Raw genomic sequence first — 72,089 nt, 5'->3', positions numbered from 1 at the left:
ATGTGGTGCTACGTTAGGGAAAAGAATTACACTTTGCATTCCAGAAGAATCAGAACATACAATCAACACTAGCACCGGAATAACTAGTCTTCTGGACTGCACTGGAGAATGTGGGCATCGATCCCGCTACCTCTCGCATGCAAAGCGAGCGCTCTACCATTTGAGCTAATTCCCCTCCAGCACAGCTGTTCACATACATGTCTGTGGGATTTAAACATGTTGTAAGACCAGGAGTAGGTGATCTTCAAGGCTTCTGAAAAATTATACTACATAAACTCATCCCTATGTCCACTGGACAAGTAGTCTCACTCTTCAGATGCATATTTCACAAATGACGATGATATCTGTGGCTTTTCTCAGTTAAAGCTACCCTGTCTCACCAATCGGGGTCCATGCACTACTTCATCTGTCTAAGAGGCTTGAGACAACATGAATTTTTTGTGTTACTGGTTAAGTAGAAGTGGTCATTTAAAGTGGATCTGTTAGATTCTGCATAGTTTGGAGAGGTCTTTAGGGATAATACTGAAATGTTGAGCCCCATTAAAAAATATAGCAATTGCTGACCTTCAGGGCTTCCAGACATTAATGCCTGCTAAGATCCCTGGACTCATTTCATAGAAAAGGTTTGTAATCTGCATGATGGGAGTTTGACCCATATGATTTAAATGTGGAAATGCTTTTTTCAACACTTCCATTTGAGTCATTTCACCACAGCTACATTGTCTCCTTGGTTTAGAAGACTGTTTTGTACTCTGCATGGTGAGTGGGACTTATGACTCCCATGTGTAAAAATGTGACTATGAGACCTACTAGTTCCTGAACTGTTAATGATACTCAAACTTACAGCAATCCATCCAAGCAACGCTGGCCGACCTGTCGCTGGACGGAGGAGTGCCTATGGAGGAAGTATGTTTTCGTGTTGGCCGGTTAGCTCAGTTGGTTAGAGCGTGGTGCTAATAACGCCAAGGTCGTGGGTTCGATCCCCGTACGGGCCATGCCGGTTGTTTTTTCTTAATAAGATACTTTTCTGAGAGTTAATCATTCGCATCATTGTGCCTCACGTGGTGCTACGTTAGGGAAAAGAATTACACTTTGCATTCCAGAAGAATCAGAACATACAATCAACACTAGCACCGGAATAACTAGTCTTCTGGACTGCACTGGAGAATGTGGGCATCGATCCCGCTACCTCTCGCATGCAAAGCGAGCGCTTTACCATTTGAGCTAATTCCCCTCCAGCACAGCTGTTCACATACATGTCTGTGGGATTTAAACATGTTGTAAGACCAGGAGTAGGTGATCTTCAAGGCTTCTGAAAAATTATACTACATAAACTCATCCTTATGTCCACTGGACAAGTAGTCTCACTCTTCAGATGCATATTTCACAAATGACTAGATGACATCTGTGGCTTCTCTCAGTTAAAGCTACCCTGTCTCACCAATCGGGGTCCATGCACTACTTCATCTGTCTAAGAGGCTTGAGACAACATACATTTTTTGTGTTACTGGTTAAGTAGAAGTGGTCATTGAAAGTGGATCTGTTAGATCCTGCATAGTTAGGAGAGGTCTTTAGGGATAATACTGAAATGTTGAGCCCCATTAAAAAATATAGCAATTGCTGACCTTCAGGGCTTCCAGACATTAATGCCTGCTAAGATCCCTGGACTCATTTCATAGAAAAGGTTTGTAATCTGCATGATGGGAGTTTGACCCATATGATTTAAATGTGGAAATGCTCTTTTCAACACTTCCATTTGTGTCATTTCACCACAGCTACAATGTCTCCTTGGTTTAGAAGAGTTTGTACTCTGCATGGTGAGTGGGACTTATGACTCCCATGTATAAAAATGTGACTAGGAGACCTACTAGTTCCTGAATTGCTAATGAAACTCAAACTTACAGCAATCCATCCAAGCAACGCTGGCCGACCTGTCGCTCGACGGAGGAGTGCCTATGGAGGAGGCATGTTGTCACGTTGGCCGGTTAGCTCAGTTGGTTAGAGCGTGGTGCTAATAACGGCAAGGTCGCCGGTTAGATCCCTGTACGGGCCATTCCGGTTGCTTTTCCTCAATAAGATACTTTTCTGAGAGTTAATCATTTGCATCATTGTGCCTCATGTGGTGCTACGTTAGGGAAAAGAATTACACTTTGCATTCCAGAAGAATCAGAACATACAATCAACACTAGCACCGGAATAACTAGTCTTCTGGACTGCACTGGAGAATGTGGGCATCGATCCCGCTACCTCTCGCATGCAAAGCGAGCGCTCTACCATTTGAGCTAATTCCCCTCCAGCACAGCTTTTCACATACATGTCTGTGGGATTTAAACATGTTGTAAGACCAGGAGTAGGTGATCTTCAAGGCTTCTGAAAAATTATACTACATAAACTCATCCCTATGTCCACTGGACAAGTAGTCTCACTCTTCAGATGCATATTTCACAAATGACGATGATATCTGTGGCTTTTCTCAGTTAAAGCTACCCTGTCTCACCAATCGGGGTCCATGCACTACTTCATCTGTCTAAGAGGCTTGAGACAACATGAATTTTTTGTGTTACTGGTTAAGTAGAAGTGGTCATTTAAAGTGGATCTGTTAGATTCTGCATAGTTTGGAGAGGTCTTTAGGGATAATACTGAAATGTTGAGCCCCATTAAAAAATATAGCAATTGCTGACCTTCAGGGCTTCCAGACATTAATGCCTGCTAAGATCCCTGGACTCATTTCATAGAAAAGGTTTGTAATCTGCATGATGGGAGTTTGACCCATATGATTTAAATGTGGAAATGCTTTTTTCAACACTTCCATTTGAGTCATTTCACCACAGCTACATTGTCTCCTTGGTTTAGAAGACTGTTTTGTACTCTGCATGGTGAGTGGGACTTATGACTCCCATGTGTAAAAATGTGACTATGAGACCTACTAGTTCCTGAACTGTTAATGATACTCAAACTTACAGCAATCCATCCAAGCAACGCTGGCCGACCTGTCGCTGGACGGAGGAGTGCCTATGGAGGAAGTATGTTTTCGTGTTGGCCGGTTAGCTCAGTTGGTTAGAGCGTGGTGCTAATAACGCCAAGGTCGTGGGTTCGATCCCCGTACGGGCCATGCCGGTTGTTTTTTCTTAATAAGATACTTTTCTGAGAGTTAATCATTCGCATCATTGTGCCTCACGTGGTGCTACGTTAGGGAAAAGAATTACACTTTGCATTCCAGAAGAATCAGAACATACAATCAACACTAGCACCGGAATAACTAGTCTTCTGGACTGCACTGGAGAATGTGGGCATCGATCCCGCTACCTCTCGCATGCAAAGCGAGCGCTTTACCATTTGAGCTAATTCCCCTCCAGCACAGCTGTTCACATACATGTCTGTGGGATTTAAACATGTTGTAAGACCAGGAGTAGGTGATCTTCAAGGCTTCTGAAAAATTATACTACATAAACTCATCCTTATGTCCACTGGACAAGTAGTCTCACTCTTCAGATGCATATTTCACAAATGACTAGATGACATCTGTGGCTTCTCTCAGTTAAAGCTACCCTGTCTCACCAATCGGGGTCCATGCACTACTTCATCTGTCTAAGAGGCTTGAGACAACATACATTTTTTGTGTTACTGGTTAAGTAGAAGTGGTCATTGAAAGTGGATCTGTTAGATCCTGCATAGTTAGGAGAGGTCTTTAGGGATAATACTGAAATGTTGAGCCCCATTAAAAAATATAGCAATTGCTGACCTTCAGGGCTTCCAGACATTAATGCCTGCTAAGATCCCTGGACTCATTTCATAGAAAAGGTTTGTAATCTGCATGATGGGAGTTTGACCCATATGATTTAAATGTGGAAATGCTCTTTTCAACACTTCCATTTGTGTCATTTCACCACAGCTACATTGTCTCCTTGGTTTAGAAGAGTTTGTACTCTGCATGGTGAGTGGGACTTATGACTCCCATGTATAAAAATGTGACTAGGAGACCTACTAGTTCCTGAATTGCTAATGAAACTCAAACTTACAGCAATCCATCCAAGCAACGCTGGCCGACCTGTCGCTCGACGGAGGAGTGCCTATGGAGGAGGCATGTTGTCACGTTGGCCGGTTAGCTCAGTTGGTTAGAGCGTGGTGCTAATAACGGCAAGGTCGCCGGTTAGATCCCTGTACGGGCCATTCCGGTTGCATTTCCTCAATAAGATACTTTTCTGAGAGTTAATCATTTGCATCATTGTGCCTCATGTGGTGCTACGTTAGGGAAAAGAATTACACTTTGCATTCCAGAAGAATCAGAACATACAATCAACACTAGCACCGGAATAACTAGTCTTCTGGACTGCACTGGAGAATGTGGGCATCGATCCCGCTACCTCTCGCATGCAAAGCGAGCGCTCTACCATTTGAGCTAATTCCCCTCCAGCACAGCTTTTCACATACATGTCTGTGGGATTTAAACATGTTGTAAGACCAGGAGTAGGTGATCTTCAAGGCTTCTGAAAAATTATACTACATAAACTCATCCCTATGTCCACTGGACAAGTAGTCTCACTCTTCAGATGCATATTTCACAAATGACGATGATATCTGTGGCTTTTCTCAGTTAAAGCTACCCTGTCTCACCAATCGGGGTCCATGCACTACTTCATCTGTCTAAGAGGCTTGAGACAACATGAATTTTTTGTGTTACTGGTTAAGTAGAAGTGGTCATTTAAAGTGGATCTGTTAGATTCTGCATAGTTTGGAGAGGTCTTTAGGGATAATACTGAAATGTTGAGCCCCATTAAAAAATATAGCAATTGCTGACCTTCAGGGCTTCCAGACATTAATGCCTGCTAAGATCCCTGGACTCATTTCATAGAAAAGGTTTGTAATCTGCATGATGGGAGTTTGACCCATATGATTTAAATGTGGAAATGCTTTTTTCAACACTTCCATTTGAGTCATTTCACCACAGCTACATTGTCTCCTTGGTTTAGAAGAGTGTTTTGTACTCTGCATGGTGAGTGGGACTTATGACTCCCATGTGTAAAAATGTGACTATGAGACCTACTAGTTCCTGAACTGTTAATGATACTCAAACTTACAGCAATCCATCCAAGCAACGCTGGCCGACCTGTCGCTGGACAGAGGAGTGCCTATGGAGGAAGTATGTTTTCGTGTTGGCCGGTTAGCTCAGTTGGTTAGAGCGTGGTGCTAATAACGCCAAGGTCGTGGGTTCGATCCCCGTACGGGCCATGCCGGTTGTTTTTTCTTAATAAGATACTTTTCTGAGAGTTAATCATTCGCATCATTGTGCCTCACGTGGTGCTACGTTAGGGAAAATAATTACACTTTGCATTCCAGAAGAATCAGAACATACAATCAACACTAGCACCGGAATAACTAGTCTTCTGGACTGCACTGGAGAATGTGGGCATCGATCCCGCTACCTCTCGCATGCAAAGCGAGCGCTTTACCATTTGAGCTAATTCCCCTCCAGCACAGCTGTTCACATACATGTCTGTGGGATTTAAACATGTTGTAAGACCAGGAGTAGGTGATCTTCAAGGCTTCTGAAAAATTATACTACATAAACTCATCCTTATGTCCACTGGACAAGTAGTCTCACTCTTCAGATGCATATTTCACAAATGACTAGATGACATCTGTGGCTTCTCTCAGTTAAAGCTACCCTGTCTCACCAATCGGGGTCCATGCACTACTTCATCTGTCTAAGAGGCTTGAGACAACATACATTTTTTGTGTTACTGGTTAAGTAGAAGTGGTCATTGAAAGTGGATCTGTTAGATCCTGCATAGTTAGGAGAGGTCTTTAGGGATAATACTGAAATGTTGAGCCCCATTAAAAAATATAGCAATTGCTGACCTTCAGGGCTTCCAGACATTAATGCCTGCTAAGATCCCTGGACTCATTTCATAGAAAAGGTTTGTAATCTGCATGATGGGAGTTTGACCCATATGATTTAAATGTGGAAATGCTCTTTTCAACACTTCCATTTGTGTCATTTCACCACAGCTACAATGTCTCCTTGGTTTAGAAGAGTTTGTACTCTGCATGGTGAGTGGGACTTATGACTCCCATGTATAAAAATGTGACTAGGAGACCTACTAGTTCCTGAATTGCTAATGAAACTCAAACTTACAGCAATCCATCCAAGCAACGCTGGCCGACCTGTCGCTCGACGGAGGAGTGCCTATGGAGGAGGCATGTTGTCACGTTGGCCGGTTAGCTCAGTTGGTTAGAGCGTGGTGCTAATAACGGCAAGGTCGCCGGTTAGATCCCTGTACGGGCCATTCCGGTTGCTTTTCCTCAATAAGATACTTTTCTGAGAGTTAATAATTTGCATCATTGTGCCTCATGTGGTGCTACGTTAGGGAAAAGAATTACACTTTGCATTCCAGAAGAATCAGAACATACAAACAACACTAGCACCGGAATAACTAGTCTTCTGGACTGCACTGGAGAATGTGGGCATCGATCCCGCTACCTCTCGCATGCAAAGCGAGCGCTCTACCATTTGAGCTAATTCCCCTCCAGCACAGCTTTTCACATACATGTCTGTGGGATTTAAACATGTTGTAAGACCAGGAGTAGGTGATCTTCAAGGCTTCTGAAAAATTATACTACATAAACTCATCCCTATGTCCACTGGACAAGTAGTCTCACTCTTCAGATGCATATTTCACAAATGACGATGATATCTGTGGCTTTTCTCAGTTAAAGCTACCCTGTCTCACCAATCGGGGTCCATGCACTACTTCATCTGTCTAAGAGGCTTGAGACAACATGAATTTTTTGTGTTACTGGTTAAGTAGAAGTGGTCATTTAAAGTGGATCTGTTAGATTCTGCATAGTTTGGAGAGGTCTTTAGGGATAATACTGAAATGTTGAGCCCCATTAAAAAATATAGCAATTGCTGACCTTCAGGGCTTCCAGACATTAATGCCTGCTAAGATCCCTGGACTCATTTCATAGAAAAGGTTTGTAATCTGCATGATGGGAGTTTGACCCATATGATTTAAATGTGGAAATGCTTTTTTCAACACTTCCATTTGAGTCATTTCACCACAGCTACATTGTCTCCTTGGTTTAGAAGACTGTTTTGTACTCTGCATGGTGAGTGGGACTTATGACTCCCATGTGTAAAAATGTGACTATGAGACCTACTAGTTCCTGAACTGTTAATGATACTCAAACTTACAGCAATCCATCCAAGCAACGCTGGCCGACCTGTCGCTGGACGGAGGAGTGCCTATGGAGGAAGTATGTTTTCGTGTTGGCCGGTTAGCTCAGTTGGTTAGAGCGTGGTGCTAATAACGCCAAGGTCGTGGGTTCGATCCCCGTACGGGCCATGCCGGTTGTTTTTTCTTAATAAGATACTTTTCTGAGAGTTAATCATTCGCATCATTGTGCCTCACGTGGTGCTACGTTAGGGAAAAGAATTACACTTTGCATTCCAGAAGAATCAGAACATACAATCAACACTAGCACCGGAATAACTAGTCTTCTGGACTGCACTGGAGAATGTGGGCATCGATTCCGCTACCTCTCGCATGCAAAGCGAGCGCTTTACCATTTGAGCTAATTCCCCTCCAGCACAGCTGTTCACATACATGTCTGTGGGATTTAAACATGTTGTAAGACCAGGAGTAGGTGATCTTCAAGGCTTCTGAAAAATTATACTACATAAACTCATCCTTATGTCCACTGGACAAGTAGTCTCACTCTTCAGATGCATATTTCACAAATGACTAGATGACATCTGTGGCTTCTCTCAGTTAAAGCTACCCTGTCTCACCAATCGGGGTCCATGCACTACTTCATCTGTCTAAGAGGCTTGAGACAACATACATTTTTTGTGTTACTGGTTAAGTAGAAGTGGTCATTGAAAGTGGATCTGTTAGATCCTGCATAGTTAGGAGAGGTCTTTAGGGATAATACTGAAATGTTGAGCCCCATTAAAAAATATAGCAATTGCTGACCTTCAGGGCTTCCAGACATTAATGCCTGCTAAGATCCCTGGACTCATTTCATAGAAAAGGTTTGTAATCTGCATGATGGGAGTTTGACCCATATGATTTAAATGTGGAAATGCTCTTTTCAACACTTCCATTTGTGTCATTTCACCACAGCTACAATGTCTCCTTGGTTTAGAAGAGTTTGTACTCTGCATGGTGAGTGGGACTTATGACTCCCATGTATAAAAATGTGACTAAGAGACCTACTAGTTCCTGAATTGCTAATGAAACTCAAACTTACAGCAATCCATCCAAGCAACGCTGGCCGACCTGTCGCTCGACGGAGGAGTGCCTATGGAGGAGGCATGTTGTCACGTTGGCCGGTTAGCTCAGTTGGTTAGAGCGTGGTGCTAATAACGGCAAGGTCGCCGGTTAGATCCCTGTACGGGCCATTCCGGTTGCTTTTCCTCAATAAGATACTTTTCTGAGAGTTAATCATTTGCATCATTGTGCCTCATGTGGTGCTACGTTAGGGAAAAGAATTACACTTTGCATTCCAGAAGAATCAGAACATACAATCAACACTAGCACCGGAATAACTAGTCTTCTGGACTGCACTGGAGAATGTGGGCATCGATCCCGCTACCTCTCGCATGCAAAGCGAGCGCTCTACCATTTGAGCTAATTCCCCTCCAGCACAGCTTTTCACATACATGTCTGTGGGATTTAAACATGTTGTAAGACCAGGAGTAGGTGATCTTCAAGGCTTCTGAAAAATTATACTACATAAACTCATCCCTATGTCCACTGGACAAGTAGTCTCACTCTTCAGATGCATATTTCACAAATGACGATGATATCTGTGGCTTTTCTCAGTTAAAGCTACCCTGTCTCACCAATCGGGGTCCATGCACTACTTCATCTGTCTAAGAGGCTTGAGACAACATGAATTTTTTGTGTTACTGGTTAAGTAGAAGTGGTCATTTAAAGTGGATCTGTTAGATTCTGCATAGTTTGGAGAGGTCTTTAGGGATAATACTGAAATGTTGAGCCCCATTAAAAAATATAGCAATTGCTGACCTTCAGGGCTTCCAGACATTAATGCCTGCTAAGATCCCTGGACTCATTTCATAGAAAAGGTTTGTAATCTGCATGATGGGAGTTTGACCCATATGATTTAAATGTGGAAATGCTTTTTTCAACACTTCCATTTGAGTCATTTCACCACAGCTACATTGTCTCCTTGGTTTAGAAGACTGTTTTGTACTCTGCATGGTGAGTGGGACTTATGACTCCCATGTGTAAAAATGTGACTATGAGACCTACTAGTTCCTGAACTGTTAATGATACTCAAACTTACAGCAATCCATCCAAGCAACGCTGGCCGACCTGTCGCTGGACGGAGGAGTGCCTATGGAGGAAGTATGTTTTCGTGTTGGCCGGTTAGCTCAGTTGGTTAGAGCGTGGTGCTAATAACGCCAAGGTCGTGGGTTCGATCCCCGTACGGGCCATGCCGGTTGTTTTTTCTTAATAAGATACTTTTCTGAGAGTTAATCATTCGCATCATTGTGCCTCACGTGGTGCTACGTTAGGGAAAAGAATTACACTTTGCATTCCAGAAGAATCAGAACATACAATCAACACTAGCACCGGAATAACTAGTCTTCTGGACTGCACTGGAGAATGTGGGCATCGATCCCGCTACCTCTCGCATGCAAAGCGAGCGCTTTACCATTTGAGCTAATTCCCCTCCAGCACAGCTGTTCACATACATGTCTGTGGGATTTAAACATGTTGTAAGACCAGGAGTAGGTGATCTTCAAGGCTTCTGAAAAATTATACTACATAAACTCATCCTTATGTCCACTGGACAAGTAGTCTCACTCTTCAGATGCATATTTCACAAATGACTAGATGACATCTGTGGCTTCTCTCAGTTAAAGCTACCCTGTCTCACCAATCGGGGTCCATGCACTACTTCATCTGTCTAAGAGGCTTGAGACAACATACATTTTTTGTGTTACTGGTTAAGTAGAAGTGGTCATTGAAAGTGGATCTGTTAGATCCTGCATAGTTAGGAGAGGTCTTTAGGGATAATACTGAAATGTTGAGCCCCATTAAAAAATATAGCAATTGCTGACCTTCAGGGCTTCCAGACATTAATGCCTGCTAAGATCCCTGGACTCATTTCATAGAAAAGGTTTGTAATCTGCATGATGGGAGTTTGACCCATATGATTTAAATGTGGAAATGCTCTTTTCAACACTTCCATTTGTGTCATTTCACCACAGCTACATTGTCTCCTTGGTTTAGAAGAGTTTGTACTCTGCATGGTGAGTGGGACTTATGACTCCCATGTATAAAAATGTGACTAGGAGACCTACTAGTTCCTGAATTGCTAATGAAACTCAAACTTACAGCAATCCATCCAAGCAACGCTGGCCGACCTGTCGCTCGACGGAGGAGTGCCTATGGAGGAGGCATGTTGTCACGTTGGCCGGTTAGCTCAGTTGGTTAGAGCGTGGTGCTAATAACGGCAAGGTCGCCGGTTAGATCCCTGTACGGGCCATTCCGGTTGCATTTCCTCAATAAGATACTTTTCTGAGAGTTAATCATTTGCATCATTGTGCCTGATGTGGTGCTACGTTAGGGAAAAGAATTACACTTTGCATTCCAGAAGAATCAGAACATACAATCAACACTAGCACCGGAATAACTAGTCTTCTGGACTGCACTGGAGAATGTGGGCATCGATCCCGCTACCTCTCGCATGCAAAGCGAGCGCTCTACCATTTGAGCTAATTCCCCTCCAGCACAGCTTTTCACATACATGTCTGTGGGATTTAAACATGTTGTAAGACCAGGAGTAGGTGATCTTCAAGGCTTCTGAAAAATTATACTACATAAACTCATCCCTATGTCCACTGGACAAGTAGTCTCACTCTTCAGATGCATATTTCACAAATGACGATGATATCTGTGGCTTTTCTCAGTTAAAGCTACCCTGTCTCACCAATCGGGGTCCATGCACTACTTCATCTGTCTAAGAGGCTTGAGACAACATGAATTTTTTGTGTTACTGGTTAAGTAGAAGTGGTCATTTAAAGTGGATCTGTTAGATTCTGCATAGTTTGGAGAGGTCTTTAGGGATAATACTGAAATGTTGAGCCCCATTAAAAAATATAGCAATTGCTGACCTTCAGGGCTTCCAGACATTAATGCCTGCTAAGATCCCTGGACTCATTTCATAGAAAAGGTTTGTAATCTGCATGATGGGAGTTTGACCCATATGATTTAAATGTGGAAATGCTTTTTTCAACACTTCCATTTGAGTCATTTCACCACAGCTACATTGTCTCCTTGGTTTAGAAGAGTGTTTTGTACTCTGCATGGTGAGTGGGACTTATGACTCCCATGTGTAAAAATGTGACTATGAGACCTACTAGTTCCTGAACTGTTAATGATACTCAAACTTACAGCAATCCATCCAAGCAACGCTGGCCGACCTGTCGCTGGACAGAGGAGTGCCTATGGAGGAAGTATGTTTTCGTGTTGGCCGGTTAGCTCAGTTGGTTAGAGCGTGGTGCTAATAACGCCAAGGTCGTGGGTTCGATCCCCGTACGGGCCATGCCGGTTGTTTTTTCTTAATAAGATACTTTTCTGAGAGTTAATCATTCGCATCATTGTGCCTCACGTGGTGCTACGTTAGGGAAAAGAATTACACTTTGCATTCCAGAAGAATCAGAACATACAATCAACACTAGCACCGGAATAACTAGTCTTCTGGACTGCACTGGAGAATGTGGGCATCGATCCCGCTACCTCTCGCATGCAAAGCGAGCGCTTTACCATTTGAGCTAATTCCCCTCCAGCACAGCTGTTCACATACATGTCTGTGGGATTTAAACATGTTGTAAGACCAGGAGTAGGTGATCTTCAAGGCTTCTGAAAAATTATACTACATAAACTCATCCTTATGTCCACTGGACAAGTAGTCTCACTCTTCAGATGCATATTTCACAAATGACTAGATGACATCTGTGGCTTCTCTCAGTTAAAGCTACCCTGTCTCACCAATCGGGGTCCATGCACTACTTCATCTGTCTAAGAGGCTTGAGACAACATACATTTTTTGTGTTACTGGTTAAGTAGAAGTGGTCATTGAAAGTGGATCTGTTAGATCCTGCATAGTTAGGAGAGGTCTTTAGGGATAATACTGAAATGTTGAGCCCCATTAAAAAATATAGCAATTGCTGACCTTCAGGGCTTCCAGACATTAATGCCTGCTAAGATCCCTGGACTCATTTCATAGAAAAGGTTTGTAATCTGCATGATGGGAGTTTGACCCATATGATTTAAATGTGGAAATGCTCTTTTCAACACTTCCATTTGTGTCATTTCACCACAGCTACAATGTCTCCTTGGTTTAGAAGAGTTTGTACTCTGCATGGTGAGTGGGACTTATGACTCCCATGTATAAAAATGTGACTAGGAGACCTACTAGTTCCTGAATTGCTAATGAAACTCAAACTTACAGCAATCCATCCAAGCAACGCTGGCCGACCTGTCGCTCGACGGAGGAGTGCCTATGGAGGAGGCATGTTGTCACGTTGGCCGGTTAGCTCAGTTGGTTAGAGAGTGGTGCTAATAACGGCAAGGTCGCCGGTTAGATCCCTGTACGGGCCATTCCGGTTGCTTTTCCTCAATAAGATACTTTTCTGAGAGTTAATCATTTGCATCATTGTGCCTCATGTGGTGCTACGTTAGGGAAAAGAATTACACTTTGCATTCCAGAAGAATCAGAACATACAATCAACACTAGCACCGGAATAACTAGTCTTCTGGACTGCACTGGAGAATGTGGGCATCGATCCCGCTACCCCTCGCATGCAAAGCGAGCGCTCTACCATTTGAGCTAATTCCCCTCCAGCACAGCTTTTCACATACATGTCTGTGGGATTTAAACATGTTGTAAGACCAGGAGTAGGTGATCTTCAAGGCTTCTGAAAAATTATACTACATAAACTCATCCCTATGTCCACTGGACAAGTAGTCTCACTCTTCAGATGCATATTTCACAAATGACGATGATATCTGTGGCTTTTCTCAGTTAAAGCTACCCTGTCTCACCAATCGGGGTCCATGCACTACTTCATCTGTCTAAGAGGCTTGAGACAACATGAATTTTTTGTGTTACTGGTTAAGTAGAAGTGGTCATTTAAAGTGGATCTGTTAGATTCTGCATAGTTTGGAGAGGTCTTTAGGGATAATACTGAAATGTTGAGCCCCATTAAAAAATATAGCAATTGCTGACCTTCAGGGCTTCCAGACATTAATGCCTGCTAAGATCCCTGGACTCATTTCATAGAAAAGGTTTGTAATCTGCATGATGGGAGTTTGACCCATATGATTTAAATGTGGAAATGCTCTTTTCAACACTTCCATTTGTGTCATTTCACCACAGCTACATTGTCTCCTTGGTTTAGAAGAGTGTTTTGTACTCTGCATGGTGAGTGGGACTTATGACTCCCATGTATAAAAATGTGACTAGGAGACCTACTAGTTCCTGAATTGCTAATGAAACTCAAACTTACAGAAATCCATCCAAGCAACGCTTGCCGACCTGTCGCTTGACGGAGGAGTGCCTATGGAGGAGGCATGTTGTCACGTTGGCCGGTTAGCTCAGTTGGTTAGAGCGTGGTGCTAATAACGCCAAGGTCGCCGGTTAGATCCCTGTACGGGCCATTCCGGTTGCTTTTTCTCAATAAGATACTTTTCTGAGAGTTAATCATTTGCATCATTGTGCCTCATGTGGTGCTACGTTAGGGAAAAGAATTACACTTTGCATTCCAGAAGAATCAGAACATACAATCAACACTAGCACCGGAATAACTAGTCTTCTGGACTGCACTGGAGAATGTGGGCATCGATCCCGCTACCTCTCGCATGCAAAGCGAGCGCTCTACCATTTGAGCTAATTCCCCTCCAGCACAGCTGTTCACATACATGTCTGTGGGATTTAAACATGTTGTAAGACCAGGAGTAGGTGATCTTCAAGGCTTCTGAAAAATTATACTACATAAACTCATCCCTATGTCCACTGGACAAGTAGTCTCACTCTTCAGATGCATATTTCACAAATGACGATGATATCTGTGGCTTTTCTCAGTTAAAGCTACCCTGTCTCACCAATCGGGGTCCATGCACTACTTCATCTGTCTAAGAGGCTTGAGACAACATGAATTTTTTGTGTTACTGGTTAAGTAGAAGTGGTCATTTAAAGTGGATCTGTTAGATTCTGCATAGTTTGGAGAGGTCTTTAGGGATAATACTGAAATGTTGAGCCCCATTAAAAAATATAGCAATTGCTGACCTTCAGGGCTTCCAGACATTAATGCCTGCTAAGATCCCTGGACTCATTTCATAGAAAAGGTTTGTAATCTGCATGATGGGAGTTTGACCCATATGATTTAAATGTGGAAATGCTTTTTTCAACACTTCCATTTGAGTCATTTCACCACAGCTACATTGTCTCCTTGGTTTAGAAGAGTGTTTTGTACTCTGCATGGTGAGTGGGACTTATGACTCCCATGTGTAAAAATGTGACTATGAGACCTACTAGTTCCTGAACTGTTAATGATACTCAAACTTACAGCAATTCATCCAAGCAACGCTGGCCGACCTGTCGCTGGACGGAGGAGTGCCTATGGAGGAAGTATGTTGTTGTGTTGGCCGGTTAGCTCAGTTGGTTAGAGCATGGTGCTAATAACGCCAAGGTCGTGGGTTCGATCCCCGTACGGGCCATGCCGGTTGTTTTTTCTTAATAAGATACTTTTCTGAGAGTTAATCATTTGCATCATTGTGCCTCATGTGGTGCTACGTTAGGGAAAATAATTACACTTTGCATTCCAGAAGAATCAGAACATACAATCAACACTAGCACCGGAATAACTAGTCTTCTGGACTGCACTGGAGAATGTGGGCATCGATCCCGCTACCTCTCGCATGCAAAGCGAGCGCTTTACCATTTGAGCTAATTCCCCTCCAGCACAGCTGTTCACATACATGTCTGTGGGATTTAAACATGTTGTAAGACCAGGAGTAGGTGATCTTCAAGGCTTCTGAAAAATTATACTACATAAACTCATCCCTATGTCCACTGGACAAGTAGTCTCACTCTTCAGATGCATATTTCACAAATGACTAGATGATATCTGTGGCTTCTCTCAGTTAAAGCTACCCTGTCTCATCAATCGGGATCCATGCACTACTTCATCTGTCTAAGAGGCTTGAGACAACATGAATTTTTTGTGTTACTGGTTGAGTAGAAGTGGTCATGTAAAGTGGATCTGTTAGATTCTGCATAGTTAGGAGAGTTCTTTAGGGATAATACTGAAATGTTGAGCCCCATTAAAAAAATATAGCAATTGCTGACCTTCAGGGCTTCCAGACATTAATGCCTGCTAAGATTGCTGGACTCATTTCATAGAAAAGGTTTGTAATCTGCATGATGGGAGTTTGACCCATATGATTTAAATGTGGAAATGCTTTTTTCAACACTTTCATTTGTGTCATTTCACCACAGCTACATTGTCTCCTTGGTTTAGAAGAGTGTTTTGTACTCTGCATGGTGAGTGGGACTTATGACTCCCATGTGTAAAAATGTGACTAGGAGACCTACTAGTTCCTGAACTGTTAAGGATACTCAAACTTACAGCAATCCATCCAAGCAACGCTGGCCGACCTGTCGCTCGACGGAGGAGTGCCTATAGATGAGGCGTGTGGTCGCGTTGGCCGGTTAGCTCAGTTGGTTAGAGCGTGGTGCTAATAACGCCAAGGTCACGGGTTCGATCCCCGTACGGGCCATTCCGGTTGCTTTTTCTTAATAAGATACTTTTCTGAGAGTTAATCAGTTGCATTATTGTGCCTCATGTGGTCCTACGTTAGGGAAAAGAATTACACTTTGCATTCCAGAAGAATCAGAGCATAAAATCAACACTAGCACCGGAATAACTAGTCTTTTGGACTGCCCTGGAGAATGCGGGCATCGATCCCGCTACGTCTCGCATGCGAAGCTAGCGCTCTACCATTTGAGCTACTTCCCCTCCAGCACAGCTGTTCACATACATGTCTGTGGGATTGAAACATGTTGTAAGACCAGGAGTAGGTGATCTTCAAAGCTTCTGAAAAATTATACTACATAAACTCATCCCTATGTCCACTGGACAAGTAGTCTCACTCTTCAGATGCATATTTCACAAATGACTAGATGATATCTGTGGCTTCTCTCAGTTAAAGCTACCCTGTCTCACCAATCGGGGTCCATGCACTACTTCATCTGTCTAAGAGGCTTGAGACAACATGAATTTTTTGTGTTACTGGTTGAGTAGAAGTGGTCATTTAAAGTGGATCTGTTAGATTCTGCATAGTTAGGAGAGGTCTTTAGGGATAATACTGAAATGTTGAGCCCCATTAAAAATATATAGCAATTGCTGACCTTCGGGGCTTCCAGACATTAATGCCTGCTAAGATCGCTGGACTCATTTCATAGAAACGGTTTGTAATCTGCATCATGGGAGTTTGACCCATATGATTTAAATGTGGAAATGATTTTTTCAACACTTCCATTCGTGTCATTTCACCACAGCTACATTGTCTCCTTGGTTTAGAAGAGTGTTTTGTACTCTGCATGTTGAGTGGGACTTATGACTCCCATGTGTAAAAATGTGACTAGGAGACCTACTAGTTCCTGAACTGTTAACGATGCTCAAACTTACAGCAATCCATCCAAGCAACGCTGACCGACCTGTCGCTCGACAGAGGAGTGCCTATGGAGGAGGCATGTTGTCGCGTTGGCCGGTTAGTTCAGTTGGTTAGAGCGTGGTGCTAATAACGCCTAGGTCGCGGGTTCGATCCCTGTACGGGCCATTCCGGTTGTTTTTTCTTAATAAGATACTTCTCTGAGAGTTAATCAGTTGCATTATTGTGCCTCATGTGGTGCTACGTTAGGGAAAAGAATTACACTTTGCATTCCAGAAGAATTAGAGCATAAAATCAACACTAGCACCGGAATAACTAGTCTTTTGGACTGCACTGGAGAATGCGGGCATCGATCCCGCTACCTCTCGCATGCGAAGCGAGCGCTCTACCATTTGAGCTAATTCCCCTCCAGCACAGCTGTTTAAATACATGTCTGTGGGATTGAAACATGTTGTAGGCCCAGGCGTAGGTGATCTTCAAGGCTTCTGAAAAATTATACTACATAAACTCATCCCTATGTCCACTGGACAAGTAGTCTCACTCTCTTCAGATGCATATTTCACAAATGACTAGATGATATCTGTGGCTTCTCTCAGTTAAAGCTACCCTGTCTCACCAATCGGGGTCCATGCACTACTTCATCTGTCTAAGAGGCTTGAGACAACATGAATTTTTTGTGTTACTGGTTGAGTAGAAGTGGTCATTTAAAGTGGATCTGTTAGATTCTGCATAGTTAGGAGAGGTCTTTAGGAATAATACTGAAATGTTGAGCCCCATTAAAAAATATAGCAATCGCTGACCTTCAGGGCTTCCAGACATTAATGCCTGCTAAGATCCCTGGACTCATTTCATAGAAAAGGTTTGTAATCTGCATGATGGGAGTTTGACCCATATGATTTAAATGTGGAAATGCTTTTTTCAACACTTCCATTTGTGTCATTTCACCACAGCTACATTGTCTCCTTGGTTTAGAAGAGTGTTTTGTACTCTGCATGGTGAGTGGGACTTATGACTCCCATGTGTAAAAATGTGACTAGGAGACCTACTAGTTCCTGAACTGTTAACGATACTCAAACTTACAGCAATCCATCCAAGCAACGCTGGCCGACCGGTCGCTCGACGGAGGAGTGCCTATGTAGGAGGCATGTTGTCGCGTTGGCCGGTTAGCTCAGCTTGAAATTTTGAAGTGACCTTGCTTTCGTGTGGACATATTCTGAAGTTACTCTAATTTACCGACATTTGCCATGCGACATGTGCTCCCTTCTCCTGGCTCATTGGTCTAGGGGTATGATTCTTGCTTTGTGCACAAGAGGTCCTCGTTTTTAATCCCGGATGAACTCAACTTTTTTCCTCAATAACCAATAATTTGTTGGGGTGAACAAGAGCTATCAGACAACTGTATCGCTGATAACTTAGTTCTCGCTTGGTGCTTGTTACCTCATAGCACCAAAGACTTTGCAGTCCTGTGAGAGCGATTTCTTCTCTTTAATATACTGAGGCCATAATTGCCTGATGACCTTTAAATTACTCTGGTTTTATGCTGAACTGTCTGTAAATTGATTACAAAGAAACAATAGGGACCTTGGACCTCTGGCTGTTTGGAGCTCGCCTTAATCTCAATTGCATTTGCTTGGCTTCTTAGTCTAGTGGTTTTATATTGAAATATCCTCTTTAGTTCTATCTTACATTTTAGGTAGAACAATGGCATTGCACTTTCTGAGAAAGCCAATGAGAACCCAGAAAACAATTCACTACAAAACTAATGCTTTAAAATAGGACCAATTCTCCCTGACATTGCTCTGCACTCTTAAAGCAAAAGCAACAGTAACTGTTTCAAAATGTTAGCATGGAGAACAGGAGACATGTATTTGCAAAATCAAATCACGAATGAATCTTTCTGTTTTATTCTGTTTCCTTACAGAAGCAGCTTTGGCTGGACACATTAAATTTTATCCATGTGTTTTAATTGAAGACATATGCCAGCAAAGCTCATGAACTATGCAGTGACATATCAGTAGACACTTCTTCCACAAGGAGGCTTTTTGGTCTAGGGATATGATTCAGGTTTTTTGATCCAGGATTTTACTTTGCAAAACAGGAAACAAAAAGATCCATGGACCTCCAGCTGTTGGGTTCTCGCCGTTTCTTCAATTTTGTGTGCAGAGCCGTTCCAGTTGCGAATCAATCTCACTTGCCTTTGCTTGGCTCGCTGGTCTAGGGGTATGATTCTCGCTTAGGGTGCGGATGGTTCAAATCCCGGACAAGCCCAATTTTTACACTGAATAAACTGTGTGCGGGTAAACAAGAGCTGTAGAACACTGTATCAATGATAGCATGGATCTCGCTTGCTGCTTGTTCTCTCACAGCACCAAAGAGTTTGAAATCCCAAAAAAGTTGCTTCTTCTCCCAAAGCTACTACTCTGGTTTAATGCTTAACAGTCTGTAAATAGATTACAGTTTTTCTCAACTGCTTTCAGTCATTTCTCAGATCAGAATTGAAGTTTGCAGATCTCCAAGTGCATTTCTCAAAACAACACGTACAAACTGCACAACATAGTGGATAACCGGAAAATACGCGCCACCTGCTCAAAATGCTTTGTCTATCGTGCAAAAGCGTGTTTTTCCATCAATCATTGTGTCAGAAGCAGCAGAATCCCATGTCATTTTTTTCAACAATGTGAACATGACAGGCAAAATTACTAGTCATGTTGTCAGTAGAACATCATACTCAGTTTTAGTTATTTAAATTATACTCAAGTCAGGTTTTGATGACTAGAAACTACTAAATTACTGTACTGGTGTGTGTCATAATTTACAGTGTCCCTCCGGTAAAAAAAGAAGTTACTTTTGCAAACCATTGTGCATCAACCAGGTGTTACAGTAATTTACATGGTATGAATAGATAATTTTTCTGATTGATTCCATCTAACCTCAGTTAACCAATCAACATCGACCCACGTAACAGTATATGAAAGAATCGAAACAAAAGATCCCACTGTATTCACATTTTTACTGTACTGTCAATAGTGGTACTTACATACAGAAAACAAAGGAAACTACACATAGGCTATTTACCAACAAATGAAAACCTGAAAAAGACAAAGTGGGAAAAACTGTACATGTACAGAAGGTAAAGGTGAAATTATATGGCAGTTTGCGGTGGTGGACAAACCACTGCCTGATGTTGTCAGAGTGATGAAAACTGACATTGTTACAAATTACTACATACTTTGGTAGATCATCTCGATTGAGGTCCCTCTTATCCTCAGGAATGAAATTTCTATAGAGATTGTCTAAGAATGTAAGGAGATGCTGTGAAGACTCACCTGAGAGCAATTTCTCAATTCTGGACATATTTCTTAGCAAACATGTACTCAATATTTGTTGAAATCTGTACAGACATACAATTCTGAGAACATGTTCACTTATTTTGATAGTACAGACTTCCAACCTGAGAAATAGACTAATTGGTTTGGTGGTTGTGACATTTCAGGTGAGAACCAGGACAAGTTATTTTGCACAGCAGGACAAAAGCAACTAGAATTGTCAAAAGCAGCTGACAGATGTACAGAACCATTTGCATGTTGTCCAAAAGCAATTGCAATTTGATGAAAACAACAAGACATTGCCAATATGATGTGAAAAACTGACAACAGGATCTGACGGTGCAACGAGTAGTTTTGAGAAATGCAGTTCTGTTGTGAGAAATGACTGAAAGCAGTTGAGGAAAACTGTAAAAGGAAACAAAACTGAACCTTGGGCCTCTGGCTGTTTGGATCTCACCTTCCCTTCACCTACATGTGCAGGGTATAGTATCATTCCAGTGGCAAATTAATTTGAAATGTGGCTACCTGGTTCTTGTTAGGTTCCTTGTTACATTAGAGGTCCAGTAACAACCAAATTCTCGATGAAACCTTGCTCTTGTGTGGACATTTTATGAGGTTACCCTGATGTACCAAACTTTGCCACGAGAGCTGAGCTCTCATCACCTTTCTCTCGGTCTAGGGGTATGACATGGCTTTAGGTGCGAAAGGTCCCAAGCTCAACTTTGGGAAGAGTCTTAGTTTTACACTAAATAAACTTTGTGTGGATAAACAAGAGCTGTAAAAATGCTGTATCGCTGATAACTTGGTTCTTGCTTGCTGCACGTTTCCTCACACCACCAAATAGATGGAGTGTGATTCACGCTTCGGGTGTTAGAGGTTCCGGGTTCAAATCCCTAACAAACTCAAATTTTGCCCTCAATAACCTTTGTTGGGGTGAACAAGAGATATCAGCCAACTGTATCTCATCAACTGTATCGCTGATAACTTGGTTCTCACTTGGTGCTTGTTGCCTCATAGCACCAAAGACGTTAAAATCCCATGAAAGCGATTTTTCTTGTCTTTATTATACTGAGGCCATAATTGCCTGATGACCTTTAAATTACTCTGGTTTTAAGATGAACATTCTGTAAATAGATTACAAAGAAACAAAAAGAACCTTGGACCTCTGGCTGTTTGGATTTTGCTCTCCCATCTGCTGTTAAAGAGCTGTGTTCTGGTGAAACAATCTGCAGGGACTTTGTAAGAAACTAAGATCACAAACAGTCTAGGCAAGATTTTAACACAGCGCAGGGAGACCCCAATGGATTTCAGGTCCGTTGCCTTATCCACTCAGCCATGACTACGCAAGGTTCTGCCTGAAGTCTGCACATCCATCAATGAGTCAGAGGCAGAGAGGAAAAAAACAGTTAATAAAGACAAGCAGGCAGTCAGAAAAAAAATGACTGACAGACAGATAGATAAAGTAAAAAAAACAGACAAATAGATGGCCGGATGGACGGACGGACGGACAGACAGACAGACAGACAGACAGACAGACAGACAGACAGACAGACAGACAGACAGACAGACAGACAGACAGACAAATATTTGAAAGGTACCAGACTCATGGTTCAATACCTTCAGGAAACTGAGTGTTGGAAGCTGGTTTGCGATGGTTGGACACTGGTTTGTGATGGTTGGATGCTGGTTTGTGAATGGAGGGAGGAGCCGAAAAATCATAGAAAGGAAAAAAATGCATAAGAGTGCATGGAAAACCCGAGGATATTTTATAAGGTTAATATCGAAGCTTCTGCTAGAGATCTCAGACCAGAGTACAGATGTGTAGTAGAAAAGCTCACACATCTGGCCTATTAAGGAGATGTGTGAGGATGTGAGTAGAGTGTCAGGTTTCATTTAACACTGTGATAAGAATTTTATAGTGCCTTCATCCTGTACAAACAACTGATGTTTTTTGGGAGTGTGGATGAGAGAGCTGGTTTCATATTGCTCCAGAAAATGATTATTAAGTTACTGAAAATAATTTGCATTGTTTAGTGTCTGTTCCTCTGATGTAGTGACAGAGTAATGAAAATACTCCATCATGTACAGTAATTGGGTGACAGTAGGTGATGCAATAATGACCTTGTTTATTTATGACAATAAAATTAATGGTGCCAACTTTATGAAAAAAAAAACACAAAGGTGAATGAGAGAGATCTCAAAGTGAGTTACCTAGTAGCTGAACTCGTAGCCTAACCAAAAAAAGCCCCACACTGTGGCAGAGACATTAATGGTACCTGCCTGCAAAGCCGCTGTCAACAAGATGCTCGGCCCTGACGCAGTTAAAGAAATAGCTAAAGTTCCTCTCAGATTACACAATTACCAGACGTATTGATGAAACTAAAAAAAAGAGAGACACTGAGAGCTGCTGAGCGAAATCTTTGTAAAGAAAATAATAAAAAAAACAGTTAAAATTAAAAAAGGGTAAAACAATTATTTTATGTTGTATATATGTAATGTAATGTTATATAAATTTACAGGAAAAATGTTTAAGATATTTTCTGTCATTTTTCCCGTTGTTTACGCAAAATAATTTATCAATACACAAAAATAAATTAATTAATTCAGGCGCGCATGCAAGGAAAAAATAAAAAAACACCAACCGTACAGGACCTTGTTAAACACAGTAAACCGGTTATGACGTCAATCAAAAGGCCCCTACAGACACTATACAAGTCCAATGATTGGCTAGAACCTTAAACCACCCCTGCATTGATTGGTCAGTTTACAGACATAATGGGTGTGGTCAACAAACAACAGGCAATCTATTAACTCACTCTGGACTTTTTGTGTTGTGTATCTTAGCAACTGTATTAAACAAACCAGCGGCTAATATTCACGAGGCGAAAGGTTTATTCATTTTGATAAACCGTTCTCTCTCTCCGATAGATAGATAGATAGATAGATAGATAGATAGATAGATAGATAGATAGATAGATAGATAGATAGATAGATAGATAGATAGATAGATAGATAGATAGATAGATAGATAGATAGATAGATAGATAGATAGATGTTAAGTGTTAGATTACAGTAAGTGTATTTAAAGGTTTTTATGTTTTCATGAAGACCCCTGGAACCCTACAGTAGAAAGGCATGTGTGTGTGTGTGTGTGTGTGTGTGTGTGTGTGTGTGTGTGTGTGTGTGTGTGTGTGTTGAGTACATGTGTATTATCTTAGCAAAGCCTTAGTTCCTTACCATCTCTCTCTCTCTCTCTCTTTCTCTCTCTCTCTTTCTCATAATATCCAGAAGGACAAATGAAATGGGAGATGCTCCCAGAATTAACAAAATTAAGGTTGATGCCACCAGACACAATAATATCATTGGACCCCCTCAGAATCCAGAACGAAGTAAGTTTCTCTTCAAATCAGATGCTGTTACAGAACCACTGTAAGCGAGTGTGTAAATGAGTGTGTGAATGAACGTGTTAGAGATCACACACTGAATGAGCTTGTAATCATGTATAATTTCATCATGTTGGAATTTATACTTTATATTTAAATTTTTTGTGTTAAATGCATTGTTTCTTTCTTTGCAGTTAATGTTGTTCCTGTCAGGATCATTCAGAACAGACTTTAGAGTCCAGACACATGTACTTCTTCTTTAATTTTAATAGATTGTTCTAAGCATTCCGTTTTTTTCAATTAATCATTTATTATGGTCCTGGAGACGCTTAGAACCTTGTGCTCAGCTAACTATACCTGCTCACGGAGGCACATTGGCCAGTCCGAATCTTATTCAGAGGATGTAACGGTAAACTAATGTTCTTTAAGTAGGCCGCTCAATGCTTGCTCATTCATAAAGAATCAGAAGTTCCCTAACGTTGTGCTCTATGCTCCATCCGTTCATAAGCCTTTAGTTTGTATCCTGGTCACAGATTTGTGGTACCGCCAGACTACATAATCTAGATATAAATAATTTCAGGAAATTTCAGAGTTAATCAAGAATTTTACATTTATTTGCCAGGCAATAATCAATAAAAAAAATTTCACATATAAAACAAATAATAGAAAAAGTTACATAACATGATCAGCATAAAACTAAATATTTTAGCAATACAGTTTACCAAGGAAATGTTAAAGATCACTATACCCAGCAATAGAGACACACAGAGACTGTGTGGGAAGTTCTGACTATCGAATGCTTCCCTGAGTGTTTTGCCAAATTTTCTCAAATACCCCAACCATCATAAACACTTGTAAATTCAAAGTGATAAAAGCTTTGCACACCCTTTCTTGCGACAGGATGTGACCTAAAAACCAAATGTCACCAAATGAGGGGGGCTAACGGGTGGGTGACTGGGCAGCTGAACAAATGTCTTTCTCTCCTCAGATCAAACAGATCCTCTCCTCAGATTAGAAGGTTTATTGTTTTGTTGCATGGTAGTTTTTGGGGTCTGGCCTCATAAAGTTACATGGTAGTTCTCGGGGTCTGGTACCATGAACAGATCTGACCATCCTTACAGTTGGATGAATGGATGGATGGATGGATGGATGGATGGATGGATGGATGGATGGATGGATGGATGGACAAACAGACAGCATGGTAAATAGAAAAGACAAGCAGTCAGATAGGCATTCAGAAAAAATATAAGACTGACAGACAGATAGATAAAAACAAAAAAGTGGACAAATAGATGGCCATACAGACAGACAGACAGACAGACAGACAGACAGACAGACAGACAGACAGACAGGCAGGCAGGCAGACAGACTAATATTTGAAAGGTACGAAACTCAAGGTTCAATACTATTAGGAAACTGAGTGTTGGATGCTGGTTTGTGATGGTTGGATGCTGGTTTGCGATGGTTGGATGCTGGTTTGCGATGGTTGGATGCTGGATTATAATGGTTGGATGCTGGTTTGCGATGGTTGGGTATTTTATGGGCTTAATATCGAAGCTTCTGCTAGAGATGATGAATACGGCAGTGCAGCTGTGGCTGCAGTGAAAAGAGACTTGTTGAATTGTGTTTACTGGGTTTCCTGCTTTAGTTAATGGCATTCATTCATGCTGTATGAAAGCTCTTAGTAAACGATTCATAGAGAAAACATGAAAAGGAAAAATACTTAAAAACATTTGAAGGTTATTAAATACTACATGCTCTAAAATTAAAACACACCCAAATACACAGGACCAAAAACAGTGTGTTATTAAAAAAAAGGGGCTTCTCTGCATTTAATTTATGCTTTTTCTATAACAACTCATATAAAGTGGCAGGAAAATTCTTTTGGGGTTTTTAGTCACTTACTTTACAAAAACATGCTGTATGTTACCACTGAAATGTACTCGTGTATCATTTTATCACGTGTGAATTTGTACGTTTGATTCTTTCGTGTGAAATGCTGCTTTTGTCTAAGTTACAGATATTTTATAAGTTATTCATATTTTTTCACATGATAATACAGTGAGCTGATATGTGAATAATGATGTGGCTGCATTCTGAAGACTTGGTGCTTCTTGTTCCTGCTGTTAAAGTGTGTGACCTATTTCTTGTTGTTTTTCAGATTCTTTGAATGAGGTGTATGGTTCAACCACCTCCAGACCTTCACCACTGCCTAAAGATGAAATGAGACAAAAAATAATTTCTTACATTTTTTTTTATCAGATTTAAAAACAATAACAACAACAAATATAAAAATAAAAAAAAAATAAACCCTGTGTCTCTGTTTGTATTACCACTGCATGGAGTTTACTGGGTGGCACCCGAAACTTCAGATCCTGGGAGATGCAAAGTCCAAAACTCACACACACACGCACGCACACACGCACACACACACACACAGAAACCTTTACCACCACCTAAAGATCAAACCACATAAAGAAAATAATCTCTTAAAATGTTTCATCAGATTAAATAATAATAACAAAAATACAAATACACCCTGTGCCTCTTTTGCAAATATAAACATAATTTTTAAATAATATTTGTACCTTTTTTGTGTTTGCATCTATTATATTTTATTATTTGACATTTTTGTAGATTTTCCGGTAATTAAAAATAAAATGTTTTATTGTTTATATAACAGTGACTCGTGAATTATTCTGTTAACCCACAGCGTCTCTTGTGTTGCCTGTCCCGAGTAAAAACAACCCTATGTATTCACAATTCAGTGACACATCAAATAATGTCACAGTTAAAGTATGTTTAAACCAATGTTATTTGCATGGGAGGATCATGGGTCTTTTAGGTTCAAACAAAGATACTAAATTACTGACACTAAGATCACTATTTCACTGTATGGTGTAACATATTGTTTCCTGTACATATGAAAATTAAATCTTGAATCCTAATTATACCAACAACCAGCGGAAAATGTCAGAGCCTGCAATGTGACCATCAGACACAATTTGTCATTAAAACCGTGACGAGAAAAATGCAAAGCCAACTCTGTGCCATGAGGCGGGTCCATGCAGCGACTTGGACCTTGTGGTGTAACGGTAGCGCGTCTGATTTCAGATCAGGAGGTTGCGTGTTCAAATCACGTTGAGGTCATGGTTGCACGGCTCTTGCTTTTTGGCTTCTTTTAGAAGCTGCTCTATCTTTGTCTAATGTGGAGACTGAATTTGTCCAAAGTGGAGTCTGTATCATCAAATTAACGTTAGTACATTATAACACTCCTATAACATGTTCCCAGGCTTTGTTAATTTGCTCTAACTGACAAAAAAATATAACTCTACAAATAGTGACTAAGAATTATTCACAATTCAAGTTTCAGTGACATATCAAATAATGTCACAGTTAAAGTATGTTTAAACCAATGCTATTTGCATAAGAGGATCATAGGAATATCTTTTGGGTTTTGAAAACAAAGACGAGTATTGTCAGAGCTATTGGTTGGTCATAATCAACACTATAAAAGATGCTTACCACTGTGAGACTAAACCATCATTTGCTAATGAAACAAATACAAATATGCAGCCAAAAATGGGACAATCCCCACAAGCAAAGGAAGTATCCTAAAACTTACCATGATGCGTGATTTCCCTTCAGATATTGCTGGAAAGTATCTCACTTTTGACACAAAAACTGTTAGATTTTTATCATGCCAAACAAAAACGTAATCGATCTACGATGCCGTGGTGCTTTTTCTGATCAGGGAAGAATCACACAGCACACAGAATGGCACAAATGTTCTTTTTCAGTTTAATGCATATAACAGACAAGTTTATATACACACTGGAAAAAAACTGACATAAAACTGTTCCTGGTTGGGTAAGAAGACATAGTAACCAGAGATGTATGAGCCCACACAAAGACATTCCGTGTACCTTACATACTCATCGTAAAGGTCTATAGACACTAAACAGACAACATAGGAATGTGTTGAGAGAACCAGTGTGAGGCCCATCTTAACACTAACAGTCTCATCGGCAGGAACAATTATAGACTGCTTGTGTTTATTCAACTGGCAGGCAATGGCAGATTCCGAGTTCTAGAGGTTTCTCTTACAAACAAAGTGCACAGTCCAGTGGTACAGCAATTGTTCTACCAAAGATAAAAAAAAAAGTCTCTTATCTTCTTCTTCTTCTTCTTCTTCTTCTTCTTCTTCTTCTTCTTCTTCTTCTTCTTCTTCTCGGCTGCTCCCATTAGGGGTCGCCACAGCGGATCATCCGTCTCCATACCACCCTGTCCTCTACATCTGCCTCTTTCACACCAACTACCTGCATGTCTTCCCTCACCACATCCATGAACCTCCTCCTTGGCCTTCCTCTTTTCCTCCTACCTGGTGGCTCCATCTTCAGCATTTTTCTACCAATATAATTCATGTCCCTTCTCTGCACATGTCCAAACCATCTCAATCTCGCCTCCCTCACCTTGTCACCAAAACATCCTACATGTGCTGTCCCTCTAATAAACTCATTTCTAATCTTGTCCATCCTCGTCACTCCCAACGAAAACCTTAACATTTTCAGCTCTGCTACCTCCAGCTCCACCTCCTGTCTTTTACTCAATGCCACTGTCTTTAATCCATACAACATCGCAGGTCTCACCACAGTCCTATAAACTTTCCCTTTCATTCTTGCAGATACCCTACTATCACAAATCACTCCTGTCACTCTTCTCCACCCACTCCACCCTGCCTGCACTCTTTTCTTTACTTCTCTAACACACTCTCCATTACTTTGCACTGTTGACCCCAGGTACCTGAACTCCTCCACCTTTTCCACCTCTTCTCCCTGCAACCGCATCACTCCACTGCCCTCCCTCTCATTCACACACATGTACTCTGTCTTACTCCTACTGACTTTCATTCCCCTTCTCTCAAGCGCATATCTCCACCTCTCCAGGCTCTCCTCAACCTGCTCTCTACTCTCACCACAAATCACAATGTCATCTGCAAACATCATAGTCCAGGGAGACTCCTGTCTGTCCTCGTCCGTCAACCTGTCCATCACCACTGCAAACAGGAAAGGGCTCAGGGCGGATCCTTGATGCAGTCCAACCTTCACCCTGAACCAGTCTGTCGTACCTACTGCACACTTCACTGCCGTCACACTGTCCTCATACATGTCCTGCACCACCCTCACATACTTCTCTGACACACCTGACTTCCTCATACAATACCACAACTCCTCTCTCGGCACCCTGTCGTACGCTTTCTCTAAATCCACAAATACACAATGCAGCTCCTTCTGTCCTTCTCTATACTTCTCCATCAACATCCTCAAAGCAAATAAGGCATCTGTGGTGCTCTTCCTCGGCATGAAACCATACTGTTGCTCACAGATGGTCACCTCTTCTCTCAGCCTGGCTTCCACTACTCTTTCCCATAACTTCATGGTGTGACTGATCAACTTAATTCCCCTGTAGTTACTGCAGGTCGGCACATCTCCCTTATGCTTAAAGATCGGTACCAGCACACTCCTTCTCCATTCCTCAGGCATCCTCTCCCCTTCCAGAATCCTGGTAAACAATCTGGTTAAAAACTCCACTGCCATCTCTCCTAAACATCTCCACGCTTCTACCGGTATGTCATCTGGTCCAACCGACTTTCCATTCTTCATCCTCTTAATCGCTGCTCTCACTTCCTCCTTACTAATCCTATCTACATCCTGCTTCACCAACTCCACATCCTCCAACCTTCTCTCTCGCTGATTTTCCTCATTCATCAGCTGCTCAAAATACTCCCTCCATCTTCTCAACACACTCTCCTCATTAGTCAACACATTTCCCTCTCCATCCTTTATTGCTCTAACTTGCAGTACATCCTTTCCAGCTCGGTCCCTCTGCCTGGCCAATCGGGTATAAATCCTTTTCTCCTTCCTTAGTGTCCAACCTCTTATACAGCTCCTCATATGCCTTTTTCTTGGCTTTCGCCACATCCCTTTTTACCTGCTGCCGCATCTCCTTGTACTCCTGCCTACTTTTCTCATCACTCTGTCGATCCCACTACTGTTTTGCCAACCTCTTTCCCCTAATGCTCTCCTGCACTTCCTCATTCCACCGCCACGTCTCCTTGTCTTGCTTTCTATTTCCAGATGTCACACCAAGTACTTTTCTAGCTGCCTCCCTCATCACTCCTGCAGTAGTTGCCCAATCATTCATAAATCTATCTCGGGGCATTGTCTCTTTCATTACTGGCACCAGAAAGCTTTCTGACCAGCAATCCACAATGGCACCAACGGGACACATGATTGCTCTTACAAACATAATTGAAATAAATGCCATCAGTTCATGAATTGCCAAATTCCAGTCCGGCTCTGTTTTGCGGGCTTTATGGACCGTGCACTCCCTAATCTGCAGCATTCCCACGTCTAACAGGCAAAGGAAGCTTTGGAGCATGCATGTAATTTTACGCTGTCGGAAGATAAACAAAAAGAGAATGGTAAATTTACATGAACCTCACTCTAAATGGGTTTATATAAATATAATATGTACTATGGCAATAACAAACCTTAGCAGACTCTGTGGGTCCAGCTTGCGCAGTGAAGCACGAGTGATTTGCTACTGCACTGGGCATTCCAATGTCCTCCCTCTACCCACACAGTGCCGTCTTTTGCCGTCTGGCTCAGACAGGGCTTCCCAGTACCACGGTGCATCTTCCGTGGAGGCATGTTGGGTTCTTGTTCCGTTTCCTTTTAGGATTCTTCTGAGGAGGTATCAGTGGCCTGCTGGACAAATGAAATCTCTCCTTCATCAGAGTCTGCTTCGTCCATTTCCTGAAACCAGGCCAAATCCTGTTGCACGGAAAGGGTTCTTCCTGCGTGGCAGTGATACGGAGGCCATCCTGATGTGCGTTCGCAAAAATGCGAAGAAGAAATGATTGTCCCGCCTGGGTCGGTCTGCTTTTATGCACAGCACTATGCTGTAGTCATGCAATGCCACTCACTCCCTTACATACACAGTCACAATGGACAGAATCACGACCAATTGTTAGGAAGGTTTCCTATCCAGCTCGAAGGAACAAAATGTAGGATTTTCACTATCTGGTGAGCGCTGATCAGGAGATTGTACTCGCCCCAGTGTGTCAGTCAAAACACGGTACAGGATTCAGAACACTCAACTTTACTGGGTATAGAACTGATCGCATATAAGGTGATTCAGGCTATCTTAGCTGCTGTTCAGTAGGTTGTGTGATGCAGAATGCATGCTGAAAGGCCACTGCTGAGTGACCACTGCTGAATGGTCAGTGCTGAGTGACTCTGGTGAATGGTCAGTGCTGAGTGACAAGTTGCACAATGTCGATTGGCCACTGGTAGTTCACACTGTAGTTCACCATCTCCCTCAGAGTCTAATGAGTTCAGGAGACCCACGAGAGCTTGAATTTCGAGGGGAACAGATCAAAACTGGCTGTATCTCCAGGCTACACTAGAGGCAGACACACAGTTTACCAAGCAATGACAAGCTGCCTATGACATTACAGGAGATTTGGCAACTCCGTGAAGATAAGGCGGACATTTTGGAGGAACTCCGACAATTTAGGGTCCTTTACAAGGATATGCAGAATTTAACAGTAAAGCTGAAGACAACTCAGTAAACAAATGCAAATGTGCCAGGCCTCACAGGTGTTGGGTGGTTTGCACAACAAAAGCAGGGGGAGAATCGAGCTGAAGAACTGTGAAAATCTCAGAGGGGGTGAATAACACCTCAGGATGTGCACCAGAAAATAAAAAGTCAGTAATTCTAGTGTTAAAATAGTTCTGCTGCAGTGTTAAAGAGCTGTGTTCTGGCGGAACAATCTGCGGGGAATTTGTAAGAAACAAAGATCACAAACGTAGTAGGCAAGATTTTAACATGGTGCAGGGAGACCCTACCAGATTTCAAGTTTGTTGCCTTACCCACTTAGCCATGACTAGGCAACGTTCTGGTCCCCCCACTGGGGCTTGCGTGCATCAAATGTAAACCAATGGCAATCTTTCTGTTTGGCTTTCACACACCACAGATGTAGACTAGTTTACAAAGTCAACAATGAGCAGTCAGAAGGCAACAAGAGTTTGGGGTTAACATGGATGAGACAGAGGGAGTCATTAATGTAAACATGACTGGGAACAGAGACATTCCTGATCATATCTGTTCTATATGGTTGTTGTTCAGCCTGGATACATTTATTAGGTAATACAATTTTTTATTAGGTTTTTTTTATTTTTTATTATCTGGTTTTATTAACGCGTGATTAATGCAGTGCGCATTTCTGTTTGACCATTTTTAATAAAAATATAAATAAATTAATAAATAAATAAATATAAAAGAGGCAAAATTAATCCTTCAGTGCAACACACATTTATTCACTATGTCTTTTCTTTGCTCAGATAAAAATAAATAAATAAACTTTACCAAAATATTATATTTAGGCAGTAAGCATTTGTTTTACTGATACAAAAAAAATATATAGGGGGGGCTTTCTGCCATCTCTGTCATCTCTCTTCACATTTAGAACAGCGCGATTAAATATTTGAATCGATTGACAGCCCTAATATTAATATGATGCGAGGTCCAGTTACCAGTGTGACACTTAAAAAAGTAAAAAAGTAGCCTTTTCTACTAATTAAGTACATGTCAGAGCCCAAACTTCTTTACTTGACCTTGAGTAAAATAGAATAGACAGAACTTTTACCAGCGTCTTTAAAAACATGAATATCAGTACTTCTACTTAAGTGAAGGATGTGTGTACTTTTGCCACCTCTGCTAGCAGGCAGATGGGTAGTTAATTAGATAGATATAGATTGATAGATCAATAGAAAATATAAGCAGGCATATAGGCATTCAGACTAAAAAACAGATTAGACTGACACAGATAAACACAAATAGAAGGCTAGATAAGACAAATAAGTAGACAGAAATGTGTAAAATATAGCTCTTAACAGTACATCTGTATGGCTGAATCGTCTAAAGTACCAAACTCAAAGTTTAAAACCTTCCAGAAAACTGTTCAAATCCCACTAATGAAAGCGATACTATGTTTTCTTACCCAATCAGGAACAGTTTTAGCTCGTTTTTTAGTGTGTATATATACTTGTCTGTTATCTGCATTGAACTGAAAAAGAACATATGCACCATTCTGTGTGCTGTGTGATTCTTCCCTGATCAGAAAAGACACCACAGGCATCGTAGATTGTATGGAAAACCTCTCCAAGAATTAAGTTTTTGTTCGGGCATGATAAAAATCTAACAATATCTGAGTAAAAGAAAGGATGTCGTGAATAAATGTGTGTTGCGTTAAAGGTTTTTAATTTCGCCTCTTTTTTATAATATTTATTTATTTATATTTGTAAAAAAAATGGAAAAATGCATGCTGCATTGATTGTGCATTAATAAAATTAGTGCTGTTAAAATTTATTTGGGTTGACGTGTGTAATATTAAAATTTTACATTAATATTATAATATTAATGTATTTGTATTTTGTTATTATCAATGTATGTATGAGGTTTTTCCAAAGCTAAAACTGAGAATGTGATCAAGACAGCATGTCTGAAGCACATTCTCTCGACCGGGCACTGTGTTCTCAGCTAAGCAAAACAGAGAAAGATAAAAGATTATCATTGTACAGAATGGGAAAACATCTGTGTGCAAAATGCATCACTAGGGAGAAGTGAACTGGAACAGCACGGGAAACAAATGATTAGTATTATTATGGAACAAACCAATCAGTATAATATTGCAAGGTCGTAATAAGATAATTAATAATATTGTCTTAAACAGCGATTGAAAACAATTAATTATAATGCAATGTCGTAATTGAAAACAATTGATTATAATGCAATGTCGTAATGGTGGTGTGATCTCGAAGGTTAAATAACAGCATAAAAATATGTTTGATCCGCGCGCTTGGGCTCAGTGCAGCATTGTCTGACTGAGGAGCGTCTATTTACTTCTGCAGAGGTAAATAAAATTGTCTATCTTTATTCTCATGTCGACTCTCTGTCTCTTTTCTCTGATTAATAGAACTAGAAAGCAAATTTTGAACTACAATCTGGCGACGAGGATGCGATCGGCTAGCTGAGGATTCCTGGTGGGAGCAACAGACTGATCATCCCAAGACAAAATCGTCTTCTGGCTCCTGAACCCCAAAATCGGGTGGAGGGTTGCGCTCATCCGGGATCCCCGGCGACCCGATCCAACGAACTTGCACACGGTGCACATACTACAAAAATTCTAGGTGAGTGTTCCTTTTTTCTCTCCTCAAAGGTAAAAGTAGATTAGGGACATATTCTTAAAAGGGTCAGGACTTAATCCAAAACAGGGGATTAAGTAAAGGGAAAAATAGGCTGATGACGATCAGTCAATGATACGTGGTGACCACGTGGAGAATTAATAGATCTTCAGGGAGGGGAGAGATGGGGAACAGTCAACAGAAAACAGACAGAGACGGCGACTCAGGAGTGGATTTCACTCAAGGGGGTTATAAGATAATGACTAACAAACATGGGTCTTGGTGGCATGAGGATGTGAACGCCTTACAACAATTATATGGGTTTAAGGGGAAACTAGGCGTGGCACACATGACAGATGTAATGCAGAGATGAAAAGAACATAAGCTTAAAGGGAGAGATGATTTCCTAAATCATGAAAGACATGGTAGAATCCTACAGCTCTGGTTTAATAAAGCTGATATACGATATAAGAAACAATTGTGTAAAGAAATGGCTCCTGTGTCATCCACTGTTTCTACTTCTGTTTTTTCTGAGAGTAATAGATGCGTAAGGGACCGCAAAGGACAAGAGGATGACGATCGCTGTCCGGTCTCTTCCCGCTCTTCTCCTCCCCCCGCTCCTCAAATTGTCGCCGCCGCACTCCCCTTACCACAATCACAGCCAGGACCTGGACCAGCTGAGGAAAGGAAAAAAGCACAAGTCGTACCATCATATTCTGATCAATCGTCAATATCTACACTGCCTCTCCCACCGCCTCCATCTCCACGACTCCTTCAAGTAAAGGGTGAAGAAACCCTAACTATGGATACAAGAGGAAAAGATAGAAGCAGAGGAAGATCCACTGCACGAAAGAAAGACGGAGGCAGACACGGACGATAGATGGAAACCAGATCTTCGACCAGAAGACGCCAAGAATCAACATCTGAACATCGTTTGGTAAAAGACCGAACAAATATCAGACGACGGAAACCAAGGAGAGACCCAGATAGAGATTGGGACTGGTATGATGAAACCGTTGATCCACACTCTGACGAAGAACATGACCCTGACACAGACACTGAATCAGAGAGTGAGAGTGAAGAGGGATTTGTACATACCCGTGCCCCGATGGTTGAAGGACCTATACTGGTCCACAGAGCATGGACCAACAATGACATTGTAGAAGCATCAAAACATCTCCCACCACTGGATGCAGGAGGGAAAGCGCTGGGAGACGCAATTCTCCTTTTCTGTAAAGAATTTCGTCCCACAATGTCCGAACTGACACGATTGATGAAATTGAAATCGGGACCCACCAAGATGGCTCGGATGGATGGAAAATGGCCAGCAGACGACCATCCCCGAAAGGCTGAGTGGGACCATGCAGACAATGCCCCATATAGACAGAAATTGACACAACTACAGGCTAATCTTGTTCAAGCCTTCCCCACTGTAGTAAATATTGAAAAGATAAGAAACACCAAACAAAAAGATGACGAAGATATAGAGGATTTTCTGGCTCGTCCCAAAGAAACATTTGACGCTTGCAGTGGTATGACGCCATCTACCGACCCACAAAATCCAGGTCCATACGAAGTCTATATAAAAACTATGTTTCTGGAAGGGTTAAAACCAGACATCTGTAGTCGTGTAAAAACCTCCTGTGTGGGGGTGGGGACTGCCAGCCTGGCCGAAGTAAAAAGACATGCCACACATCAACAAGGACTGATAAAAGCTTCTAGAAAACATAAATCTGATAGACAAAACAATGACTTCCAACTGGCCTTGATTAAAATGGCTGGGTTACAAACAACCCCGTCTCAAGCCACGGAAGGGAGGGGAAGAGGAAAAGACAGGCCACAAAGGTGGACTAAGTTACGTGGCGACCCTGAGGTGTGTTTCAACTGTGGACAAAAAGGTCACTGGAGAAGAGAATGTCCTAACCCACCCAGGCAGAAACCAAGAGAAGGAGAAAAACAGAAGGGGGACTGAGAGGAGGAGAGAGAGGAAGACGACGGTTTTCAGCGTTCGTCAGACTCAGATAAGTCCTCGTCTATTTTTTCTTTTGCTTGCAATGAAGAAATGCTTACGCTTTTGAAAGCTTTCCAACGTTTGCCTACAGTCAGTATCAGTGTTTCTGGCACACACATTAGCTTCTTATTAGACACAGGGGCTACAAATTCCGTGATAATACGCGAACAGCTGCCACAACATGTAAAAGAAATAGATAAATGGGTTACATCACGTAGCGCAACAGGACACACAGTTAAAGAACCCTTTACTAAACTATTACCTTGTGTTTGGGATAATACTAAATTCAAACATAATTTCTTAATAACGGACACATGCCCATACAATTTGTTAGGAAGGGACTTACTATGTAAGTTAGGTGCTAGTTTACAATGCTCAGGGACGGGGGTTGAGGTCTGTTTGAGAATGTATCGTGATTCAGGATGTGATTTGTACATTTATGAATGGCTCACCCCTGAGACCGATGGTTTCTCCCCACTAACTGTAGCTGCACACCTAATGCCGCCAACACATTCCTTCATGTCACCAAACCACCTGCATTGCACGGTACATGTATCACAGGGCCCAGACCACATTTTCTGATTGGGTAAAAATGCAAATGGATGTACTCAACACTGATTGGTTATGTTGGAATAATAAATTCTGTGCCTTGTCAGTAAACCTCACTAACGCACAAAGAGCATTATATAGCGTTCAGGATGCAGAACCACATATATCACTAGCAAAACCCGTTTCGCATGCATGGAAAGAATTGGGCCCTTTCGTACTCACATGCGAAAACGCTAGAGGGTGGGTGGGCACTGATTCGCCCCCAATAGAGCGATCAGGCGATTTGTTTCGCTTCCCTTTTAGACATACCATCTGCGCACTCCGTTCGGTTGAGGTAATCTCGGAATCTAACCTTGCCCCTCGATGTGCGCGTGACCAAGACGTTAATAACCCTGTGGCCGTCCCAAAAGGCCTCGAATCCATTCCGTCCACATTATGGGCCACTGACAAATATGATGTGGGACTCATTAAGGACTGTGCACCAGTAGTCATCACACCTAAGTCCTCATTCCGTCCAAAGAAACAACAATACCCATTGAAAAAGGAAGCCTTGGACGGAATTCGACCAGTTTTTCAGGCACTGTTACAGAAGGGCATCATTGTTCCTTGCCCAGACTCGCCCGTCCGAACACCTCTCTTTCCGGTCAAAAAGATTTGTGACAAGGGCCGCCTAATAGAATGGCGTTTTGTTCAAGATTTACAGGCTGTTAATGATGCTGTACAGGCCCGTGCTCCTAATGTCCCTAATCCATATACTATCCTCTCCCAGGTGCCGGGATCTGCAAAATACTTCACAGTAGTTGATATTTCCAACGCTTTTTTCAGTGTCTCAGTCCATCCAGATTCTCAGTTCTGGTTCGAGTTCAACTTTGACGGCAAGTCTTACACATTCACTCGCTTGTGTCAGGGGTATTGTGAAAGCCCCACTATTTACAATGATGCATTGCGGGAAAATTTATCCTCACTCCTGCTGTCCGAGGGTGTGGCACTTTTGCAATATGTGGATGACCTCCTACTTTGTGCCCCAACCTGACAGGAGTGTCTTGATAGCACGATAATTCTTTTGAAATTCTTGGCCGACCAAGGCCACAAAGTCAATCCCTCAAAGGTCACAGTAGCAGCCACTCAGGTTTCATTTCTCGGCCATGTGCTTTCAGCAGAAGGGAAAACACTTTCCACTAAACGAATACAAGCCATCCAACAGGTGCCAAAACCAGTCACAAAAAAACAAATTATGTCTTTTTTGGGAATGACCTCCTACTGTCGTACCTTTATTCCAAATTACGCTGAAATGGAAGCTCCACTCACTCAATGCATTTATGGTACCCGTATGTCTGCATCTGATAAAGTCACATGGACTCTGGAGGCTAATGATTTGTTTATAGCATTGAAAACCGCTTTGCAATGTACTCCAATTCTTGGCCTACCGAACCCAGATAAACCTTTCACTCAGACAGTTGATGAACGACAAGGCACCATGGTTTCGGTCCTTTTTCAGTCCTTTCTACTTTACTCCCTATCGCAGGTGACAGGGACCCGCACTCTTGCGTGGCGGCGCTGGAACAAGTCTGCACTCCACGTCCTGATTTACAGGACACAGAATTGCTGAACAGCGATCTCATATTGTTTGTACACGGTTCATCCAGCAAAGATGCATTGGGCGTCAATAAAGTTGGGTGTGCCGTAGTAACATTGAATGACATCCTTTTTCAAGAACCACTGCCTTCCTCATACTCTGCACAGGTGGCAGAATTAGTGGCGCTCTCGAAAGCTTGTGCTTTGGCTAAGGGTAAGCGGGTTACCATTTACACAGACTCCCGTTACGCTTTCGGGGTAGTACATGATTTCGGAGCTTTGTGGAAACACAGGAAATTTATGAAGGCAGACGGTAAGCCAATCTTAATTCATTCTCTAGTAAAAGATTTACTGGATTCGCTTCTCTCACCATCTGAGATCGCAGTCTGCAAATGCGCAGCGCATACTTCTCACACAGACTACATTTCCACAGGTAACAGGCGTGCTGGTTTTGGCTTCCGCCTCTGACAAACGTCTCTGGCAAACCGCTGGTTGCACTCTGACCTCTAACGTCTGGCGCTCCCTTGACGGCCGCCCGTGCCTTCCCTCACATTTTTTTGTAACGTTCTGTAAATTAACACATGGATTGGATCATGTGTCAACAGGGGGAATGATGGATGCAGTTAGAAAAAATTGGTTCACAAAAGGGTTTACAGCAGCAGCACAGTACTACACAGCCCAATGTCAAACCTGTCAAAAAAATAACATATCACAGGGTCAGAGAGTACAGCAAGCAGGGCATCCCAGCCCGTCTAAACCATTTGAATATCTCATGGTCGATTACATCGAATTAACACCGTCCATGGGGAAAAAATACTGCATAGTCGCTGTAGACATGTTCTCAAACTGGGTAAAAGTACTCCCCACCGCTAAGGCAGACGCACAAGGGGTGGCAAAATTGCTACTAACAGAAATAATACTACGATGGGGAATCCCTGCAAAAATTTCTAGCGATAACGTATCCCATTTCGTGAATGAGGCAATAAAAGCAGTGGAAACGTTCCTCCAAACATCATGGAAACATCACTGTTCATATCACCCACAGTCTGCAGGGGCTGTGGAAAGAGAAAACCAAACAATAAAACAAAAACTAGCTAAAATATGCGAAGAAACTAATCTTCCATGGCCAAAAGCTCTGCCAATTGTTTTGATGTACAAGAGAATGAAAGAAAGAAGAAAGTTGAAATTATCACCTTTCGAAATTTAATTTGGAAGGCCTCCACACATGGGCTGGGAACCCAGAGCTGCAATATTGCCTGACTCTACAATGTGTGAACATGATTTTATGTCATATTGTATTGGACTAGATAAGGTGTTATGTTCCTTCTCCAAACAGGTGAAAACGGCAGCAGGGAAAGGGGCAGAAGGTCCTCTACACCCGATCAAGCCTGGCGACTACGTGGTCATCAAAGATTTCCGCCATTGGAATCAGCGACGGTGGCAGGGTCCGTTCCAGGTGTTGCTGATAACACACACCGCAGTGAAAGTAGCAGAGAAGGTACCGTGGATTCACACGCAGCACTGCAGAATTGTCCCGGCGCCAACAGGGGAAGACGTATCCCCAGAGGACCAGAACATCCAGGACCTGAAAATCTCCCGCAACGGTGGCGTTGCCAAATAGCTCAACACAACAACGTGAGAGATCCTAGGTGGAATAGAGCGGAAACACTCTGTGCCACAGACGCATCTGTCTTCGCGGTAGTTTTCACTCGAGCACAAGGCGAATATCACGAACTACGCCAAGGACAGATATACGGAGCAGGGCGAACCATTATCTACATATTGACACAACATCATCTACGGCCTTTGTTCTTGTGGAGACAAGGACTGCTTGTGTTTGAATCTATACAACCAGATTTGTGGGGGCGAATAAACAGGTGGCAATATGCAACTGCTATGTATCCCGGTAATTAGCATAGCTCTTATCTTTTTAGTAAGGGCAAAAGAACTAGCTCTAACAGAAGCAAAAGCGGGAATAACAATAGAATTTGTAGAAGGTCGCTCTGCAAAATTTACCTGTGACCCCATAGGGGAAGCAGGACCACAATCCAATACTGAGCAATCTCGTTATGAATGGGGTACCGCTATGTACTTTTGCAAAGACCCTTGTAGTTGGAGCGACGTGTTAGGGGGAAATGCTGTAGCAATAAGGGCAGGTCTCCAACTCACTAACGAAATGAAACAACTATTGACTGTTACTACGAAATTAGAAAACAGGAAAGTCAAAATAACAGTAAGCTTCCATAATGTCACAAAGGAAGACGAGGGTCGTTATTATTGTGGTTGGTGGACTAGCGGTGCAGACACATTACAATCAATCCAGATAAATGTTTTGACCCCGACCACTCCAACATTAACGGACATGTTTGCTGAAAGAACAATAGAGGAACAAGAACAGGCATGGTTTGAGAAAACACTACTATTACCTGCAGAGGATATAGTACCTGCTCGTTTACAATGCGAGGGAAATCGCGCATGCATGCTCTCAGTATTACAAAAACAAGCCTTAGGAATAGATCAAGAATGTTGGTGGTGTCAAGAACTTAGTCGATTAATGAAGGCTGACCCTTTGAAACGATCTCAGGAAAACGAATTAGCAGGATATATTCCATGTGCCATGCACAAATTGTTACGACTAGCAAATGCTATAGCAAAGAATGTCACCTTAGAGAAGAACAACACGTGCCCATCTACTACCCATAGCTCACACCCAATGGCCAATTATAGTACCCATAAGGTAGAGTGAAAATGGCACGTGAGACCAGAAGTGGCTGAAACGTATTTGTCAACACTCCCCTGATAGGCAGAACTTAAGCGAAGATACTATCGAAGTAGGTTGGTCTACCTGTCATACAACCATTCAAATGAATAACATTTCTTGTATAGGTCCCAACGGTCAGAACTACACCTGCCCATTCGACAAGAACGATATGGACTCCACTCAGTGTGGGTGTGCGGTCAAAATGCCTATCACTTCATCCCTGAAAATTTTACAGGGAGCTGTTACCTGGCGTTGTTAAGTGTAGGCACAACTGTATATGTAGCACAGGACCTGTCAACTGAAGAAAAACGGGTACTAAACTATGGGACCCCTGAACTAGCCGTGGGGCGATGACAGGGTGGTCATTAGTCTTGGGAGGGGGCAGCCCTGTTAAAGATAAATGAGCTTGCCTGGCAAGTGTTAAGGTTGGCCAACGAAACAGAGGAAGCGCTATTTGAGATATTAGCAGAACTACATACTATCAAAGAAGCAGTTATTCAAATTAGGTTGGTTTTAGATATGTTAACTGCGGAGAAAGGTGGGGTATGCAAAATGTTGGGAACATCCTGTTGTTTCAGCTTGCCGGATGTTTTAGCAAATGTATCAGATTTATTACAACATATGAAATCCGCAATAGCCACACCACATGACATTTCCTCCTCTTGGGACGCCTGGTTACAAGGATTATCGGGGTGGGTTTATTGGGCCATAACAAATAGGGCTCCAGTTGTTATTACTTTATTGTTGTTGGTTTTCATTTTTCCATGTATTATGCCTTGCATTACTACAGCAGTACGGGCATGTATATCATCATCTGTAAGTACCCGCTTATTAGCCCTTACTCTAACTGAACCAAGTGACGACACTCAGGTTATCATAGAAGATGATAGCGAGAAGGAACATTATGCGTAAAACCTTTTGGAATGAAAGAAATAGGGAAAATCTTAAACAGAAGACCTATATTCTTGTTGTGATAAATAAGGGTTTTTATGTTATAAGGTTTGGTTGTCATAAATGACAAAGGGGTGGAATGTAATATGAAAATTTTACATTAATATTATAATATTAATGTATTTGTATTTTGTTATAATCAATGTATGTATGAGGTTTTTCCAAAGCTGAAACTGAGAATGTGATCAAGACAGCATGTCTGAAGCACATTCTCTCGACCGGGCACTGTGTTCTCAGCTAAGCAAAACAGAGAAAGATAAAAGATTATCTTTTTGTACAGAATGGGGAAACATCTGTGTGCAAAATGCGTCACTAGGGAGAAGTGAACTGGAACAGCACGGGAAACAAATGATTAGTATTATTATGGAACAAACCAATCAGTATAATATTGCAAGGTCATAATAAGAGAATTAATATTGTCTTAAACAGCGATTGAAAACAATTGATTATAATGCAATGTCGTAATTGAAAACAATTGATTATAATGCAATGTCGTAATGGTGGTGTGATCTCGAAGGTTGAATAACAGCATAAAAACATGTAGAAGGGTTTGATCGGCGCGCTTGGGCTCAGTGCAGCATTGTCTGACTATGGAGCGTCTATTTACTTCTGCAGAGGTAAATAATATTGTCTATCTTTATTCTCATGTCGATTCTCTGTCTCTTTTCTCTGATTAATAAAACTAGAAAGCAAATTTTGAACTACACGTGTTATTAACGCGTTCATTTTGAAAGTTTTTTCAGTATAAAGGACATTATATAAAGGTCAACCCAAACAGTTCACAACAGTTGTTAAGTTTTTTGAGCCACTTATACTTTTGCATTTTCTTTGTGGAATTTGTACAAAAACACACAATTTGACTTAATTGACTTAATTAACACCAGGAAAACTGTAATGTAAGAAAAATGCACAAGAATCTGTATGCGCTCTGTTATACTGCATGTATTATATGCTGTATAATAATGATGGTTTTTACAGCTGTGGCATCATATTGATGTTATTAAGAGGATGATTGGGACTAAAGGCAGATGATTGGGTGTGAAATGCATGACCCGCCACTGAAAATAAGACAATTAATAACACTGTGCAGATCTATTTTGTATTTTATTTAATTATGTACAAGAATAGAAAAACATTTTTCTATTAAACATTATTTAATGTGATTATTTTTTTTGGCTTTAGGTGAGAACAAAGAAAGCTGATCTGGTAAAGGCACTTGGTGACGGCTGAAGAAACGGGCTTTGTGAGATCTTTCTTCCATGATTTCAAAGCTTTTAGAGCGACTTTGGGGTTGCTGGGTGCCAGATAATGAGTGGCATAAACCACTGCGAGCTGCACCTCGCATGGCAAATCTGCACACAAAATCCATCATACAATTAGGACTTGCTGAAGCACTTTCATGTTGATAGAGAACTAAAAATCAGAGAATGAAGATAAATATTGATAAAGGACTTGTTTATTTGATTCTTTAGTGATACCTTTTTGTTACCCGAACTCAGTTATGCCTTTCACCAGATCCTCGACTGATGCTGCCAGGTTCTCCTTAAGGCCTTGTTGGCCAAGTCGCCCTGTTTGAGATGGCCAAAGAACATGAGTGAAAAACAGAAGAATCCAGAAATAATGTGAGATAATGCTCTAATACAGGATTTACAGGAAACTTACCAAGTAGCCTGAAAATTGCTGCTACAGAGACGTTTCTGAACTGTGTTTCCTCTGTTTGTGTTTGCAACAGCCAAGTTTTTAAAATGAGCCAAACACTTTTTCTGATAAATAAAAAATTGGACATATTAAGTGTTGTTGTGGCAGTAAGAGAATACCATCAATTGTAGGTTTATGCAAGAAGAATGGAAAATTTCCAGTATTTGGGACACACACTGTCTCATGAATCTCACATTTGCTGGTTTGCAATTTATTAAATGTTTAAAAACTAGAAAGATTAGGAATATTCAGTACCGTATAACATGGGAGACGGTCCAAATCCAGCCCAGTTGTGCACAGAGAAGGTCCAGGCTGAATATGTAGTCCCAGGCAGCAGGACAGAGATCATCACCATACCAACTGCTCTTCTGGAATGTCAGACTTTTGTCTTTCAGAAGAGCCTTCAGTGTGCTGGTGATGGTTCTGTAGGTGCTTTCTGGAGGCTCCTGGCAGAAAATACATCTTTTATTTAAAAACCAGATTAATAAAACAATGTTCACAATAATATGATCATAACTGAAAGGTCACAACCAATCACAAGTGCAGATGATAGAAATACTGAGGTAGAGCTGTAACTGTGCATTCTGCTCTTTTTATAATCTCCATTTATTACTCTTATCTAAGGAGGAGTCCTATAAAATGCCCTCTGAATGACTCCAAGATTTTAAATACACATGCAAAATAGCACACGTTACTAAAGGGTTTATGTATCAGACAGTAGCAGGGGTAAATACTGCTCTAGAATAATACATGAGTATGTAATTTGAGGCACAAAGTTAGTTTGTTTATTTAGTGGTGAACACAGTGTCACATGGTTCTATATCACTTTCTTTATTAGTATATTATAAAACACAGATTTATTAGCTTGCATGTTTATTGCACGGATCTAATCATTTTGAAACAAAATGAAACAAAATGATACCACAGATTTAAAATACACTGCAAAAGAAACAAATACATAATCAAAATCATTACACAATTGGCTTCATTATATCACTGTCTGGATCATTTTTAGTAAACATATAACGAAATGTCAATATAATCTCACCTTCTTTAAGAAATCTGTAGGCGAGGGCATGTGCTTTATGAGAGTCTCCTCTCTTTTGACACACGCCCACATAAACCCTACAGAGAGACTGCAGGAGTTCATGTCCCATAGACTCTTTTTCCGCCTTGATCTTGTCCAAAACCACTTTCAGAAACGCCTCTGCTAACGACTAAATGAGACAGAAGAAAAAGATCAACCAACATCCAACTAAATGTATTCGTCATGTATTTAAAAATAAATATTAGGGAGTTAAAACTTGACTGTAGATTAGGTTTAGGAAAACTACTAGACTTTGCATGAACCAAAACCTGGTGTAAACATTTTTACATGACAAATCATATCTACTGTTTAATTTCAGAACATCAGGACCAGTGAATTATGGATTGACTATTAAAAATGAGAAAACTCAAATCCACAGCTAAAGAATTGCATGCACACTAAATAAAATGCATGCGTTTTAATTGAATGAACACTAAATAAAACACAGATAATAACTGACCTCGTTTACACAAAACTTGGAAATGACAGATTTTTCTTCATCTGTCAGAGAAGGAAGTTCACATTTTCCTTTGAGTAGTGCATCAATCATGTTTGAAGATAAAACATCATAGCAGGAATCCTGCAGTGTTTTTAATGCACTAGTGATTGGGGATTGTTTTGTGTGTTTGTGTAGTGCAGCATCAAGTCGAGGCTTTTTAGCAGCACTGGGTGGTGGCATGTCTGATGCAGCTGTCTTTGTTCTCAGGTTTGTCTGGGTTTGATTTCCTGGAAGAGGAGATTTGACAACTGACAGTCACACACACACACACACACACACACACACACACACACACACACACACACACACACACACACACACACACACACACACACACACACACACACATACACACACACACACACACATTGTTAAATTTGAGTCCAAAATAATTTTACTTTCCACCGTATTTTATAAAACTGTCCAGGAAACTGTCAGGTCTCTGTTTTCCAGACTCAAACTCCTGACTGTTACACATTTAGGTTCATTAGGATGTTTAAATTGGCAACTCTTTCTTTATTTAACAAACAAACCAACAATTTAACCTTGTTGTTCCAATACTTTTGGAGTGGGATGTACATACTAGGTTTATGCTGAGATCAAATTGTATATCTTCTAGAAAATAATTTACATGTCAAATTTAAATACATTTGTCAGCTTTCTACTCATTCCCAATGTGAGTGAAGGAACTCTTTATCCCTGTAATGACAATAACCACTTTATTACAGAGTCAATGCAGGTGTTTGTGTCTGTAAAATCATTTACAAAATGAAATGAAAATGTGCTCAGATCACACGAATCACATTATATGTTTATTTAATGAAAGTGTATCATGCAGTAATAATGTGCTTATACTGTCTTACACACTGAAGGCAGAAGCATCAAAACTCTACCCACCTTTAAGTGCCTGAAGCTGGTTTTTAATACCGGCATTTCTGTGGAAAAGAAAAGATTCAGATAGAACACTAGATGTTCATGTGCAGTTTATCTCTTGTTAATTGTGTTTACAGAGAATTACATGGATCAAATGTGATCAATTCACATGACACAGACACTTCTACAGTATAGATAATACTTAAGGAATGTGATATTACAGGAAAATAATCAGTATAAATAAAGTAAAAACAGTAATAGAAACTTACTTGTTTGTGTTGGTTTCCTGCATCTTCAAACGTTCTGTATATAAAGTGTGTTGTAATTATATATTTCGAAAATTATCCACAAGCGCTCTTGATTGTCCTGTCGCCAGAAAGAGATTGTTTGTGTACTGGTTTCCATGGAAACGGGGCATGGCTTTGGGGCGTGTACTTCTGTTTTGGTCTCTATTGATTGGTGCGTAATGGAGAATTGCTGCACTAATCAGGGATGCGGACGCTACCAGAGAGGCGGAGCTTCTCGGATCAACGCGCCGTCGCTGTAAAAGTGATGGGAAGATCGGATCATTTTAGTGACTCGGTTCTTTGAATCGCACTCATAAAAATGAACGAATCTTTTTTGAGTTCCTCTACATAACCTAGGGAGATTTTGCGATGCTCTGCTCACGCGCGTCCAGTAGAAATTAACGAATCACTCTTTGAGACTAATCGTTCTTCTGAGTCACATTAAAGACTCGTTCAGCATAAAGGAATCGTTCATAACCGACTCATCACTACTCTGAATCATTAGTAAGGATCTCCTGGAGAATAGTGATGGGAAGTCCGATTCTTTTTTGCGAATCAGTTGTTTCGGACAGTTCGTTTCAAAGAACCGGTTCAAAAAACCGGTTCACCAGTTCTTTTACGTCCTTACGTCATGACGTCATGCATATCCAAATATCATCTCGGCGGATGAACATACACACTAAACACATTTAAATAAAGTCATGTCTATTGCATGAGGGCATATAGCTTATCTGTTTAAATTAAATCATCATCATCATCATCATCTTAGAAATGTTCCTTACATTTACGTTTTGCACTAAAACACCCAATACAGCCACTGTTGTGCAAAACGTTGATGTTTTAAGTTGTTAGTAAATAAACTTACTTTTCATTTAAGTCCTCAGTTCACCTGTGCTCATATATCAGCAGCGCAGCACCAGCCTTTACAGTATGTTGAACGCACGACTCGGAGTCCAAAAAGTGTGTGTGTGTGTGTGTGTGTGTGTGTATTAATGTCAGACAGCACGCGTACTGCTCGGTAGGTCGCGCATGCTCAGTATCAACAATTCGTTGGTATCAGTAGTATGTCGGACGTGTCCAAATTACTGATACCAACGAATACAGTACTGGCGATTCGAGAGCAGCAGTATGTGTGCTGCTCGGAATCGGCAGGTATGCGCATGCTCAGTGATGATCACTTGTTTAGCAGCATGTTTCAGTTTAATGTGTGTACTGTTGGAGAAACTAGAGAAGAACCCCATTCTCAGGGATATTGATTTATTTTAAGTCGGATAGACGGTCCTACACATTCAAAAGTAAGTAACTTGGGTAATTTTGTTGATTTAGTGCTGATTTGAGACGCGAACTGTTTTGAACGATTCAGTTCGATTTGGTGAACCGGTTCGACCGGTTCACTAAAAAGTACCAGTTCAAATGAACGATTCGTTCACGAACCGGACATCACTACTGGAGAAACTATGTGTTCCAGGTGGAGGATGAAGACCCCCTGCCGGGATGGAGAAACTGTAAGACCCCTGGAACGGTGACTTTCTAGGCTTTTTTTTGTTTTATTCTCTTTGCAACACCGAGTCCCACACTTTGAAAACCACTGAGCTAGGCTAACTAGCCGGTTAACTAATCTTAGCTTTAATAGGTTTCATCCTTAGTTTAAATTTTCAACATTTAGTGAGCTTTAAATAAATTATAAATATCTTAATAAAGAATAATAGAATGTATTCTTAGTAGAATAGTAGAATGTCTTTTTGGTCAATTGTTGATCAACTATTCTAAGAAACTAGCTAACACAAACACAGCGCTAGCAAACCCGGTTAGCATGAGGCTAATGATAATGTCTTCTACACCATTATTGACTGATTTGTTTCTCAATAATAATTGTAATTATAATAATTATAAATATTGCAACTAGCTATTTTGATAATCAATCCAATTAGGGTATTTATGTATAAAAATGTACTTTAAACAAATGCAAAAGTCACATATTGAGTTTACCTATGTTTAATTTAGACATTTTAAAGCTTATAGTAGCTGTTTGTTGACGAGTGCATGAGGGATTTAGCTTAAACACATTTACTCATGCTGGGTTTCTTCATTCTGTAAAAAAATATTTAAATAAATCATTTAAATATGAAAGATGAAGCAATTTGTGTAAATCAACATTTGTATTGTATTTTTACAGATGGCAAGTTGACAACCATACTTAAAAATCAGTATAAAATATAATACAATATTGTTTTGACAATTTTTGTTAAAAAAAGTAATTTTGTTCAGTTGTGAAGATATAAACATCTAGATTATGTAATTTATTAAATTTTGTATATAATGAAATGATAAATGAAATATACAAACATTGAAAACAAGCATTTGAACCTGCAGTGAATCTGCAGTGAAGAGTAGTGAAGCTGCAGTAAATCACGTTTGAAAACAGATAAGTTACTGTTGTAGACAAATGCTATAAAAAGAGAAAGAAAGAGAGAAAAGCAGCAAGTTAACAGACTTAATGAAAAAAAAAATGCATTGGTGTACAAATGCTGCTTTCAGGTTTAGTGTTTGTTCGCAGCTTTTTAATTGAATCCATCACGATGTCGTGATCGAGTCGATTGCGCAACCTGATGCTCGTGAGTCACGACAGAACAGATCCAGTGCGACTGTCCAGAAGTTACAAACAAACAGTTTACACTTCATTAAACTACACCATTTTCACATGATGAGAATAACGGCATTCGCTTACAACCAATTTCATTATTGATTATTATCGATTTTATCGATTAGTTGTTGCAGCCCTAATAAGTGATAATGTAAGTGCAGGCTGTATAATGGTGGGGGTGGAGGTAGGGGGCGCTACAGCAGTAGGAATGGAGTAAAGCAGGTGGAACACTTGCAGCAGGTGGAACACTTACGACCTGGTAAAAGAACAATAAAGTGTGGGGAAAACAGGATTTATTCACCTTTCAGTCTTGGTATTTTTTACAGATCTAAATAAGAAGAAACATTGCAAAATCTAACATTCACACATTAATATGTTTAATCCACAATCATCTCTGTACACTAGTGAGAGTCTGAGGGCAGAAGTGAAGATATGAAGATCTATAAATATAACACACTTTACATCAAAATTAGTAATAAATGGTCTCATAAGGGCAAAATTTTAAGGCAATTAAAAAAAGGAAAGAAATCTATTGTATTTTTTTTTTTCTTGCTTGCCATGTTTTATATGAGTTACGCAGGTCATAAATAAAAACTGTGCCTAAAATTTTTAATCTAAAAAAAAAAAAAAGCCTTTTACAATGATCTCATATTAAACCAAACAACTGAATGAGACATGGGAGTAGAAAAAGCAGCTCAAGTTCCAGCTGTGGAGGAGAAACCAGCATAATTTTAAAGCTCCTTCAGCATCTGTGAGTGAAGTCCAGATTTACAAGGACACTACATTAACAACAAAACACACACACACACACACACACACACACACACACACAAACACTATATTTAGTGTTATGATATATACTATTATTTTATTAGTCTGTGAAAACTAAACCCATCAAATGCATTTATTATTGGCATATCACATCAAAATACAAATATATAAATAGAAAAATCATAAATAAACTCTTTATTAACTCGTAAACATCCAACTTTATTGCTCGTAAACATCCAACATTTTTGGTTCCTCCACCGGTAACCATGTTGTGGGTCTGAAGTTTAAAGCTGTTGGTGTGTGAACGAGGCTCTTCTGCTTCATCTGTCCTGTTCCGTCTCCTCCAGAGATGATTGTTAGACAGAGTTCTCTCCAGGGTTTGGAGGCTCAGTTTAATATCATGTGATTTTATTGATTGTAGCACATTTTATTTTTTAATGTGTGAAGCTTTCTGGCACTACAGAGGAGGTGACGCTGCCCGACTGCCAAAAAATAGTTGAGATTGCTTTCAGAATTTGAAATTTTTTTTTTTTTTTTTTTTTAGGTGGTGCATCTGGGAAAAATGCTTCGAGGGTTTGTTCTTGAGTCAGTGCAGTTTGGAAAGTGTTTGCCAAAATGATGTTTGATGTTCCGACTGAAAGCTCGCTGTCCTGTTCCACAAAAGTGAGGTTTTTAACACGCTGACACGTGTAGTTACGTTCCTGTTGAAAAGCTCAGGGTTTACAAAAGTCAATACCTGCTGCTGTGATTGCAGAGAGGTGAAGGCGCTAGACTTGAAATCCAATTGGGTTTTCCCACGCAGGTTGGAATCCTGCTCACAGCGTTTCATCAATGTGTGATAGTGTTTTATTGTTAAGTCTTTACTGTGTGACGTGAACAATGTACAGAAGTGTTTCATGCATAGAAGAAACGTTGAAAAAAAACATAATCTGGTTTACTTGAGGTGAAAGTTGTTTTGCTGGGACGAGGAGGAAGTCCATTTGAACTCACATTACCTCTTTAGGGAACATGATTCGTCTTGTGCTTTCTACAAAATTGAAAAGGTTCAGAAAGATCTTTTTAAGCAAAAACATGTTTCAAATGTCTCAGACATGTCTAAAAGGTCACACAAGGCTTAAGGGAACGATGCGTGGACGTCTCGTCTGCAGCGGTAGAGGACGATGCGTGGACGTCTCGTCTGCGGCGGTAGAGGACGATGCGTAGACGTCTCGTCTGCGGCGGTAGAGGATGGTTTGATCTGTTTCATAGGGTTTGTGCTGACACAGATTTATTAGAGAAAATGTTTAAACACATTTACCATAACCTAAAATTCTTTATTTGTACAGATTGAGACATGTCCAATGCAGGTCCACGGCCAGTCGTAACTTTTCGGTGGACCACAGAAACGTCTTTGTGGATTTCACCCTCCTAAAATGTTCATTTTAGACTTTAAGGTAATCATCTCTTTCATGTCACGTCACTGTGGACCTGCACAACTATATTTGTGACCAAACTCATGTGCTTTAAATGTCCTTTGCTGTGGGATGCAGAAATAGTTATTGCAATATGCAATATTTATTTTTATTTACAGGAGCTCAATAAAGTGATGTTTACATCCCTAATCATATATAACAATGTTTGCTTTTTCTACTCCCATGTCTCATCCAGTTGTTTGGTTTAATATGAGATCATTGTAAAAGGCTTTTTTTTTTTTTTTTTTTTAGATTAAAAATTTTAGGCACAGTTTTTATTTATGACCTGCGTAACTCATATACAACATGGCAAGCAAGAAAAAAAAACTACAATAGATTTCTTTCCTTTTTTTAATTGCCTTAAAATTTTGCCCTTATGAGACCATTTATTACTAATTTTGATGTAAAGTGTTATATTTATAGATCTTCATATCTTCACTTCTGCCCTCAGACTCTCACTAGTGTACAGAGATGATTGTGGATTAAACATATTAATGTGTGAATGTTAGATTTTGCAATGTTTCTTCTTATTTAGATCTGTAAAAAATACCAAGACTGAAAGGTGAATAAATCCTGTTTTCCCCACACTTTATTGTTCTTTTACCAGGTCGTAAGTGTTCCACCTGCTGCAAGTGTTCCACCTGCTTTACTCCATTCCTACTGCTGTAGCGCCCTCTACCTCCACCCCCACCATTATACAGCCTGCGCTTACATTATCACTGCTCATTTATTTTCATATTTTATAGCCATATTGTCTTTTATTGGATAGAAGATTATTTGTGTTTTCTTCAAAAGAGAAATCAGATCTTTACATTTTCAGCACATGTATGATTTTACATAAATGTCAGTCTGTTCTGTCGCCTCTTGCTTTCAGTTTACAAAGTCACGGTTTGGTGAATCCTTCAGCAACAATTCAGCAGCCAAACCTAATATAAATGTACCAATGTAGATTCATGTAATTTAAAAAGACCCTCATATGTCATTATCATCATCATTATTATGTTTAAGTGCATAATATACAATATGTGTCTTTACAGCCTGGTGGTCAAAGTCCATCTCCTTCAGCCAGTGATTCATCTGCATCCAGTCCTTCATCTGCATTCAGACCTGATGTTTCTTCCAGTTCTGCTCCTTCAATCATTTCTTCCTTTTAAGTCACTAATTTTACTGTTTATTTTTGTGGATTTACTACTATTATAATCTATAGTTATTTATGATTAGGTTGTTGTTTTAAACCCAATTAGGACTATTTTTTATCATTGTTCTTGATTATATCTATTGTTAATTAACCTTTGTTAATATATACATAGTTTTGTAATATTTATCTTTGTGTGTTTGCATCTATTATAATTTATCATTTGACATTTTTGTAGCATTTTCGGTAATTAAAAATAAAATGTCATGAATTATGCTGTGAACCTGCTGAATCCATTTTCATCGTCATTCTTATTCTTCTTCTTATTATTTAGTAGAATATAAACATAAATAGAAAACATGCCCCATATAATGAAAGAGACTTTTGTTAAAAAGTGTTAAAGGTTAAAACGTGAATTAAGAAAAGAAATATACATACATTTCATGCCCTTTATTGGAATTGGGGAAAAAAACAGTCAAATCACACAGATATTAATTACCATGAGTGATAAGTGATTTGTTTTCATTCACATCATCAGTATTTTTGTAAAATAGAAAAAATAAAGGTGTAGTTGTGTTATCACTTGGCATTTCTGTCACTTTGCAATCTGTGCAAAATAGAGCAAATGCATTTCATACATCTTTTCACAATGGGGTTGTACACCTGATAATGTCACTCTCAAGTCATGTTCAATATTGAGCTGAGATCTGTATTTAGTTTTCAGTATAGCAACACTTGAAAATCTTTAGAGATAAGATGTGGCAAGAGGAACAAGATAACACAAACCACAATAATATTTCCTTTAAGCCTGAATCTTTGTTTTTTTTGCTCCTACCATCTACCTTGTTTTTGTCTGCTTGCGCTGAATTACCTGTTTGTTTTTTTGTGGTCAATGTCACAAATTTATCCATTGAATATATTTTCACAACATTGTGATGCTTTGAGTGTATAAACTTTATTCATAGTGAAAATCATTAATGAAGATTAATGAAGAACAAATAAATAAATAAATCCTGCCATTCATTGCGCCCCACCTGTCATGTCTTTATTCCCCACTAGAGGGCCGCGTCCCACACTTTGAGAACCACTGAGCTAGGCTAACTAGCCGGCTAACTAATCTTAGCTTCAATAGTTTTCATCCTCAGTCTAAATATTCTACATTTAGTGAGTGTTAGATTTTTATTATGCCCAAACAAAACTTAATTTTTGGAGAGGTTCTCCATACGACCTGCGATGCCTGTAGTGCCTTTCTGATCAGGAAAGAATCACACAGCACACAGCAAATGTTCTTCTTCGGTTTATTGCAGGCAGCGGAACATATATATATATATACACACATTGGAGAGAAAGCTGACCTAAAGTTGTTTCCTGTTTAGACAAGAGGATATACTAGCCAGAGATGTGTGAGCCCAGATAAGACTCCCTGTTTACCTTACATAACATCGTAAATATTCTATAGACACTGAACAGACAAAGGAATGTATGTGAAACAGTGTGAAAAACATCTTAACACTAACAGTGAGCTATAAATAAACTATAAGTGTCTTAATAAGGAAAGTGCAGGTGATCAGATGTTCTGGAGCACAAGGTTATGATGTGAGACGGATGTTATGTGTAGGCTTTGCTAAAAAAAAATGTTTTTAATCTGCACTTAAACTGGGTGGGTGTGTCTGAGCCCCGAACACTGTCAGGAAGACTATTCCAGAGTTTAGGAGCTAAATGTGAAAATGCTCTACCGCCTTCAGTGGACTTTGCTATTCTAGGAACTACTAGATGTCCAGAGTTTTGAGATCTCAGGGAGCGTGGCGGATTGTAGCGTGTTAAAAGACTGGAGAGATACGTGGGAGCCGAACCATTTAGTGCTTTATAAGTAAGAAGTAATAGTTTGTAGTCTATTCGAAACTTAACAGGAAGCCAGTGCAGGGATGATAAGATTGGGGTTATGTGATCATATTTTCTTGATCCAGTAAGAACTCTGGCTGCTGCATTCTGAACTAACTGAAGCTTGTTTAATAATGACACAGGACATCCACCTAGTAATGCATTACAGTAGTCTATTCTGGAGGTCATGAACGCATGGACGAGCTTTTCTGCATCATATAAAGATAACATTTTTCTTAACTTAGAAATATTTCTAAGGTGAAAGAAGGCTGTTTTTGTAACTTGGTTGATATGATATTTGAAAGACAAGTTGCTGTCTAAAATAACTCCCAGGTCTTTTACCGTTGAACTAGTGGTTACAGAACATCCGTCTAAATGCAGGTTGAGATGCTGGAGTTTCTGTATACTAGTTTTTGGATGAAGATGATGTGTATGAGGTGGTTGATCTGACTTTTTTGGAGAAGAGCTCATCCCCTTTGTCTGGCTTATACCCTTCAAGGGAGATGATTCCCAGTGGATATGTTTCCACCAGCACTGAGGAGATCAATGAAGAGGACAATGACAAAGAAGCCCTACCTAGACGGCAGCGTATGGGGGAAGAAGATGATGTGTACGAGGTGGTTGATCTCACTTTTTCAGAGAGGAGCTCATCACAAGGGAGTGTTTTCCCATTGAATATGCTTCCTCCAGCACTGAGGATTTTTGGTGCAGGATGAGGAGAACGATGGAGCAGACAGATGTTGAGAATGACCATAAAGAGGCCCCTTCCAGAAGAATCTAGTGTGTGGAGGAAGACGATGATGTGTATGAGATGGTTGATCTCACATTTTCTGAAAGGAGCTCATCCCCTTTTAGGGATTTTATTCCCACTGAAGATGCTTCCTCCAGCACTGAGGAATTTTGGTGGGCGATGAGGAGAAAGATGGAGCAGACAGATGTTCGAGGATGACCATGAAGAGGCCCCTTCCAGAAGAAGCCAATGTGTGGAGGAAGACGATGATGTGTATGAGGTGGTTAATCTCACATTTTCGGAAAGGAGCTCATCCCCTTTGTCTGGCTCATCTCCTTTTAGGGATTTTATTTCCATTGAAGATGCTTTCTACAGCACTGAGGAATTTTGGTTCGGGATGAGGAGAACGATGGAGCAGGCAGATGTCGAGGATGACAAACGAAGAGGCCTCTTCTAGAAGAAGTCAGTGTGTGGAGGAACAGGATGATGTGTATGAAGAAGTTGATGTCACTTTTTCAGAGAGGAGCATATCTCCTTGGTCTAGTTCATCAACTGCTTGGGAATTGGAGGAGGAGGATGAGGATGAGGATGATATAGAGAGCTCATTGCCAAAGTAGAATTTTTTAAAAGTGTTTGAATACTACTTTCTGGTGGTCTTTTTTAAATATCTTTGGTAAGTATTTCACGTCAGTCCTCCAGCATTTAATCATTGTTGTTGTTTTTTTAACTAGAAGGATCATATTAAAATAATATCATCATGAGTTCATTCTTTTTGTTGTACTTGACTTGGATTTTGGACCTCACACACGTAGGACCAAAAGTATGTGGACAACATTGTAATACAATACACTGCTGTTTAAATAATTATGGATCTGACTGTAGATACAGTATATAAACTCTATATAATAGAGTGTATATTAGAGAAATCTGTTCTATTTTTATCAAATTTAATTAGTATTTTGTATATAGGACCTATATATTAGCATAGTTATCAGATTTGTATATTAAATGTGTAGGCTAGGTGTATTAGTGTGTGAAAGTATGTGAGTGTTTATTAAAGTAAGATGTACTTAGATCTGTAAGAAACACTTTAATGTAGGTAATAAACAATTAAAAATAGATGACAGCTTTACTACATTCCTTTTTGCTCAAAAATAATCAATAAATGACTATTTTCTGTTCTATACTAATATGTTTTGTGTCATACTTTTATTGCACTATAAATATTTCTCATTTGTTTCACATAAAATTATAATGTAGAAATACAGCTTCAGTTGAACCCTTAGTGTTTATTAGTAATTGCTCTATTTTCCTTTAATAATATGTTATAAGAAAACCAAAATCTTTGATCCCTGGTTGAAATTTGACTGATTAATTCTGAATGAACACTTTATTAGGAGAACATGTACATCTACACATTCATGCAGATATCTTAACCATTTTGTGTGCAAGAATTCATGCAAATAGGAGCCAAAGGCTGGTTGTGATATGACCTGGGGCGAAGTGATGTAGATGACAAGTTGGGAAAAGATCTTCATGCTGAGCTTGTTACCTCTTTCAACACCTTTCCACAAAGAAGATTGGGTTTTGCTGCCCATGCATAACTCCTTTATTTTTATAAATATTTATTCAATTCAATTCATTTTTATTTGTATAGTGCTTTTAACGATGAACATTGTCTCAAAGCAGCTTTACACAGATAATGTAGTGATAAAAAATGAATATGTTCTTGATAAGTAAGTTTGTCCCTGATGAGTGAGCCGGTGGCGACTGTGGCAAAGAAAAACTCCCCGAGATGGCAACGGAAGAAACCTTGAGAGGACCAGACTCAATAGGGAACCCATCCTCATCTGGGTTGCACCGAATGTCCATTTATTGCAGATATACGATGTTGCGGGGTGCAGTGATGTTTATCAGAAGCAAAATGTAGTCATGAGTCAATGTAGCAGACTGTTGACATTAACTACAGTCCAAATCCATCCTCAAAGCTCTCGTTTTACTTCGGAATTTCATGGGACCACCCAAGGCGTTGTTTATCTCGACCGAGAGAGAGAGAGAGAGAGAGAGAGAGAGAATGGAGGGGTGACAGGAAGAGAAGGATATGGATTATTATGTGTCCTTATTGTTGTATTAAAGTTAATGTCACTGTGCAGTTGGGACTCCGGCAAGACTCACTATGGCAGCATAGCTAAAAGGGAGAACCAGAAAGTACCAACATGAGGGATCTTTGGAATAAGAGACGACCCACCACACCACCGTCAACAAACCTGAGTGAACGTGTGAGAGTGAGGGGACGACAGCATACAAATATCCCATTTCACCAAACACTCTATGTTAAAACTATGTCGTTATGCTGCTAAAGAATCCTTTTGTAGGCACAAAAGCCTGCAGTTTTATAAGGGACACTAAATGGTAAGTAAGTGACACTAGATCTTGTACTTGAGCAATAAAAATAAAATACATCCATAGCGCAGTGCTATATTTAATACTTGTGCAGTTTTTATATAGTTTTCCCAGTAGTTCTTTTCCCGTTGTTTTACCCAGCTGTCTCTGTACATGTCTCCTCTCTTCTTTGTCCATACAGCATACATGTTTTGATTGGATGCTTAGAAGTGCACCTGCAACCTGCATCTGTAGCAAACTGCACAAGCTCAATTATATTTGTGTAGATCCAATAGCTGTTTTTTATTCCACAATGGCTGACAGAGGAGAAGAAATTGATTTGATTGCAGATACACTTACAAGGACCAAGAAAGTTTCAAGAAAAGCTGGACATCATGAAGGGAATGTCGACCAAAACAGTTGTTAAGCTTTTTTTCATTAACCATTTATAATTTAGCAGTTTCTATCCTGCAGAATTTTCACCAAAACAGTCAATTTGTCTTAATTTCAATCCCCAAATCCCCCAAAATTATAAAAATTACTAATGCTCGGAACAAACGCACAAAAATTCTAAATCTGTGGTCATTTCATGAGGTTAATATTGATACTTGTGCCAGAAATGATGTATGCGGGCGGTGCAGCTGTGGCTGCAGTAAAGGAGACATGTTGAATTCTCTTCATTTGGGTTTCTTGCTTTAGTAATGTATTCATCTTCACTGCATGAGGTGCCTGTCTGTGATGCAGTGCTCCGATAAAACACAACATTTCTGTATAATATTAATGGTTTATATAGCCGTGGCATCATAATAATGCTATTTAGAGATGGGTTGATTCAGGTAGGATACCACTGAAGGCCGAGGTGTAAAATGCACAGCCTGAGTCAGAGCATAGTGAAGTCAAGAGTCAAGTCAAGTCAAGTACATTTCATTGTCATTCCAACTACAGTATATATAGCTGATGCAGTACTTAATGAAATGAGACTATGATTCTCCAGAACCCTGGTGATACAAAAAACAACATAGAGCTACATCACACAACATAGAACAGAACATTGTGTGCAACCTAGTGCAAACATGCAAGACAAAAGACAATACAAGACAGTGTAGGACAGATACACAAAATACCAAATAGCAACCTACTGTATCATGTGTTATACAGTACAATGTGCAAAAGAGAACTGTATAAATGAGTGTATTTGTAATAATCAACACAATGTCATGCAAAAACAGCAAGAGCAGCAGTCGAGAGGTGAAAAACAGCATGTAAACATTATAATATGATTAAAAATAAATATAATATGGGTGGTGAAATGAATGAGTAATCAGTGTGTGTTGGGTTCAGGTTGTACAGTTTAGTAACACACAGTTGAATGTGTGTGTGTGTGTGTGTGTGTGTGTGTGTGTGTGTGTGTGTGTTGGTTTATGTGAACATGAATTTAGCCTTAAGAAGGCAAAAATAAAAGCTGGCTAGTTGGCAACATTATTATCAACGGTTAGTTTTAAAAAGTAAGTTGAATAACGAATCACTTATAAATTTTGTACTGAATGCTCACTGTATAAATTTCGGCTTAGTGCATTTGGCCGAATTAAAATGAAGGGTAAATGTCGGTAAGTTAGCTTGGATGCTAGCTAATAATAGTCAGTGCTGACAGCTGATAGCCGCTAGCCGCGTGCGCAGCCGGTCACAGAGCGCGTGCAGTGTTGTAAGGTGAGCTGCTGGGCACACAGCACCCGGGCTGCTTATTAAACAACTCAGAACTGTTTTTAATTGTTATTTTATTTTATTAACTGTTTGTTATAGCTTGACAATAAGGCTCTTTGCTATCGAATGTCGCTAGAACATCACTTCCGGTTAGCGCGTGCGACCGGAAACAGCGCAGTGCATGCCACGTGGGAGTTACATGGCTCAGTTTGGAGTGGTGGTGAGGGTCTGAGTGTGAGACAGAGAGAATGGTACAGTGTGTAAACACTGCTGTCACCGTGAAGGTGTAAATAACCCCTGAAACTCTTCACTCATAACTCAGTAAGACAATAGTCAGGAGTAAAGCCGAATGAATACATCAGAAGCCTGATATCTCTGAGTGTCAGTGTGATGTAGAGTTTAAATCCCAGCTCTCCTCAGCATTGCCACACAGTCCATCATTGGAAATGTTTTACATAAACACCACTTATATTTACAATTTAAGGATTTAACTTAAATAAACAATAATTTCTGTTGGGAAGAACAGCATCGTTTTAACATAGCTGAGATAAAGCGCTGAAGGAGAAAAGAAGATCCAATGCAGAAGACGGCGTATTGCACATCTGCTGGGAAAGACAAACCTGGACTATAGGAAAGTTAAGCCATTATTGTTATTGCTGGGTGTCAATTATATGGGTGTAACATATAATTTGTAAGACAAAAACAAGGTAGATGGTAGGAGCAATAAACCAAAAATTCAGGCTTAAAGGAAATATTATTGTGGTTTGTGTTATCTTGTTCCTTTTGCCACATCTTATCTCTAAGGATTTTCAGGTGTTGCTACACTGAAAACTAAATAGAGATCTCAGCTCAATATTGAACATGACTTGAGAGTGACATTATCAGGTGCACAACCCCATTGTGAAAAGATGTATGAAATGAATTTGCTCTATTTTGCACAGATTGCAAAGTGACAGAAAGGCCAAGTGATAACACAACTACAACTTTATTTTCTCTATTTTTGATTTTGATGCTAGTTGATGTTCATTTCGAACTGGATAGTTCAATAAATTAGACATTTTTCAACTTGAAGTATGTTATTATATTTTTTTGAGGTGACGGAGGACAGGTGGGGTTTAAAAATCCAGCCCTCTAAAGTGGTAAATGGCAGAAAAAAGATTGAGAATTAATGCACTAAAACACACACAGAAGTCAGAATGGAACATAAAGCACGTCCTGATAGTGCCGCTAGAGGGCAGTGTGAGTGACAGTTGAGGGTGTGAAGCTGGGGATCAATAGTCTGTTAAGGGGTGGGAAGAGGGAAAAAGATGGGGAAGAAGGGAAAACAGGAAAGAGAGAGAAACAAAATGAAAGGAAAAATGAAACATGCCTTGCAAATGTAATGTTTTTTTTGCAGATTGATGTATATATGTTATAGAAAACTGCCTTTTTATGTGCTTCCCAGGGAGAATCTCTGATGTAAATGACGCCGGTTTGAATCCCACCTCAGGCACCGCTGAAATCCCCCAATAGTGCACAAAAATACTGATGATGCGAATAAAAATAAATCACTTGTCACTCATGGTAATTAATATCTGTGTGATTTGACTGTGATTTTGTGCATAAACTGTATGTATATTTTTCTTAATTGACTTATTTAACCTTTAACACTTTTTTAACAAGAGTTTCTTTTTCATTATATGGGACATGGATATGTTTTGTTATATTAATATTCTACTTGATAATAATAATAATAATAATAATAATAATAATTACGATGAAAATGGATTCAGCAGGTTCACAGAATAATTCATGAGTCACTGTTCTATGAACAATAAAACATTTTATTAATTACTGAAAATGCTACAAAAATGTCAAATGATAAATTATAATAGATGCAAACACACAAAGATATAAATATTACAAAACTATGTATATATTAACAAAGGGTATTTAACAATAGATATAATCAAGTACAATGATAACAAAAAGTCCCTAATTGGGTTTAAAACAACAACCTAATCATAAATAACTATAGATTATAATTAGGGATGCACTGAAATAAATTCTTGGCCGTAACCGAAAACCGAAAAAGAGGAAAGCAAGGCCGAAAACCGAAACACCGAAAGAAATTATGGCAATTATTATTACTATTGCATTTATGGCTATGACTGTGTACTAACCTTACTAAAATCAAGGCATTTCAATTGCATAAATTAAATATTAAAGTTTCAAAGAATAAATCAATTACAAATTATGAAAATATTTATTTATAGCACAATTTGCAACAATGCACAGGATAAATTAAAATTCAAACTTAAATGTTTAACTTAAATGCACTCTTGTACATTAAATAATAATGTACAGGCCCTCTGGCCTCCTGAAAGGTTGTAAAATTAAATATGTTCTTTCATAAAAACAAAGTGCATTCAGAACAAGTGCAACTGCTTAAAGATACAATACAACACTATCACTGCAAAACTTCCTGCCTTTTCAAAAACGTCCGCCACAGACGGAGTGCGCATGATCAGAGGGGTTTTGCTTTTCTGTGCCGCGTTTCTCTCATATTCAGCATAGCGATCGGGATGTTTGGATTTCAGGTGATAAATTAAACCTGACGTGGAGAAAGTTTTTGCAGACGAAATTTTGGCATTACATGTTTTGCAAATCGCTATCCGTGGGTCTTTCTCAGATATACTGAAACACGTCCACACCGCAGACATGATGTTTTAGGCAGATGAAGGACTGGATGCAGATGAATCACTGGCTGAAGGAGATGGACTTTGACCACCAGGCTGTAAAGACACATATTGTATATTATGCACTTAAACATAATAATGATGATGATAATGACATATGAAGGTCTTTTTTAAATTACATGAATCTACATTGGTACATTTATATTAGGTTTGGCTGCTAAAATTGTTGCTGAAGGATTCACCAAACCGTGACTTTGTAAACTGAAAGCAAGAGGCGACAGAACAGACTGACATTTATGTAAAATCATACATGTGGTGAAAATGTAAAGATCTGATTTCTCTTTTGAAGAAAACACAAATAATCTTCTATCCAATAAAAGACAATATGGCTATAAAATATGAAAATAATAAATGAGCAGTGATAATGTAAGCGCAGGCTGTATAATGGTGGGGGTGGAGGTAGAGGGCGCTACAGCAGTAGGAATGGAGTAAAGCAGGTGGAACACTTGCAGCAGGTGGAACACTTACGACCTGGTAAAAGAACAATAAAGTGTGGGGAAAACAGGTTTTATTCACCTTTCAGTCTTGGTATTTTTTTACAGATCTAAATAAGAAGAAACATTGCAAAATCTAACATTCACACATTAATATGTTTAATCCACAATCATCTCTGTACACTAGTGAGAGTCTGAGGGCAGAAGTGAAGATATGAAGATCTGTAAATATAACACACTTTACATCAAAATTAGTAATAAATGGTCTCATAAAGGCAAAATTTTAAGGCAATAAAAACAACACATGTCCACTGTAATGTTTGTTCTTGCTTGCCATGTTTTAGAGGAGTTACGCAGGTCAAAAAAAAAAAAAACGTTACACAAGCAAAAAATTGAGGTACGAGCTCAAGACGCCGCTGCTTGATGGCGAAGCCAGAAAGCGAAGATTGTGACGAAAATTAAGATAAGCAAAGTAGAAAAAGTAAAAATTTTAAAGTTTAGGGATATGTAGTGTACAGTAGTGTACTGAATTTTCTCTAAGTTTAATTCCAGAGAATATCCGTGCCGCGGTCTACAGTAAAACGCCTGGAGAATAAAAAAACCCTGTGGCCGCGACTGGATAAGCAAAGATGAAGATGGAAAAATGGAATGCCGGAAAACGCCATTGGAACAAAGATAGACAAAGTCACGGCATTGGCCGAAGAAAGATGGAGAATCCATGCTGATTAGCCGTCATTACAAGACACACAGCGCACAAGTTGTTTCGTTTGGTAATTTTGAAAGCTACATTGGCACTGATTGTCCTTAAACTGCTAGTCAGTAGCCGGCGTGTGTTCTGCATGAGGCCCATGTGCTAGTGCTTTGCTGGAACAGGTCAACAGAGGTGGTGTCTCCTGCTGGATCAGTCAGTAGAGCATGAGACTCTTAACCTCAGGATATTTCATTCCTTTCCCACATTGGGCAAGAAAAAACTTTTGCACTGGTGCATTGAGATGGCAAAAGTTTATATTCATCTTGGTGACACCTTTCTGACGAGCAAATCTGTCATCCTTATTAAGCCTCTGATAATCATTTGAGTATGTATGTGACGCATGTTAAAAACCTCACTTTTGTCAAACAGGGTGACTAAGCTCTCAGTTGAAGACAGTTTTACAGACACCTTACACACTGCAATGCCTCAATAAACCACCGTAGAGGCATTTTTCAAACAAGCACCACCTGTCAGCAACAGTCAGTCGTGTCTCCACTCACAACTCTTAATCTCAGGGTCATAGGTTCGTGGCCCACGTTGGGTGAAGACAGCTGTTGCAGTGACATGCTGAGATGAGATGATAATGGTTTCTGTTCATCGTGGCGACACCACCAAATCTGATACACACGATACGGGGCTGGATATGGGTGTATGCCACTTTCCACACAACGCTTGTGTTAAAAAAAATAAATAAATAAAATTAAAACGTGCGCGCCTGTAAACTCTGAGCCCTGTGTGCACACATTCTGAAGACACAGAAGGTGAAAAGGGGGGGAGGGGGGGAACAGTGAGGGGTGAAGAGAAGATTCATATGGAAGTCCATTTTTCACCATAAAAAAAGTTTTTTTTCTCGCTATCTCAACTATTTTTTGGCAGTCGGGCAGCGTCACCTCCTCTGTAGTGCCAGAAAGCTTCACACATTAAAAATAAAATGTGCTACAATCAATAAAATCACATGATATTAAACTGAGTCTCTGAACCCTGGAGAGAACTCTGTCTAACAATCATCTCTGGAGGAGACGGAACAAAACATGAAGCAGAAGAGCCTCGTTCACACACCAACAGCTTCAAACTTCAGACCCACAACATGGTTACCGGTGGAGGAACCAAAAATGTTGGATGTTTACTAGAAATAAAGTCAGTTATTTATGATTTTTTTTTTTTTTATATTTTTGTATTTGCATTTTGATGTAATATACCAATTAAATGTACCAAATGGGTTTAGTTTTCACAGGCTACTGAAATAATAGTATATATATATATATATATATATATATATATATATATATATATATATATATAATATATATATATATATATATATATATATCATAATACTAAATATAGTTATTGTTTTGTGTGTGTGTGTTTTGTGGATAATGTTGTGTCCTTGTAGATCTGGACTTCACTCACAGATGCTGAAGGAGCTTTAAACTGAATTTTAAACTTGTGCTGGTTTCTTCTCCACAGCTGGAACTTGAGCTGGATGTGGGTGGACCTGGGTGTGTTGGTGATTACTCGAAGTCTCGCGCTCCTTACGGGATTAAAGTGTTTGATGGAGCTGTAACACAACAGAGACACTGCTGTTAGTCTTTATGCCGACACCAGCAAAATTACCCCGGGTGTGTATTAATTAACAAAAATTGTCAAACCAATGTTGTATTATATTTTATATTGATTTTTTAATTATGGTTGTCAAATTGCTATCTGTAAAATACAATACAAATGCTGATTTACACAAATCGCTTTATCTTTCATATTTAAATGATTATTTTTTTAAATATATTTTACAGAAAGAACAAACCCAGCATGAGTAAATGTGTTCAAGGTGAAATCCCTCATGCACTCGTCGACAAACAGCCACTATAAGCTTTAAAATGTTTAAATTAAACACCGTTAAATTAAACACCGCTAAACTCTTGCATTTTTAAAGCTGATAAATTTGACTAAAAAATGAAGAATAAAAGAGCGATAATATTTCCAGAAATGTTGCAGTGAACAGAAATAGACCTTTCAACTAATGGTGTAGGAGACATCATCATCATAGCGCTGTTTTTGTGTTAGCTAGAGTCTTAGAATATTTGACAAAAAATTGACCAAAAGACGAATATATTCTGTTTTGTTATTAAGACATTTATAATGAATTTATCGCTCACTAAATATCGAATATTTTAACTAAGGATGAAAGTTAGCCGGCTAGTTAGCCTAGCTCAGTGGTTCTCAAAGTGTGGGACTCGGTGTTGCAAAGTGAATAAAACTAATAAAGCCTAGAAAATCACCGTTGCTGAGGTCTTACAGTCGCTCCCTCCCGGCAGAGGATCTTCATCCTCCACCTGGAACACGGAATTTCTCCCGGAGATCATTACTGATGATTCAGAGTAGTGATGAGTCGGTTATGAACGATTCCTTGATTCTGAACGAGTCTTTAATGTGACTTAGAAGAACTATTTGTCTCAAAGAGTGATTCGTTCATTTCTACAGGACGCGCGCGAGCAGAGCATCGCAAAATCTCCGTAGGTTAAGTAGAGGAGATAAAAGACTCACTTAAAAAAGATTCGTCCATTTTAATTAATGAGATACAAAGAACTGAGTCACTAAATTGATCCGATCTTCCCATCACTTTTACTGCGACGGCTCGTTGATACTAGAAGCTCCGCCTCTCTGGTAGCGTCCGCATCCCTGATTGGTCCAGCAATTTTCCATTATGCACCAATCAATAGAGACCAAAACAGAAGTTCGCGCCACAAAGCCACGACCCGTTTCCATGGAAACCAGTACACAAACAATCTCTTTTTCTGGCGACAGGATAATAAAGAGCGCTTGTGGATAATTTTCGATATATAGAATTACAACACACTTTATGAAAGTTTGAAAATGCAGGACTTCAACACAAACAAGTAAGTTTCTATTACTGTATTTACTGATTATTTTCCTGTAATATCACATTCCTAATGTATTATCTATACTGTAGAAGTGTCTGTGTCATGTGAATTAATCACATTTTATCCATGTAAATCTCTGCAAACAAAATAAACAAGTGATAAACTGCACATGAACATCTAGTGTTCTATCTGAATCTTTTCTTTTCTTTTCCACAGAAATGCCGGTATTAAAAACCAGCTTCAGGCACTTAAAGGTGGGTAGAGTTCAGTGTACAAGCACATTATTACTGCATGATACACTTCTGTTTAATAAACATATAATGTGATTTGTGTGATCTGAGCACATTTTCATTTAATTTTGTAAACGATTTTACAGACACAAACACCTGCATTGACTCTGTAATAAAGTGCTTATTGTCAATACAGAGATATAGACTTCCTCCACTCACATTGGGAATGAGTAGAAATCTGACAAATGTATTTAAATGTGACAGGTTGTCAATTATTTTCTAGAAAATTTACAATTTGATCTCAGCATAAACCTAGTATGCACATCCCACTCCAAAAGTATTGGAACAACAAAGCCAGATTTTTGGTTTGTTTGTTAAATAAAGAAAAAGTAGCCAATGTAAACATTCTAATGAACCTACTGAGAATGTATGAACTATTAGAGGTAAATGACAGGAATTGTATCTTGTGTAAATACTGTGTAAAGTATTATTTAGAATAACGAACAGTCTGTACAGCACAGTTTCTTTTCTGATTCATTTTTATCCTCTAAATGTTCAGGTCTCTCACTGCCTCTTGTCACAGAAACACAGAGAAATGATACTCTGCCTGACTTTTCACCTCCCAATGAGATCCACATCGAGGAGTTTGAGGATGGTGATGACCATAATCAAGATCACGCACACAGATATAGTGTTGGTATGGAGAATCTTTACAGGGGGACGAGGAGGAGGAGAAGTATTGAGCAGACCACAGAAGAGGCACCTCCGAGGAAAAAGCAGTGTGAGGAGAATGAAGATGATGTGTATGACATGGTTTATCTGACTTTTTTGGAGAACAGCTCATCTCCTTTGTCTGGCTTATACCCTTTGAGGGAGATGATTCCCAGTGTAAATGTTTCCACCAGCACTGTGGACATCAATGAAGAGGACAATGACGAAGAGGCCCCACCTAGACGGCAGTGTATGGTTGAAGAAGATAATGTGTACGAGGTGGTTGATCTCACTTTTTCGGAAAGGAGCTCATCCCCTTTGTCTGGCTCATCCCCTTTTTGGGATTTTATTCCCACTGAAGATGCTTCCTCCAGCACTGAGGATTTTTGGTTGGCGATGATGAGAACGATGGAGCAGTCAGATGTCGAGGATGACCATGAAGAGGTCCCTTCTGAAAGAAGCCAGTGTGTGGAGGAAGACGATGATGTGTATGAGGTGGATGATCTCACTTTTTCGGAAAGGAGCTCATCACCTTTGTCTGGCTCATCCCCTTTTTGGGATTTTATTCCCACTGAAGATGCTTCCTCCAGCACTGAGGATTTTTGGTTGGCGATGATGAGAACGATGGAGCAGTCAGATGTCGAGGATGACGATGAAGAGGCACCTTCCAGAAGAAACCAGTGTGTGGAGGAACATAGAGAGCTCATTGCCATTAATTAAATAAAGTGTTTGAATACTACTTTCTGGTAGTCTTCTTTAAATATCTTTGGTAAGTATTTCATGTCAGTTCTCCAGCATTTAATCACTGTTGTTTTTTTAATATGCATTAACTAGGAGGCGCGTTAAGGATCATATTTAAATGATATCATCATGAGGTCATTCTTTTCTTTGTACTTGACTTGGATTTTGGACCTTACACACTTAGGACCATAAGTATGTGGACAACATTGTAATACAATACACTGCTGTTCAAATAATTATGGATCGGACTGTAGATATATAGACTGTATATCATAGACTGTATTTTAGAAAAATCTTTTATATTTTTCTAAAATTAAATTAGTATTTTGTATATAGGACCTATATATTAGCATAGTTATCAGATTTGTATATTAAATGTGTAGGCTAGGTGTATTAGTGTGTGGAAGTATGTGAGTGTTTATTATAGTAAGATGTACTTAGATCTGTGAAAAAAACACCTTATTGTAGTTAATAAACAATAATAAAATAGATGACAGCTTCAGTACATTTCTTTATGCTCAAAAATAATCAATAAATGACTATTTTCTGTTCTATACTAATATGTTTTGTGACATTCTTTTATTGCACTATAAGCGTTTCTTATTGGTTTCACATAAAATTATAATGCAGAAATACAGCTTCAGTTGAACCCTTAGTGTTTATTAGTAATTGCTCTGTTTTCCTTTAATATAGTATAAGAAAACCAAAATCTTACATCCCTAGTTAAAATTTTAATGATTTATTCTGAATGAACACTTTATTAGGAGAACCTGTACATCTACCCATTCATGCAGATATCTTAACCACTCTGTGTGCACGAAATCATGCAAATAGGAGCCTTAGGCTGGTTGTGATATGAGCAGGGGAGACATGATGTAGATGACAAGTTGGGAAAAGATCTTCATACTGATCTTTTTGCCTTTTTCCACACCTTCCACAAAGAAGATTGGGTTTTGCTGCCCATGCATACCCTCTTTACGTTTATATATTTATGTCAAAACTATGTCATTATGCTGCTAAAGCTTCCTAAAACCTGCAATTTTATAAATGACAATGGAATGGTAAATAAAAAATGAAATGGTAAGCTGTCTCCAGCTGTCTCTGTACATGTCTCCTTTCTTCTCTGTCCACACTGTAGCAAACTGCACGAGCTCAAATATATTGGTGTAGATTCAATAGCTGTTTTTTCATTCCACATTGGCTGACAGAGGAGAAGAAACTGATTTGGTTGCAGATACATATACAAGGAACTTTTCACGATGAAATTTTCAAGAAAAGCTTGACATTGTGAGGAAAGGTCGACCAAAACAGTTCAAAACAGTAGTTAAGCTTTTTGAAGAAACATTTATACTTTGGTTTTTTTTCCCCTGTAGAACACAATATTTGAATTCATTTCAAATTCCTAAGAGAAATCAAAATGCACGGAACAAATGCACAAAAATGCACAGAAAATTTGTAGTCATTTTATGAGGTTAATATTGATACTTCTGCTAGAGATGATGTATGTGGCTACAGTGAAAGGAGACTTCTTGAATTGTGTTCAGTGGGTTTCTTGCTTTAGTAATGCCATTCACATTCACTGTTTGTGATGCAGTTTTTTTGTTATACTGCGCTTCTGTATAATATTGGAGGTTTCTATAGCTGTGGTGTCATGTTGATGGTATTAACAGGTGGGTGGATTCAGATAGTATGCCACTGAAGGACTAGGTGTGAAATTCAAGGACTGCAGTGGTGGAAAGAGTACTGAAAAATTAAACACAATTACAAGTATTATTACTTAAAAATAAAAAAGGAGTGTGAGTAAAGTAAAAGTACTCATCATAAATACTTCTCAAAGTATGAGTAAAAAGTATCCCTTGTGAAAGTACTCAAGATTAGTGAGTATTATACTGTGAATGTTATTCCACATTATACCCGGCAAATTAAAAATTTAGCTTAAATCAGTGTCATTCTCTCTTATGGATGTTTCCAGTAAAAAAAAAAAATAAATAAAAAATTTAATATTTCACAATATTTACACAACTGTTTTGTTTTCGACTGCTAGCACTGAAAATCCAGACGTAATATTTGAAAAAACAAACCAACCAACACTTATGACACCATACTATAGAGGTCTTCACCTGTTTCCTATGATACATGATGCTTTGCGTAAACTATAGGTGGAACTTATTATCTTATGTAAACAATCATTGACTGTAGTGTCGATTCTTAATCAATTATTCATTTATTTATTAATTCATTCATTAATTCAATCATAGCAAAATGTCTGAATCCTATGCTGACAGAACTTATAAAGGATCGCATTAGCGTACTCATCTCTTTTTTAATAGGAGAATGGGATTATAAGAAGTGCCCACGCATAGCGTACAGTAGCATTTTTAGCTACTTTGTTGATAAATTTCCTTGTGATGGAAATACAATGAGCAATGTGAAAAGCTCAGTGGCTTACCAATACCTTCACAGTAATAGAGTCAATTGTGTGTTATTAAATAAGTCAAAGCCTGAATGTGTCACATATAAAGCTTGGGTTTTAGTGTCAACGTCAGGTGTCATACAGACAGCAAGGTGCTCATGTATAGGTCCAGAACGCTCATGTAGTCACACAGATGCAATACTGTAGAAGGTCAATAAATGAAGTAAAAAAAAGATTATGATGATGAGGACCCACTTTAAATGAAATTTTGTTTAACAACTATGAACTAACATTTAGATTGATCATTTGAGACAATGCACTGTGTATTGTGTAAATAGGTTTTTCCATTGTACTTATATTTGCCTGAATGTAATTACATCTAAAATTATGCTGTTAACCCTAAAAGATTTGTCACATTGTACCTAACATGGTAATTAAAAAAGAAAATGTTTTAAACATATGCACAAAGTCATTAAATACACCTAGTATGAAGTGGGATTGATGATGATGATGGTAGAAGCACAAACTGAGCACTAACTAGTGTTTAATATCTGAAAGCTCTAATCCTAGAGAGGCAAAAAATAAAGGGTAAGAAAGATTATTATTTCTTCTATAAAGTTAGAGAATGCAGTAAGGCAGGGAAAAACTCACAAGTGCAGTTTGCTCTAACTTTAGGTTTGTGTATATACCACTGTGCTTTAAACCACAAATTAAGCATTGTCTGGTTCTAAGTGCAACCATGAACAGCACATTTTGTTCCTGAGCTTTTTAATTCCTGAACATATCCCAGAGTGAAAAACAAACCACACATAAACAAACTGAGTAGTTCACCTCTCAACTCTTCTAGTCCGAGTATCACGTGACTCCCATAGACGCTACAAAATGCAATAGATCAGGATTTTGACAGTATTGTTACAATAATTATGGGAGTCACGTGAAAAATAATTAAAGTCACGGGCCAGAAGATATGAGAGGTGAGCTGCTCATTCTGTTTTTCATTGTTCTTCCTTAGCTGCAATGTCATATTTTCATTATTGTAATTATAGTCTAAGTTTGTGTATGTAGAAATGTTAGGGGATCTGCTTATTGAAAAATGTACATTTATATTATTTCTAATCAAAGTAACAAAATGAACTAAATGACTCAAAATAATTTTTTGTTTATTTTGATAAACAAGTTTAATGAACCAAGTCACTAAAATGGTCCGATCTTTCCATCACTAGTCAATCCTGGCTCAATTAATGTAGTAAAAAATGTCAATAATCTTTTAAGTATCTGTTATTCATATTTTATTACTGCACTACTTTGCTGGGGTAAAACATTTAACTCACTGAAACAGAATTGCTTTGGTAAATGAGTTGTAAATAGTAAATGCCCCAGTTATTTACAGTTTTGGTGGATTTAAAGTTCACAATAATGTTCATTTTATATCTCTATTATTCCAAATTGCTATATAAGTTTTCTACAGATAAATCCAAGGTGTTTATATCCTGTGTTATAAATCTGGTTTAAACCATGTTTTGTTAGATATGTTGGTTCTCTCTCTTTCTGCACAGAATTAAACTTTATTTAAATGCAAATACATTTTAAAATGTCAAGCAGTCAAATCATCTTATGAATAGAAAAGCAAACACAAAGATTGTGTAATCAGGTGACCCGCAACCAGGGGCGTAGCCATCATTTCAAAAGTGGGGGGGACGAAATGTCTAGTGTTACCTGTTTTTTGTTTTTTTTCCAGTTAACCCTTGCGTAATTGACAGGTTTTATTTTTAATCATAATTTTTTTGCTTAATTTGCTTTATGATTATATATGATTATAAAACAGAAAGAAAGAAAGAAAGAAATACAACAGCTTGCCACTGGGACAGTACCCATCTTTGTACCTTATTTACCCCAAAAGTTTTTATTTGTACATTAAGGTACACATTGGTACTCTAAGGTAGTAATATGTACCTTTTTGAGTATAAAGTACAAAGATGTCCTTATAATTGTACTAAGTGTATATTGTTTACATATTTCAAATTGTATTTTGTGTATGCACAGTACATGGCACACAGTAATGGATACTTGCACATTCAAATAATACTTAATTTTGTTCTATTCCACAGTCCATGTTTCAGGAATGAAACAAGTAATTCAAAACAAACTATTGAAAGAAAATATGTATTGAACTCAACTGACAAACATGTCAAGACCCGATATCAATTATACAATGAGATGAAATAAACATTTAGTGTCACTTCTTTTAAGCTTTCAGGCTGGTTTGTTTAAAAGAAGTAGCTTTTTACACAGTGTTAAAGCTAACATATATCTCAATATATAAAGCTACTTAAAACTGCCAAAACGTAAAATTAGTGCAATAATGAAAGAGCACGCCATAAAATAAAGATCGTTTCTATCAGCATACTGTAACGTTTCCCCTGACAGCTACCCGTATTCACCGGACTACATTACCCATCATCCTTTGCACCCCGTCATCCACCATGTTTGCTTCACCTGTCTGTTCACCCAGACTCTATTTATACTCATCAC

At 39.5% G+C, this 72,089-nt stretch overlaps 1 protein-coding gene and 2 long non-coding RNA genes across 3 annotated transcripts; 1 reads left to right on the top strand and 2 right to left on the bottom strand.

Moving 5' to 3' along the window:
• Positions 1-42,611: 42,611 nt before the first annotated feature.
• On the bottom strand, positions 42,612-43,662 carry LOC310730065. The gene is made up of 4 exons (XR_014534724.1): positions 43,472-43,662; positions 43,181-43,281; positions 42,997-43,086; positions 42,612-42,870 (listed from the first exon to the last, which is right to left on the bottom strand). It is a non-coding gene; the product is annotated as an uncharacterized lncRNA (long non-coding RNA).
• A 494-nt stretch (positions 43,663-44,156) lies between these two features.
• Positions 44,157-46,477, bottom strand: LOC310730063. Its single transcript, XR_014534723.1, has 4 exons — positions 45,945-46,477; positions 45,700-45,737; positions 44,764-45,050; positions 44,157-44,433 (listed from the first exon to the last, which is right to left on the bottom strand). It is a non-coding gene; the product is annotated as an uncharacterized lncRNA (long non-coding RNA).
• Positions 46,478-65,353: 18,876 nt separating this feature from the next.
• LOC310730300 (uncharacterized protein) lies at positions 65,354-67,611 on the top strand. Its single transcript, XM_083549174.1, has 3 exons — positions 65,354-65,477; positions 65,679-65,716; positions 66,252-67,611. Exons 1-3 carry the CDS (start codon positions 65,455-65,457, stop codon positions 67,121-67,123), a joined length of 933 nt encoding a protein of 310 aa, XP_083405300.1. The 5' UTR covers positions 65,354-65,454; the 3' UTR covers positions 67,124-67,611.
• The last annotated feature ends 4,478 nt before the right edge of the window (positions 67,612-72,089 follow it).

The sequence above is a fragment of the Silurus aristotelis genome (genome assembly GCF_946808225.1).
Source record: "Silurus aristotelis genome assembly, chromosome: 8".
Classification (NCBI taxonomy): Eukaryota; Metazoa; Chordata; class Actinopteri; order Siluriformes; family Siluridae; genus Silurus; species Silurus aristotelis.
Note: the sequence above shows the minus strand (reverse complement) of the source record. Positions and strands in the feature narration are given on the sequence as shown.

Excerpts from the sequence above, each read along its gene's own strand:
- LOC310730300 (XM_083549174.1), top strand. The coding sequence starts at position 65,455 with ATGCAGGACTTCAACACAAACAA. Across the intron at positions 65,478-65,678 it reads CAGGACTTCAACACAAACAA|AAATGCCGGTATTAAAAACC; the intron begins GTAAGTTTCTAT and ends TCTTTTCCACAG. Across the intron at positions 65,717-66,251 it reads CCAGCTTCAGGCACTTAAAG|GTCTCTCACTGCCTCTTGTC; the intron begins GTGGGTAGAGTT and ends CTAAATGTTCAG.